The 72,089-nt window shown below is 43.1% G+C and overlaps 1 protein-coding gene across 2 annotated transcripts; it reads left to right on the plus strand.

Moving 5' to 3' along the window:
* Window positions 1-2,002: 2,002 nt before the first annotated feature.
* LOC309555320 (hippocampus abundant transcript 1 protein-like) lies at window positions 2,003-55,808 on the plus strand. 2 transcript variants are annotated; one of them, XM_082257276.1, is made up of 12 exons: window positions 2,003-2,216; window positions 31,591-31,686; window positions 31,769-31,831; window positions 31,923-32,050; window positions 32,437-32,551; window positions 40,981-41,199; window positions 46,619-46,732; window positions 47,188-47,259; window positions 47,572-47,684; window positions 52,495-52,592; window positions 54,437-54,603; window positions 54,902-55,808. In XM_082257276.1, exons 1-12 carry the CDS (start codon window positions 2,133-2,135, stop codon window positions 55,109-55,111), a joined length of 1,479 nt encoding a protein of 492 aa, XP_082113402.1. In that variant the 5' UTR covers window positions 2,003-2,132; the 3' UTR covers window positions 55,112-55,808. The 2 variants fall into 2 exon arrangements, with proteins under 2 accessions (XP_082113402.1, XP_082113403.1); XM_082257277.1 differs by having other exon boundaries at window positions 31,597-31,686.
* The last annotated feature ends 16,281 nt before the right edge of the window (window positions 55,809-72,089 follow it).

Genomic DNA, 72,089 nt, shown 5'->3' on the forward strand with positions numbered 1-72,089 from the left:
ATACTCTGGTCAGCTTACTGCTTTTCTATGCTCGCAAGGCTCTGCTCTTACACTGGAAGAGTCCCTTGGCTCCCACGATCCTTTTCTGGAAAGGCTTGGTTAATAAAGTGACTCCGCTCTATAAGGCCGCGTATCTCAGTAGGGGATGCCCCCGCAAGTTTGATAAAGTATGGAAAACATGGATAGACTCTCCGGCCTCGACCTCCGTTGATCCGCTTTAGTGTTCTGTGTGCTACTGTTCGGGATTGTCTGGGGGGGGGGATGGACATGCCGGTCGGTGATGTTTTCCTGTTCGTTGTGTTCTCACTGCATGTATAGAAGTCTCTCTATTTTTTGACTAAGCCATGGGGTTGCTGCTTGTGGGCTCTGTGCTGGACTAATCTATATGTTCTATGACCTTACTACTGGATAATTGGAGCAGACTTGAGGGGTATCTTTATTACTGATGGAAGCTTTGTTTTTGCACTGGACGTGCTGGATGGAGCCTGGAGTGGGGTGGGTGGTATGGGAGGGGTTTGACCTGTTGTCACTGTTTATGCTTGTTGCCCTGGGTGGCATTGTCTTGTCTGTTTTCTTGTGCAAAAATTCAATAAAAACAAATTTTCCAAAAAAAAAAAGAGGAAGTAAACCCTCCTCTGACACTTTTACCAATAGGTAAGCCTATGATAAGGCTTACCTATAGGTACTGTAAATATCTCCTAAACATGTACCGTTTAGGAGATATTTACTTTGCATGCAGCCAGTTACGTCACTGGCGCATGCACTCTGAAGGAATGGCCGCTGGTGCCGTTCCTTCAGAGCCCCGTGCCGTGACCGTCGGCTCGCGCGCGCATGCGCGGGAGTGACGTCACCGCGGCTCCGGCCAATCAGATGACCGGATGCCGTGATCCCGGAAGATGGGCGACTGAACATGTCGCCCGTCATACAGGTAAGCGGGCGGCACGGCGGGGGCTCGTTCTAAGGTAAGTATTTCATAATGAGCTAGTATGCAATGCATACTAGCTCATTATGTGTTTCTCTTTCAGGTTGAAAAAAAATAAAAAAAAATTTTATGGTTTACAACCTGTCACTGGTACCCCCAAAAGTGTCAAAAATGTCAGTCAATGGTCCGATCTGTCCGCCGCAATGTCGCAGTCCCGCAAAAAAAATCGCAGATCGCTGCCATTACTCTTTCCCATAGTTAGTAAACGCAATAACTTTTGCGCAAACCAATCAAAATACGTTTATTGTGATTTTTTTTTTTTTTACCAAACATGTAGCAGAAAACAAATTGGCCAAAAATTTAAAAAAATTATGATTTTTACATTTTTTGGGGGGGAATTTCATATAAAAAAATGTGAAAAATATTGTTATTTTTGCAAAATTGTCGCTCTTTTTTTTATTATAGTGCATGATCAAAAAAATCGCATTGGTGATCAAATACCACCAAAAGAAAGCTCTGTTTGTGGGAAAAAAAGGACGTCAAATTAGTTTAGGTACAGAGTCGCACGACCGTGCAATTGTCCGTAAAGTCACGCAGTGCCGAATCGCAAAATACCCCCTGGTCAGAAAGGGGGTAAAATTTTCTGGTGCTTAAGTGGTTAATGTTTTTAGGTCACTGTATGAGTACAACTCCCAAACCAGGGCTGTCATTGAATATAATGGTGATAATAACCAGATTCTACTGTCCCTGGACAGAGCTAGAACTGCCTCCATGCCTCTAAGTGTTTATATAATCGCTAGAAACATAGACACATATGGAGTGGAGGCACACAGCTGCTAGCAGCAGTAAAAGCCATAAACATATGGATTACAGCGCCTGTAATGACAGCTCACGCTTGTGCCACACTCAATATGGAGCCGCTTTCTAGTCCCTTATCGTCGTCACGTCACATGCCCTAGCCAATCAGCGTCCGCGTTAGAGCTAAAGGACATCAAAGCCTGCCACTGACAGGCTCCAGTGAGGAAACGCTGACGCCTCATTGGTCGCTTAGAAGGCGATGGGTGGAGGGAGCAGTGGAGGCCGGAAGCGGGTGAGGGGGGGAATGATGCGGAGGGGGGGCCGCCGTTTCCATGGTAGTGTGGCCCGGTGAGCTGTGAGGGCCTACCTGCGGAGCCTTTCCCGGTGTCGGGATGACGGGCCTGAGCTCACCATGACTGGGGAAAAGAAAAAAAAGAAGAGGTTAAATCGCAGCATTCTTCTGGCTAAGAAAATTATCATTAAAGATGGAGGGACGGTGAGTGAGCCATGACAAGCTGCTTATTTGGGAAGTGTGGTGGCCGGGTTCATTGTAAGACTTGGAAGGGGCTTCTCCGGGATGACAGGAACATATGGCGGCAACTGGTCATTTGCATATGATGTCATGGTGGTGCCATGGTGTATGGCTTCGTACAGCTGTCAGTGATGGGATGAGACCTGATAGTATGGAGGAGGTGCACCTCTACTGTATACAGCTACTCTACAGGTGACAGGGGCCATGGTGGCACAGTGTGACTGAGGCCTTCCAGGCGTGGAAACTTCCATATACCAGGGCTTCATGTATCACTCTTTAATGTCCATCAGTCAGTCTGTGTTATCAAAGTGTAGCCAATCAGATCCCTGCCTTTATATTCCTATGAAAAGGAAGGATTTGCTTGCTTTGTGGGAGCATGGACAAAGACAACCTTCCTGTTCAGGCACTTTAAAAGTAGTATTAAACCCTCAGTGTTTTTCACTTTAACATTGAGTGCAATAACAAATAAACATTCGACCAGTCGGTACTGAAAATTGACCCTTGGTTCATGCTTACCTGCAGTCTGCGGGCGCAGGAATCGCACATGTTCTCATACCTGCAACCACCAGCAGCCAAATCGCGCTGCTTCTATGGGACGCCAGAGCGGAATTGCACTCCCACGCATCGTGTTTAAGATAGACGCATCGTGTTTAAGATAGACGCAGCGTGTTTAAGATAGACGCAGTTTAAGATGGACGCAGCGTGTTTAAGATAGACGCGGCGTGTTTAAGATAGACGCGGCGTGTTTAAGATAGACGCAGTTTAAGATGGACGCAGCGTGTTTAAGATAGACGCAGCGTGTTTAAGATAGACGCGGCGTGTTTAAGATAGACGCGGCGTGTTTAAGATAGACGCGGCGTGTTTAAGATAGACGCAGCGTGTTTAAGATGGACGCATCGTGTTTAAGATGGACGCATCGTGTTTAAGATGGACGCATCGTGTTTAAGATGGACGCAGCGTGTTTAAGATGGACGCAGTTTAAGATAGACACAACGTGTTTTAAGATGGACGCATCGTGTTTAAGATGGACGCATCGTGTTTAAGATGGACGCATCGTGTTTAAGATGGACGCATCGTGTTTAAGATAAAAGTAGATACACAGTGGCGCAAGCTAATAGTATTAAACTAAAAAGGTAGTCCATGATGTAGCCATGTAGGCTATCATAAAAGTCTTATGTGGTGGTCGATCAAGAGAGACGTCCTGCGGTTTTTCTTGGCGGCTTTTTCTTGGCAGCTGCTAGGACGGTGATACCCAGGCACTGGAGAACCAAGCACGTACCCTCTAAACTTGAGTGGGCTCTGGAACTTGACAGATTTGGGGAAAACCTGCTGGCATGAGAGGGGGGCAGAGAGGAACGGTTCTCTGCTGCATGGGTGTCCTGGGACATGTTTCGGTGTTTGGATGCCTTCAAGTCCTGGCTCGAATCACCTGTGTTGCTGGGTGCTGGGGAGCAGTAGTCGGACATTGGCAGCCCCTCCTGATTTCCTCTACCTTCTTCACCCTCTTGGCTTACCTCTGTTTTCATCCTCCTACTTTACCCCATCTCCCCTTTCTCTATCTATCGCTTTGGCTATACCACTGGCACCATATGGCAATCCTTTTTGTGTTCACTTGTTGTTTTTGGGCGCTTCTCAGCGAGAAACCTGAGTATTTACCAATGCCTTACACACTTCACATCATCTTCTAATGTGACGCCAGCTATGGCGGTGTCTCTACCAGTGTTATCCTTTATTTGTCTTATCTTTTGCTTATGTTGACCCATGTTACACCAAGTTGCTGTTTGTTAAGCTGCGATACAACCGTGATCCAATGGACTTGTTAGTTTGTTTCCTATCAACATTAATTGATATTGATTGTTGTATGCTCTTACTCAAAGTTCACTATCTGACATGGCTGAAAATTGTTTCTGTATATTTCTTGCTCCCTCGCTTTTCCCCATATTCTGTAAATCCCTTCTTTCTCAATAAACTCAGATTGAACTAAAGTCTTATGTGGTGGGACAGGGAACAGTCCATACTGTTCCCATGCAGCGTGTTTAAGGGTGCTGGAACCGCAGGAAAATCGCAAGGTCCGAAATAGCTTGCGGTATATAAGGCGACTTGCGCAAATAGAGGAATACCTACTAAATTCAATAGCGTATGGGATTGTTGGATAAACGGCACATTCACGGTGTCTGACCGGCTCATTCAAAATCTAGCAGATGGTATTGTCCTGTGTAAGGGGATTTGAATGTGGGATGGGGGGAATTATATACTCACTTACATGGGGGTGATGATGTATTGGAGTAGTGAGGTTCTATGGTACCACTTAACGATAATGTGGCGCATTGTAGGTGTGGGGAGCTAATATATTATTTGCTTAGTCTTCTATCACATGCAAATGAATATAAATTATATATATATATATATATATATATATAGGAACTTGTTAAACATTACACCTATATCAAGTCTGGGAGTTATACAGGAGCCTTGTGCTGACTATTTTTTGTGTTATACAGTGTAATCTGTTGTCAGACTGTCGTGATTGTTTTTGTATTTGTGCTTTTAAAGAAAAAAATCGATAAACAAAATTTTTTAAATATTTTAAATATAACAATAAAAAAAAAGCATGCGATTTCCCTGCGGCTGTGTTATTTTTTTTTTCTAACCACTTAACCTTAGGTGGACGTCATATGACATACTTAGGTTGAAGTGGAGACATCTGAATGATGCCTACAGCTACAGGTATCACCTAGACATCCTTTTTTTTTTTTTTCCCAGGCGGCAATTCCCTCACTTATAAAAGCCATCATAGCGGCTGTTTAGTCGCTTAATTGCTTTTACAGGCAGCGGGAGGGGATTCCCCTCACCCTCTGGTGCTTCTCCCGGCTCACCCATGTGATCGGCGAGCCGGAGAATGAGTGGCGGTTCACACTTCAGCAATGACAGACATCGCATGTGATTCGGAGCGTACCGTTCTGCAAATCACATGCAATGTCCGTGCGTTGCGAATTCAGCCATACAGATTGTATGGCTGAATTTGCATTGCATTTGGACCAAAGTCACACAGGACCCTTTTTTTTGGTATACACCAGAATCGGATTGCATGAATGTTCACACCTATGCAATCTGATTCATGTCCAAACTGACAGTTCGCACTGCGATATGCAAACTGATCTGGGGGTGTTGTTAACTTTGTATTGACGCCCCCAGCAGTTCGCATATGGCAGTGTGAACTGCGTGCGAGTCGAGTGCGATGCGGGAGCCCACAGTGGATTCGCAGGGTTCCCTCATTGCATATGTGTGAACCGGCATTGAATCCGGCAGCGGTTTACCATAGAGCTGACCCCAGACCAGATGGTCCCCGGCCATCTCTATGACCCTCAGAGGCCGGAAGTGACGCCATGATGCTGGCAGATGTAAACACTACCGTTTTTGTTTTTTTTTTCTTTTGCTGGGAAGCCTGAGAACGATTTATATTTTTTTTATATTCTGTTTTGATGTGAGGACTTCTAGACCCCAGATCTTTCTGTAAAGAGGACCTGTCATGCCCTGTTTTTTATTACAAGGGATGTTTACAATCCTTGTATTTAAAAATAAAAGTGATTAAAAAAAATTTAAAGTGAAAGCATAAAAAATCAAACCTAAAAAAATGTAAGCACCCCACCCCCTTGTACTCGCACACAGAAGCCAACGCATTCATAGGTCATGCCCACATATGTAGACAGCAATTTTAGGAGCAGTGCACTCCAAATGACATGCGATCTCTGTGATCGCACTAATGTGAACCGGACCTTAAACTTGTTCTACATGATCAGGAGTGGTAACATATTTTTCTCAACAACCTTTAAAACAAAAATGAAAAACCAATAAAATGCATCAGACTTTTTGAGTTAGGCTTCACTTTTAGTCCTTCGATGTCAATCATACACATGCTGTTCCTGCTCTGCCAAATGTTCATTGTGCAGTTTTCTTCACCGCCGATTCATGACCCACTTCAATCTCCAATAAATCTAATGTGGTGTTTAGACTCCACTAGCTCATGTGAAGTATGAACTTGACCTCCCGAAGGTTTTATCCCCTTGGACCCTCCAGTCTCTTTTATGAAGCGGCGGGTCCTCTAACATCCGCTTTCATCTGATCCCATCATGTCCGCCAAAAACAGGTGTCTGGCAGATCAGATGGCATTGGATGGAAACGTACAGGCAGTCTGTTTCCATCTGATTGCCCCATAGACTAAAGCGGGCTGTGTCCGTGTCTACTCAGCATAGCGGAGTGGACACAGACCTGTCATCGCCTGCTCAGCGGGGATCAGCGGAGAGATCCCCTGCTGAGCAAGCGGATCCTGCTTTGCGGAGGCGCCCGTGTGAAAGGAACCTAATGTAGTGTGCAGGGACACATAGGATAACACTATTTAGCTTCTAGGAGCTTAAAAAACGCTAGTTTGCATGGAGCTTATATTAATCCTTTCATACAAACAGAGCTTTTTTTTTTTTTTTTTTTTTGGTGGTATTTGATCGCTGGGCTTTTATTTATTTTTTTATTATATAAACAAAAAAAGACAGGAAATTTTGAGGAAAAAAAAACCCTGACATGTTCTGCTTTCTTTTATAAAACCTATCCGGTAAAAAAATTCTTCATACATTTAGGCCAAAATGTATTCTGCACCATGTCTTTGGTTAAAGAAAAAAAAAAAGTTTTTTTTAATTTTCTACAGCTATAGATGCTGCACTGTAATGGCAATGATCAGCGACTTATAGTGTGACTGTGATAGGGCGGTGGCAATCTGGTACTAGCAGACACTATCTGGGAGGGTCACTAACTGACAGTGACACACTAATACAGTGATCAGTGATAATACTGTACTAATGACCCAGACTGGAAAGAGGTTAACATCAAGGGGCAATAAAATCTACTGTGACCGAGTGGCAGGCAGTTAATGATTTTTAAACAGGAAAAATTTTGAGGAAGAGGGACATGGAAGTGTATGTAAACCCTAACAATGTACTTGCTCCCTTTTTGGTCCGTTAATACACCATTGAAAGTGTTTTGGTATATTTAGTAAGTGCAAAAATACCTGTTGATCCTGCCAGAAATGTGCGCTCTATGCCTGTGCAGCACTATTATTAGTTACAATGCTCCCATCTATCTATCTAGAACTGTAGAGCACCTTTCCCCCTATGTGGTCGATATGAGGAGAGGGGAAGGTGTTCTGTAGTCCTGTTCTAGGGTGATAACAGTGATCTTCCAGTGATATGGTAAAGTCGGGGAGTGTTGTCATATCAGGACAGAAAATGTGTTGCCACATAAAAATAAAGGGGAAAAAGGCCTAAAAAAGAAACCGTATGCATTCATCACATCTATAGACTAATAAGCTGTTGCAATATATTATTCTATTTTTCTTATTGAGTTTATATATTTTAAGGGTTCACACTGGGGCGACCTGTCTGGTGACCTATTCCTCTGGCAAGTCGTGCCCTATTCAGTGAAGTGGAACCATTCCAATTGGAATGACTCGGAAGCCTGTAGCTCAAAGACTGCCATTCTTTTGAGACAGATTTGGGCATTTATGGCCCTATGAACATTAATAGGAATGCCTGTAAATTCTGGAATCGAGCATTATTTGAGCATTTTCTTCAACCATATTTCAGAAATTTTTTTTTATCCTGTGAGAACTGGTATTCTCCCCCCTTGTCCTTTTCATTGCCTAAGGCAGGGGTGGCAAACTCAATTTAATCAAGGGCCGAATCAGCAATACAATTGCCCTCAAAAGGGCCGGTTGTATCTGTAAGACTAGATGTTCAGAGCATCCCATACCCTTACATAAGACGTCAGGAGCCTCTCTACCATCAGAGGTTGAGTCCCCCACCCTCCTTTACATTACAATGCCCCACTCTTACCTTGTGCTGCTTCTGGGAAGAAGCTAGAGGCATTACTGGAAAGCACAGGGTCTGGAGGAGGGCTGGAGCTCTCCTGCAACTGCAGGAGAGGTGCGAGGGCTGCATGAAATGGCTTGGAGGGCCGGATTCGGCCCGTGGCCTTGTGTTTGACACAAGTGGCCTAAGGCCTCATGCACACTGGATGTTTTTGAGGCTGCTCTTAGGGGTGCCTGGTAGGTTTTTTTTCTTTCCCTTCCTCTAAACATCCCTCAATGTTAGCCTATAAGGCCCCTTTCACACAAGCTTTCCACCTGGCGGACTCCGTTTTGCTTAGTGGGGATCAATTCGCAGCTTCCCGCCCCGCCGAGCAGGTGGATGACCGCTCCATCTCCGCTTACTTTGCAGGGACAGACCTGTCAGATCCTCGCTTTCCTCTATGGGAGATCGGATGAAAATGGACTGCCTGTCCGTTTTCATCCAATCTTATCCGATCCGATCCTCCAGACGGATGAAAAATAAGGTTTCCATCTGTCCGGATTTCACGGACAGGATCAGATCGGATAGCAGCGGGTTTCAGTGGAGATGTCACCACTGACATCCACTGCTCCATAGGGGTGCATGAAGGATCCGATCCGGTCCGCCTGAAAAGCTGACAGGTGGACTGGATCATAAAGCCCGTGTGAAAGGGGTTTAGGGGTTATTTACTGAAACTGCATGATGCACATTCTGGTGCAGCTGCACATAGAAATGAATCCACTTCCAGGTTTTATTGTCAAAGCTGAAGTTAGATGCTGATTGGCTATCATGCACAGCTGTACCAGAGTCTGAGTGCACCAGTTTTAGTAAATCTCCCCCATGTGTCCATGCACATATAGTTATATAGAGGCGTTTAGAAGTGGGTGGTTTAGGCCTCTTGCACACCATACTCCTGTTTGAGCATCTACTTTTTCCAGACTTTTTTTTGTGCGTATTTGCGTGCATTGAGGCTTAAATTACTGACCAAAAATGCAGATTTTTCTATTTTGTTTTTACTGAAGAATGCACAGCGCTTGTTTACACGCCTGTGTGCACAGGCACATTACAATTAATGGGCTGTATTTTAGCTCCGAAAAAAAAAAAGCTGTACTGAGCTTTTACAAGCTGCGAGATGCCTTAGAGGTAGAAAAAAAAAAGCTAGTGCATCCAGGAGCAGTGGGGTTTTCGCAGAAAAAACACTGTTTAGCCCTTCAGAGTCTATTCATTTCAATGGCCAGAATAAATTATTATTCTGGCCAATTAAAATAATATTAAAGGCTTGTTTTGTTATTTTTCTAAAAGGTAAGGGGGGGGGGAGTCATACTAACCTTCTCCATGCACTGGTTTTGCACAGAGCGGCCCTGATCTTCCTCGGGTTCCTCACAGGTGCTCCTAGCCCCTGCTTTGTACCCCAAGAGCAAGCAGCTTGTAATGGAGGCATCCAAGCAGGCTCGCTCCCGAGCCACTGCTCTGTATGTCCATTCATACACAGATTGCATGGGTGCCATCCAATTCCTGCACTATTTCACAGTTCGCACTGCCATCTGCAAGACAATCTGGGGGTGTCAATAACGTTACATTGACGCCCCCAGTGATTCTTAGTGTGAAGTGAACCACTGTGCGATTCTGCTGCGATGCAGGAACCGGCACTGATTTGCAGGGTTTCCCCACATTGCACTAGTGTAAACTGGGACTGGACTAGAAATTGCTTGGCTCAGGTGTGATTACGTCAGGTTCATTTTTCTTTGAATGTGCTCCACAATATACCCAGAGTCTGGCCTGTAAAGTTTTCATAAAATCCAGAGATTTGTTTTATTTTTAAGGGTTGGTACAATTTCCAAAGTACAAACCAAATAAATGTCTGTGCTTATGAATAAAGGCAATTGCAGCGCCAAAAGTGAGATTTCTTTTGTCTATCCTATGATTGCAGCATCAGGAGTGAGACTTCATTTCCACTTTTATTTACTTGTATAGACATCCAGCCACAGTGAATTCTGCCACTACTCACCAGATAGATGTGTTGACCTCAAAAAGGAAAATGTGTCTGCTTGTGGGGATCATCCCATTACTAGGTAATTTAAATACAAGCTCACTGAATTATAAGACATCACTTGCAAATATAGAGGTCAGTTTGTACCTAAAATCCTCAGTGGCCAGTATACTCTAGAAGATTCCTCTGTGCATGGATGTAGCGGTGACATAATCATACAAAGAAAGAGGACACTCTCATAGTGCAGAAATGTTAATTTATTAAAACTAACACTTAAGCTAAAATAAAAGAGACAACAAAACTTCCATGAAACGCTGTCACACAAGCGTGAGACGATAGAGTGTGAGGTCAGGATGCAAAGCTCATCCCTATGTGTTTTGTCCTCCAGTGGTTGTATTTGGGATTTGCAGTATATATGTATTTTTTTTTTTTCTCCTAATAAAGTGCTATTAACCGCTTGCCAACCGCCGCACAACTATTTACTGTGGCGGTCAGCCCCTACAGGCAAAACGAAGTAGGGCTACGTCACGCGCCCACGAGCCTCTAGGGGGCAGCCGCGCTCCCGCTCGTTCACTAACATCCCTGCGCGAGTGACCGGAGGCTCTGATGTCCGCCCGCCACTCGCAATCTCCCACTGGAGAGGGAGAAAGGCAGGCGGCTGATGTAAACAAAGCCGCCTGTCATTCTCCCTGATGTAACAGCAGAGATCATACAATCCTGCTATGTAGGATTGTATGTCTCTGTGGTTACATCACAAACCACGCCCCCCCCCCCCCCCCCACAGTTAGAATCACGCCCCTAGGGATACATTTAACCCATTGATCACCGTTAAAGTTAACCCCTTTCCCTGCCAGTTTAATTTTTACAGTAACAGTGCATATGTATAGCACTGATTACTGTAGTTATGTCACTGGTACCCCCAAAAGTGTCAAAAATGTCGGGCAAGGGTCCGATCTGTCCGCCGCAATGTCGCAGTCCCGCTAAAAAAAAATCGCAGATCGCCGCCATTACCAGTTAAAAAAAAAAAGTTTTTTAGTTAGTAAACGCAATAACTTTTGCTCAAACCAATCAAAATACGCTTATTGCGATTTTTTTCAAATGTTAAATTTTGACTTTTACATTTTTTTGGGGGAATTTCATATAAAAAAATGTGAAAAATATTGTAGTTTTTTCAAAATTGTCGCTATTTTTTTGTTTATAGCGCAAAAAATAATAATCGTACAGGTGATCAAATACCACCAAAAGAAAGCTCTATTTGTGGGGAAAAAAAGGATGTCAATTTCATTTGGGTACAGCGTTGCACGACCACGCAATTGTCCGTTAAAGTCACGTAGTGCCGAATCGCAAAATAGGCCCTGGTCTTTGAGCAGCCAAATCCTCCGGGGCTTAAGTGGTTAAACATTTTAATTTTAAATAATGTGTTCCTTTTTCATAGTCCCCTAACTACAAAACATTGAGCTGTGCTTTTTATGGTAATTTTAGGGAAAATAGCGACGTGTATAATTTGTGTTTTGTTTGCAATGCTTCTTCTCCTGTTGAATGCAGCTGTTGAGTCTGGCAGTTAGAAGAGTGTGGATATTCTTTTGCATCGCCATAGGGCTTGGTAACAGCTCAGCCGGGCAATTTAGAGACCAGTGCAGTCTGGCATCCAGCTTGATTTTAACCACTTCAGCTCCGAAAGGTTTTACCCCTTAATGGCCAGGCCATTTTTTTGTGATTCGGCACTGCGTTACTTTAACGAAAAATTCTGCAGTCGTGCAAAGCTGTACACAAATACAATTGATGTCCTTTTTTTTCCCCCACAAACAGAGCTTTCTTTTGGTGGTATTTGATCACCTCTGCGGGTTTTAGATTTTGCACTATAAGCAAAAAAAAAAAACCACAATATTTTTTACTTTCTGCTATAAAACATTCCCAATAAAAATTTTTTTTTTTGAGTTTAGGCCACTTTGTATTCTGCTAAATATTTTTTGGTAAAAATCCCAGAAAAGCATATTTTAATTGGTTTGCGCAAAAGTTATAGCGTTAACAAACTACGGGATAGATTTTTGGACTTTTTATTTGTTTATTTTTTTATTAGCAATGGCAGCGATCTGCGATTTTGCGGGACTGTGACATTGCAATGGACAGATCGGACCCCTAAAGCCCCGTACACACGTACCGATGGTCGGCATACAAATGTTCCTCTTTTCTCCCCGGGATGTCGGTGTCTGCTGAAAAGTGCAAAGACAGCACAAGGACAGCACAAGAATTTTGTCCGCCGACTGCAGAAGTGATGTCATGTAATGGTTAACTTTCCCTGTGTTTTCTATTTTCTGAGCATGCCCAGTCTTGCAAATCTGCGGTCTGTCGGCCGAATTGTGTACTGACAGGCGAACAATCGTCCGTTCTGGTGTCGGCATACAAATATTTTCATGTTTGCACGAAAGACTTTTGTCCGCGGATTGTGCGCAGACATCTGTCGGAGGCACCATACTAACACGCGTACAATCGGCAGATCCTTCGTCCACCGACGTTTGTATGCCGACGATCGGTACGTGTGTACGGGCCTTTACTGACATTTTTGACACTTTTTGGGGACCAGTGACATTACTACAGTAATCAGTGCTAAATATTATGCACTGTTACTGTATAGAAAATAAAGAAGGGTTGGGACTTTATATGAGAGACACGACAAACCGAGGCTAACAGGACAAAAATACCATATTTATTGATACATACAAAAAATATGAACATGATAAAATGATTACACACCTGATATGCAATTGTGTAAAGAATAAGATGATAAAAAAAAAATGCATGACCCCAATCCAAGTTTATAGAGACCAGCATGGTAATCAGCATGAGTAAGTAATAAGTAAGGTCATGACATCCATAACTGACGCGTTTCGTGCACTAGATTTTGCCACTTCTTCAAGAGTAGATGTATGATCTGTGTCTAATAGAAAACATCCGTATAAGGAATTGCAGTAATGATGGTGAATAAAAACTATGAAGGGGGAGACAAATCCCAAATCTTGCATAAAAACTCTGGCAATGACTGGTACCGGAGGTAGAGGCATGGACCCAGGTGTCTGCCACAGGAGCTGAGGGCGTAGAAGGGCCACGGATATGGCGAAAAACGCCACACACAAGGAAGAATGTGGGTTGATCTACCTTTCTTTTTTTTCTGAGGCAATTATCCATATGGTTCACTTTTCCACCACTATGGTTTCTCTACACTTTGCTTTTGGTGCTCACCCTTCATACTCTCTCATCATTCTTCACTAAACTTATCTCTTAGTCATTTGGATCAACTGTACTACTTGATTTTTTACTTTCCACTTATACTATTCTAGTAGCACAATGTTTTTCTATATAGTATATGCTCATTTACTACTCAATATTACTCATCTTATATAGATACCTTCCTATGTTGCTACCAGTACCACTTCAATCACCTCAACCCACACTCTTCCTTGTGTGTGGCGTTTTTCCCCATATCCGTGGCCCTTCTACGCCCTCAGCTCCCGTGGTAGACACCTGGGTCCATGCCTCTACCTCCAGTACCAGTCATTGCCAGAGTTTTTATGTAAGATTTGGGATGTGGTAGTTTGTCTCCCCTTCCCTCCCCTGCCCAGTTTTTATTCACCATCATTACTGCAATTCCTTATACACATGTTTTCTATTAGACACAGATCATACATCTACTCTTAAAGTGGTGAAATCTAGTCCTCGGAACGCGTCAGTTATGGATGTTATGACCTTACTTTATTACTTCCTTACTCATGCTGATTACCATGCTGGTCTCTATGAACTTGGATTGGGGTCATGTATTATCATCTCATTCTTTACACAATTGCATATCATGTTTGCAATCATTTTATCATGTACATATGTTTTGCATGTATCAAATATGGTATTTTTGTCCTGATAGCCTTGGTTTGTCGTGTCTCTCATATAAAGTCCCAACCCTTCTTTATTTTCAATTGAATTAGGGATGGAGACGCACGGCAAATCCCACCGTGCGTCTCATTCAAAGTCCCGCCCCCCCCCCCCCCACCCTTTTATTATTACTGTATAGATGACACTGGCAGGGAAGGGGTTAACACTGAGGGGTGATCAAATGGGTTAATGTATGCCTGTTGGTGCTTACTGACTGTGGGGGGAAGGGCTCTGTGACAGGCTAAGCTGAAACTCCTGATCTCTCTCTGCCTGTGTGACAGATGACTTCGCCTGCTTTGTTTACATAAGCAGTTGGGTCTTCTGTCAGTTTGTTTGATGATCACGGGAGGCCGGCGGCAATCGCCACCGCTCCTCCCGCGGCCTGCCTCCCACTGTGTCTAAACACCGCCGAGATTGCGTGCACAAAATCAAGTAGATCTACTTAATTTTGCGCAGTATATCTGCGGTGGGCGGTCGGGAACTGGTTAAACTGTACATTACTGGGTAAGAAGACATGAGGGCTGGCTAATAAGGGGTTAAGGCTTTTAAGTAAGAATCTGTGCTGTCTGAAATCCTGCCAATATGAAAGCTCCATACAGAGCAAATATTAACTCAGGAGCAGGTAACTGCTGTTCATAGCCTCTACCCCTAGCTCTAGTCTAACACTCCACTGTGCTTTATGTTTCTCGCCATTTTACATTATCATTTTTGTAACATTACTATAGACCAAGCAAAAAAAAGGGGGTATTATTTATTTATTTTAACACCAGCATTTTGACTGATACTGCTAAATATTGGAATTACTAGAAAACATCTGATATATTAAAATATAGGGTCCTTTTATCAGTTCAGTCATATTTTTTTTTTTGGGCAAAAACAAAAGAACTGATGAATACTGATTCAGGTTACACCAGTTTGCACTTCAGCTCTGTTCAGTCTACATCCGTTTTTGCATCCTTTTTTTTTATTTGTCGAAGAAACAAATCGGGTTCAGGTGACTAAAGTATAAACAAAAAATAAATACTGTATGTCTCTCACCTAAAAACGGACCGCATCCACTTCCATCTGTTCAGTGGAAAAGGATGCAGCCTTGTCCATTTTAATTACAGGCCGATAAGTTCCGATATGTGCATTTATATCCTCCGGTTTGTGAGTATATCTGCTGGTGAATATTTTCAAGTTGTTTTACAATATCACACGATGTGCGATTTGCTTTCGCCTATTTATATGGCTTTTTGGAAGGTCTGAGGAGAGTATTCTGAATGTGACCAACTTCCCCGATACCCATTTATGTGGGATAAGCGCAGTTTATCGCCTTGTAATAAAGAGTCTACGTATTTGGTAAGGAGTGCAATTTTTTTTTTGTGGTGGTAAAGGATTGGCTTTGGATTCCAATTCACACGGTGTGCTAACACCACAATTTTATTTGGACTTCTGGATGCCTCTGTAAAAGTTCACAGTGGATGGTGGAGAATTTGTTCTTAGGCCTCATGCACACGGGGCGTTTTTTCCAGCTGCTTTTAGGAGCGCTAGACTTTTTTTAAGCTGGAAAAAAAAAAAAAAAAAAAACACCTCTCCATGTTATTCTATGGCCTCATGCACACACAGGCTTTTAGGAGCTGCAAGTGGCATAGGAGTTTTTAAGCTGTAAAAAAAAAAAAAAAAAAAGAAAAACTCCAGGGCCAGTGCGTTCTGGAGCAGCAGTGTTAGACTGTAAAAACGCCTGAAGCGCCTAAAAGCTGTTTTTTCCTGGTGTCAGAACTGACTTTGCAGCTTGTTTTTTCAAACGCCCTGTGTGCATGAGGCCTAAGTGTCGGTTCACACTGATCTGACCCGACTTTGGGCGACTAATGCCGTCGCCCGTGCACGCGCGACTTGCAACGACTTCACATAATGGAAGTCAATACAAGTCGCTCCGACTTTGCAAAAAAAAGGCGCAGGAACCTTTTTCTAAGTCGCAGCGACTTGAGTGGCTCCTATTAGAACGGGAACCATTGCACAGCATGGACCGCAACTTGTCAGGCGACCAAGTCGCCTGACAAATCAGAAGTGTGAAGTTTTTCTATGTTCCAATGCTGTTTGTTTCTCTTTGTATACAAGAAAGAGGATCTAGAATTCGCTGCTCTCTTTGATTATTTTATTTCACATCACAGACACTGCAGTGACATAGAGCAGCATAGAACTTTGTTTTTCTTTGTAGGGTGGATTTGATTTTAATCAAGTTGATTTTAAATCCTGATTTCAATCACTAGTAAAAAGGCTTGATTTAAATCCTAATTTTGAAAGAGCAACTGTGATCTCTGTCCCACAGCGGCTCCTCCTCTGACCCGCTGTTGACTCAGACAGTCCTATTCACTTTAACCACTTAAGGACCAGGCCTTTTTCTGACATTTGTTGTTTACAAGTTAAAATCAGTATTTTTTTGCTAGAAAATTACTTAGAACCCCCAAATATCATGGTAAATGTATGGTAAATGTACTGGAATTTTTTTTATTTTTTTATACCAGTAATAGAAATGATCGTCCAGCTTTTAGTGGGACTGTGATAGTGCGGCGAGCAATCTGACACCACTAATCACTAATGACACTAATACAGTGATCAGGACTAATACTGTACACTGTCACAGTACTAATGACACTGGCTGGGAAATGGGTTACCATCTCAGGGTAATCAAGGGGCTAGGGGTGTGCCCAACAATGTGTAAGGGTGTGCTGCTTTTTACCAAAGTTCACTTTGTTTCTTCTGCCTTCTTTGCAGAGATATTTCCCTCTATACAGAGCACTGTGTTTTTGTCAACACAGGGCTCTGGGCTGGGATTGGATGCAGCTGATCAGCAGGTCCCGGCCATGAATGATTGGCCGGGACTTGCTGACTAAAGCTCGGTTCACACTGCTGCTACTTGGGATCCGACTTGTGGTACCCCAAGTCGCATGACATGTGAAATCCAATGTTAGTCAGTGAGAGCTGTCTTAGCACTACTGAAGTTGCTTTTTGGAAAAGGTTCCTTTACTACTTCAAGGTGACTTCTATCCAACATGTGCCCATAGACTTTACAATTTGCCTACTGAGCATTTAAACCCCCTTCCTGCCCAGGCCAATTTTCAGCTTTCAGCTCTGTCATACTTTGAATAACAATTTACAGGTTATGCAACACTGTACCCAAATTCAATTTTATAATTTTTCCTCCTCACGCTATCTGGGAAAAAAGCCGATTACCGGCTCTATTTACATCAGGTGATCAGCTGTCAGTGGCTGACAGCTGATCACGAGGTAAGAGGCCGGGATCGGCCCCTTACTCTGATGTATGATCAGCCGAGTCATGTTGACTGATCACAGAGCGAGCCCCGCAGGCAGCTCATGCATGGGAACGTACATGGACGCCCTCCTGGAAATTTAGGCCTGCTCTGTAGTCGTCTTTCGGCGTGGTTAGGAAGAGGTTAATGGAAGTCACCTCAAGTCAGATTCTCCTCTGTTGATGTGATTTTGGATCCGACTTTACAGAAAAATTACCTAGGCAATGCATGGCATCTCCCTGTATGCTTTTATCCCTGCATACTTGCACAAGACAAAGTCACCTGCAAAGTCGTGCAACTTTCAGGTCGCAGTAGTTTGAACTGAGTTTAAGTCCCACTGTGTTCAATCCCAGCAGAGACGGCAGGCTTGGGCGTATGTGCGCTGCCTGAACCAGGATGCAGACCATGAAGTACAGGTACCTTTATGGTGCTTGTATGAGCCATCCATCCACAGTAAATGTACTGCTGCAGGTCGGCAACCTGATAAAGAGACGGTGCTATACATATGTGTTTTGTATATTCATAGAATATTTGTGGTAAGCAGCCCTTTTTTTTTTTTTTTTTTCGTGGGAGCACAGTATTAGCTTAACAACTTTCTGCAAGTGTTTGACATTAGCACAGAGTCCATTTGTATTTTAGTAATGTGAATGAATTGCTGTTCATTTTCCATCCAAAACTGAGACGAATGCCCATGCGAAAGGGCCCTAAGGAATACAGAGCACCCGGAAAGTATTCACAGCGCTTCACTTTTTCCACATTTTATGTTACAGCCTTATTCCAAAATGAATTAAATTCATTATTTTCCCTAAAAATTCTTCAAACAATACCCCATAATGTATATGTAAAATGTGGCGCTAATCTTAAAACTGTTTGCACAGAATGTCCATAAAAATCCAGGAGGGAAACAACAGTTTTTAGGATGATCAATATAGATGTATGCGAAAATCCTTATGCAGAAAGAAGTGAAGATCCTTAACCGCTTGCCGACCGCCGCAAGTACATATACTGCGGGTGTCAGCCCCTCACAGGCAGAGTGACGTATCGGTACGTCACTAGCCTGTGAGGCTCTGGGGAGCGAAGTCACGGACCCCCCCCCCGCGCGTGTGACCGGCAGACCTGATGTCCGCCTGTCACTCTGCGATCGTCGGGGGGAGAGGGAGAAAGGCAGGCGGCTTGTGTAAACAAGCTGCCTGTCATTCTCACCTGTGTAGAAACACTGATCATACGGTTCTACTATGTAGGACCATTGATCATTGTTCCTACAGCTCTAGCCACAGCCAATCAGTTAGAATCACGCCCCTAGGGACACACACAGCCCCTCCCTCTCAAATAAAGTTAACCCCTTCACTGCCAGTGTAATTTTACAGTAACAGTGCATATATATAGCACTGATTACTGTAGAAATGTCACTGGTAACCCCAAAAGTGTCAGAAATGTCAGTCAAGGGTCCGATCTGTCCGCCCCAATGTTGCAGTACCGCAAAAAAGTCGCAGATCGCCGCCATTACGCGTTAAAAAAAAAAACAACAAAAATTACATAAATTTTTCCCTTTGTTAGTAAACGCGATAACTTTTGCGCAAACCAATCAAAATACGCTTTTTGCGATTTTCTTTTTTTTTAACCAAACATATGTAGCATAAAACAAATTGGCCGAAAATGTTAAAAAATTTTGATTTTTACATTTTTTTTGGGGGGGAATTTCATATAAAAAAAATGTGAAAAATATTGTTATTTTTGCAAAATTGACCCTTTTTTTTTGTTTATAGCGCATGATCAAAAAATCGCACAGGTGATCAAATACCACCAAAAGAAAGCTCTGTTTGTGGGGGAAAAAAAGGACATCAAATTCGTTTAGGTACAGCGTCGCACGACCGCTCAATTGTCCGTTAAATTCATGCAGTGCCGAATCGCAAAATACTCCCTGGTCTTTTAGCAGCCAAATCCTCCGGGGCTTAAGTGGTTAATGGAAAGCGCCACCACCAAACACCCATACACACTGACTCTTACTGGAATTATATGACCCTCATAACAAAGGTCATATACAGCATGTAACATAGGCAGATACAGTGGGTACGGAAAGTATTCAGACCCCCTTAAATTTTTCACTCTTTGTTATATTGCAGCCATTTGCTAAAATCATTTAAGTTCATTCTTCTTCCTCATGAATGTACACATAGCACCCCATACTGACAGAAAAACACAGAATTGTTGACATTGTTGCAGATTCATTAAAAAAGAAAAACTGAAATATCACATGGTCCTAAGTATTCAGACCCTTTGCTCAGTATTTAGTAGAAGCCCCCTTTTGATCTAATACAGCCAGGAGTCTTTTTGGGAAAGATGCAACAAGTCTTTCACACCTGGATTTGGGGATCCTCTGCCATTCCTCCTTGCAGATCCTCTCCAGTTCTGTCAGGTTGAAAGGTAAACGTTGGTGGACAGCCATTTTTAGGTCTCTCCAGAGATGCTCAATTGGGTTTAAGTCAGGGCTCTGGCTGGGCCATTCAAGAACAGTCACGGAGTTGTTGTGAAGCCACTCCTTCGTTATTTTAGCTGTGTGCTTAGGGTCATTGTCTTGTTGGAAGGTAAACCTTCGGCCCAGTCTGAGGTCCAGAGCACTCTGGAGAAGGTTTTTGTCCAGGATATCCCTGTACTTGGCCACATTCATCTTTCCTTTGATTGCAACCAGTCGTCCTGTCTCTGCAGCTGAAAAACACCCCCACAGCATGATGCTGCCACCACCATGCTTCACTGTTGGGACTGTATTGGACAGGTGATGAGCAGTGCCTGGTTTTCTCCACACATACCGCTTAGAATTAAGGCCAAAAAGTTCTATTTTGGTCTCATCAGACCAGAGAATCTTATTTCTCACCATCTTGGAGTCCTTCAGGTGTTTTTTTAGCAAACTCCACGCGGGCTTTCATGTGTCTTACACTGAGGAGAGGCTTCCGTCGGGCCACTCTGCCATAAAGCCCCGACTGGTGGAGGGCTGCAGTGATGGTTGACTTTCTACAACTTTCTCCCATCTCCTGACTGCATCTCTGGAGCTCAGCCACAGTGATCTTTGGGTTCTTCTTTACCTCTCTCACCAAGGCTCTTCTCCCCCGATAGCTCAGTTTGGCCGGACGGCCATCTCTAGGAAGGGTTCTGGTCGTCCCAAACGTCTTCCATTTGAGGATTATGGAGGCCACTGTGCTCTTAGGAACCTTAAGTGCAGCAGAAATCTTTTTGTAACCTTGGCCAGATCTGTGCCTTGCCACAATTCTGTCTCTGAGCTCTTCAGGCAGTTCCTTTGACCTCATGATTCTCATTTGCTCTGACATGCATTGTGATCTGGAAGGTCTTATATAGACAAGTGTGTGGCTTTCCTAATCAAGTCCAATCAGTATAATCAAACACAGCTGGACTCAAATGAAGGTGTAGAACCATCTCAAGGATGATCAGAAGAAATGGAAAGCACATGAGTTAAATATATGAGTGTCACAGCAAAGGGTCTGAATACTTAGGACCATGTGATATTTCAGTTTTTCTTTTTTAATAAATCTGCAACAATGTCAACAATTCTGTGTTTTTCTGTCAGTATGGGGAGCTGTGTGTACATTCATGAGGAAGAAGAATGAACTTAAATGATTTTAGCAAATGGCTGCAATATAACAAAGAGTGAAAAATTTAAGGGGGTCTGAATACTTTCCGTACCCACTGTAGGTCCTCCACTCCTGTCTCCTGCATGAGCAACCGATCATCACTTAATCGCCATAGGGCTCAAGAAACAAAAGAAAGAGAACACTTCCTCATAGTGTAACCTGTCTTAAAGTTTATTTGGCCCAAAAGCAATTAAAATCACTTACAAGATCACCGATAGTAGTGAGACGTTGTATGTTTGTCTCCTCCAATGGTCTGATGCTGCTGCACCCCATAATGACAATGTGAAAGAAGTTTCTTGTTTTTAAAAAATCCCATGTACATTAAGTATTCACAGCCTTTGCCATGACACTCAAAATTGAGCCAATGGTCACTCTGACAGAGCTCCAGTATTTCCCTTTTGAAAGAGGAGAACCTTCCAGAAGAACAACCATCTTTGCAGCAATCCACCAATCAGGCCTGTATGGTAGAGTGGCCAGATGGAAGCCACTCCTCAGTAAAAGGCACATGACAGCCCTCTTGGAGTTTGCCAAAAGGCACCTGAAGGATTCTCAGACAATGAGAAACAAAGTTCTCTGGTCTGATGAAACAAAGATTGAACTCTTTGGCCTGAATGGCAAGCTTGTAGCATCATACTCAAAAAGACTTGAGGCTGTAATCGGTGTCAAAGGTGCTTCAACAAAGTATTTTTTTTTTCTTTATTTTTAATACATTTGCAAAGATTTCAAACAAAATACTTGCAAGCTGTCATTATGGGGTGGTGTTTGTAGAATTTTGAGGAAAATAATGAATTTAATCCATTTTGGAAAAAGGCTGTATCATAACAAAATGTGGAAATAGTGAAGCGTTGTGAATACTTTCCATATGCACTGTATGTGTGCTGTTTATTTGGACAATCATTTAGACGTCAGCCATTATCAATTCCCCTTATTTAGACTTCTGACAGCCTATTATTTGTTAGTGTAGGGTCAGTGTAAAACAATACGCTTTAGAAATACCAAAGGGAATTGCTATCTAGCTACACTACTAATTACCAACCCCTCCACCATTGCAGAGTATTCATACCATCACCTTTTTTATATATGACAAATGTCTGTGGCCAATTATCTGTCCCTGGACATCACTGGACTGCTGATTGTACAGGTAAAAATCCAACTGCTGCCAGGGCAGGCTATCAAAAAAGTGCTACAGATACGTGTACTATGGGCACAGTTTACAAATATTCCACTATACGGGTGTAGAGCAGGCATTGACCTATCAGCCGAGGAACAAGAGTGATCAAGCTCCGTTTTCTAACCTGCATCTTTGCCTGTTCCTCCCAACAGCCGGTGACCAGCAAGCTGCGGGGTACCCACCATCATGATATTGTCTCCCATTCTGATCTTGCATTTTCAGATATCTTTGTTTGGCCCTTTTGCAGAGATTGTTTTATGGAAGACATGGGTTCACACATTCCCATTTTACAGACTGTTTCTGCCAAGTTTCAGTTTTTCATTGCAAAGCCAGAGTGATCACATCAGTGATAGCTGAAAGCTGTGTGGCTCCTAAGCCACTGATTGTGGACTGCTTGCTTTACAGATACAGAACGATTTACCATGTAGCTAAAGATTTCTTCTGCTGCCAGCATTGTGTTTTGGAATATGTGCAAGTCGATTCTATAGTGATTCCATATACCTGGTGCCCAACCTGCAGCCCTCCTTACCCTGATGCTTAAAGTTATTGAAAAAAAAAGTTTGTTTCTGCCTAGTTTAGGAACAGGACCTTGTTCCCTGCTGGAACTTGTGTCTTAGCTGTTAATAGGGAAAAATTGTTAATTGTAGAACTTGGCCTCGCCAAGACAGAGCCCCGATGGATGGGGACGAGCCTGGGAGTGGACAAGTCTCACTGGGACGCAATCGACCTGGAACGCCCTGAGTCTCAGCGTACCCCCCCTGGCTGGCAGCACCCCCACCCCTGGTGGGAGGTGGACTGTTCGGAGTGGCGCCCACCTGGTACCGTGGTATGGTAATACTGTCCCCCTATCCTCTGGCGGTCTCAGGGTGGACGTGGTCCCCTCCTTGGGATGGTCAGACCCCCTGGGTTCCCTTCCATTCCCCCAACCCCTCTAACAGTCACGGTAGTCTTTTGGCCCCAACCTAAACTGGGGGGGCCGTGGGTACATTGTTGTGTGGGGGTACTCTGTCTGCACATCTGCGTTATGGAGGGCCCCTTTTTCCCCTTTATAGGGGGCTATATCCTCTTATGTAATTTATGCTCTTTAGCTGGCGTCTCCTTGCGTGACTGCAGTCGGCGACCTTCCCTGCTTGCTATGCTCCCAGGGTGAGCTTGGCATATAGCGACTATAATCGGTCTGCATCCACGCAATTCGGGTGCTCTGCAGTGAGGATGATTCCTTTTTTACTGCACGTGCAGAAAATTTTAACATGGGGGGTGCCAGTTCCCTCGGGGCCCGCAGATCCCCTAAAGGCGGTAAAGGTACTTCCTTTTCCTGCCTACTGTGACAAAATTGTCGCGCATCAGTGGCGTTGTTCTAAACGCAATAATGGTAACCACACATGGTGTGGCTAAAAAGCTGGTCTGCGGATCGGGCTTATAAAAAGGCTCTACAGATCTCCCCTTTATGGGGGACTGCCTATTTGGGTCTTTATGGGAATCCGGTAAGGGCAAGTCACTGCGTAATAGACCCTTTTTTTTTCAGCACGCAGGAGCAAGGGGTGATTGTCGGTTCCGTCTCGAACGCTTCCAGGGATTCTATTCAAACCTGTTTACGGTGCCCAGAAAAGAAGGCAAAGTACGTCAAGTTCTGGACCTCAAGGCTCTGAACCGCTTTGTGCAGGTATCGAAGTTTTGAATGGAATTCTAACAGTAGTGGCGTCTCTACACCAAGGAGACTTTTTGCCTCCATAGATATCAGGGACGCATATCTACACATCCCTACGCTGGACACCAGCATTTTCTTTGCTTCGCTGCAGGCGAGGAGCATTATGAATTGTAGCGTTTGCTCAGTTCCATACGAGGCCCTTACAAAGGGAGATTCTCATCAAATAGAACAAAGATCCAAAGTCCTAGGACGCTTTCATTCGGTTGAATCACAACACAAAGACTGCTTTACTATGGTGGCTTCACTCATAAGCACTACGCCAGTGCAAGTCCTTCCTTCTATTGTATTTGATGGTGGTAACCATGGACGCCAGCCTGTCAGGCTGGGGAGGAGTGCTGGGAAAGGTCTTCACCCAGGGATCCCGGACAGTAGAAGAGTCCAAACTTCCGATTAAAATATTTTGGAGCTCAGAGCGATAAAGCTTTGCCTGAGCATTGTCTGCAAGATTGTCCGGTCCGGATTCAATCAGACAATGCCACAGCCATGGCTTACATCAATCGTCATGGGGGCACCAAGAGTTTCTTGGCAGCCCGGGAGGTGGCCGAGTTCCTGGATTGGGCGGAAAAGTTTGTTCCAGCCCTCTCTGCTGTGCACATCCCAGGTGTGGAGAACTGGCAGGTTACCTGATTTGTCAGGTGTTGGATCAGAGTGGAGTGGTCCCTAAACCCGGAGTGTTTTCATCTCCTGTGTGTCCAGACACCCGACGTCGACCTGTTTGCTTCTCGACTCAACGAGAAGGTTCAGAGGTTCCTAGCCAGGTCTCGGGATCCTCTGGCCGATGCCATAGACGCACTGGTGGCTCCTTGGAGTAAGTCTCAGCTGATTTATGCATTCCCTCCGCTAAAACTTCTGCCGAGGCTTCTTCGCAGGATAGAAGTGGAAGGGGTTCTGGTCATTCTGGTGGGCCCAGACTGGCCTAGCCGGTCTTGGTACGCAGACCTGATAAGGTTGGTCGCCAATGCTCCCTGGAGACTTCCTCTAAGGGATGATCTGCTATCTCAAGGACTGATCTTCCATCCTGCTTTACAGTAGCTGGCTTTAATAGCATGGCTGTTGAAAGCCAGGTATTGAAGAATAGAGGTTTTTCTGTTTCAGTGATTCCTACATTACTGAAGGCCAGGAAGTCTACTTCCAGGAATATCTATCATCGTGCGTGCAAATCGTACATTTCATGGTGTGAATCATTGAAGATGCACCCCCGCCTGTTCTCGGTGGCTAGGGTTTTCACTTTTCTTCAAGAAGGTGTTGAACAGCGGTTGGCTTGGTCACCATCAAAGGCCAAGTGTCGGCTCTGGCTGTGTTTTTCAAACGCCCTTTAGCTACGCATGCCCTGATTCGCACTTTTATTCAGGGGGTTCGCCATATGACTAAACCCCCCCCCCCCCCCGAGGCGAACCCCGTGGGATCTGAATTTGGTATTTGTTCTTCAAAAACCTCTCTTTGAGAACATTAGGGAGATTCCTCTGCTTGCCTTGTCTGAGAAGGTTGCCTTTTTGGTGGCAATTACTTCTGCCCGCAGAGTATCTGAATTGGCGGCGTTGTCCTGCCGCTCCCCTTATCTGGTGGCCCACAAAGATAAGTGGTACTCCGAATTAATCAGTAGTTTTTTCCTAAGGTGGTTACTGATTTGCATTTGAATGAAGACATTGTGCTGCCTTCACTTTGTCCTAAGTCCCAAGCATTCCAAGGAAATGCCATTGCATTCTTTGGAGGTGATGCAGGCAATTAGAGTCTACCTGACGGCTACTGAGTCGTTCAGAAAATCAGATGCTCTATTTGTCCTTACCGAAGGATTTAGTAAGGATTGGCTGCGTCTGCTTTGACCATATCCAGATGGATCAGACAGACGCTAGTTCAGGTTTATTCACTGAGGGGTCAGGTTCCTCCTTTCCCTTTTCAAGGCGCATTCTACTAGGGTGCTGAGTGCTTCTTGGGCTTTTCGCTATCAGGCGTCAGTGCTGCAAGTTTGCAAGGCGGCAACCTGGTTGTCCGTGCACACGTTCGCAAAGTTCTACAAAGTTGGTGTGTTGGCATCTTCGGATGCTTCCTTTGGCTGCAAGGTTTTGCAGGCTGCCGTTTAAAGAGAATCTTTTTTGTTTCTCTTTGAGGGGTGTATGTTTTTTCTAGGTGAGCTCCATGTTACCTGGTTGGCTAAGTTTAGCCTTTGGGGAGTTACGTTCTTTTTTGCGTTGTCTTCCCACCCCTCATGAAAATACTGCTTGGGACATCCCATGGTCTAAGAAGCTATGGAGCTGCGTCTGTCAATAAATGATAGAGAAAACTGGATTTTTGTACTTACCGTAAAATCTTTTTCTCTGACGTTCATTGACAGACGCAGCATCCATCCTTCTGCTTCTGAATGAATGGGGTTTTTTTGTCTTCTAAACACTGCTTGCAACGGAATTGGCTGCTGTAGCAGTGTGTGTGGGGTTATGCCCGCAGGGACAGCCCCATAGGCGTGGTAAAGCTTAGTGCTTATTTCTGATTGGAGGAGCATAACCCAATAGTCTAAGAAGATATGGAGCTGCGTCTGTGAATGAATTTTAGAGAAAAGGATTTTACAGTAAGTACAAAAATCTAGTTTTGTTTTGTTTTTTGTTTTTTTAAATAACCAACAGGTTTATACTTGCCTGCTCTGTTCAAGATAATAGCCCAGATCGTCCACTTCTGGGGACCCTTGCCTCATCTGGATGTGCCACCATTCCTATCATGGAACACCTGCGGGCTCAATCCTGAGCCGCACTGCCTGTGTCAATAGACACAGACAGCGCAGCTCAGCCCTGCTCCCTCATCACAGTATTTGACTTACAGCAGCGGGAGCCAATGGCTTCTGCTGTCTCAGCATAGCCTTTGAGGCCGGGGAAGTGAGAGGAAAGAGCTGCTGTTGATGGGCACATTGCTGGATTGAGTGAGAGCTCAGGTAAGTATGGGGGGGGGAAAGGGGTGATTCTTTTAAACATTTTTTCCCTAATGCAAGGAATGCATCAACCACTTGAGCTGTGCAAGGTTTTACCCCCTTTATGACTAGGATATTTTTTGCTATTCATCACTGTACTACTTTAAATGGTGATTGCGCAGCCATACAACACTGTACGCAAACTAAATTTATATAATTTTTTTTTACACAAATAGAGCTTTCTTTTGTGGTACTTAATTACCACTGCTTTTTTTTTTTTTCTATTATATAAACAAAAAATAAACCAAAAATGTTCAAAAAAACTAAATATTTTCTTCTTTGTTATACACTATATTGTCAAAAGTATTGGGACGCCTGCCTTTACACGCACGTGAACTTTATTGACATCCCAGTTTTAGTCCATAGGGTTCAATATTCAGTTGGCTCACCCTTTTGCAGATAGAACAGCTTCAACTCTTATTGGAAGACTGTCCACGAGGTTTAGGAGTGTGTCTATGGGAATGTTTGACCATTCTTCCTGAAGCGTATTTGTGATGTCAGGCACTGATATTGGATGAGAAGGCCTGGCTCAAAGTAGTTTCCACTCTAATTCATCTAAAAGGTGTTCTATGGGGTTGAGGTCAAGACTTTGTGCAGACCACCCTAAACTCGCTCATCCATGTCTTTATGGACCTTGCTTTGTGGCACTTTTATTTTTTCGACTAAAATGTTTTTTTCGGGGAAATTAACACTGTGTTAGTCGACTAAAATGAAAAGTATTCAGATGACTAAAACACAACTAAAATAGCAATTTTACGTCAAAAGACTAAGACTAAAAAAAAATTGAAATTTTGACGTCACAATTAACACAGCTGCTGGATATAGTACTTTCTGGATTCCCCTGGGTTAACCGCAGCAACAGTCTATGAAACTTATCAATTTAAATACTTGGCTCAGACAATGAGCAGTCCAGGGGCTGTTGTTTTGTAGTTTATTGTAGAACTTGGATAGGAGAAGGGATAAATGGGATACTCCAACTGACAACTATTTACAATGGTGAGGACACCTGACTTTAGAATGCGGCAAGGCAGCTGCTTCACCTTGCCACTGAAGTGAAGATAGATTACGTTTTCCCGTTTGAATTTCTCTTCAGGGTTCTAACTTGGCACCCCCTTTCTCTCTTACTGTGTGTGCTGACACCTGTCCACTGGGGTGGTCCACTTCCTGGGCAAACCCCTGGCTAGCTTCCCGGTACTCATGGACACTGGTTTTCCCAGAGTTGCTCTGCCTCCAACTCCACTAGTCAGCTTTCCTGGACCTCCGGATTCAGCCCCACACTCCTGGCTCACAAGGCCGACCGCCTGTGTCCGCCATCCACAACAGCAGAAGGAGAGACAACTGTCACCCTCCTTCTTAGGCCTCTTGCACACGATACTCCTGTTTGGGCATCTTGCGGCTTAAAAATGCTCAGTACAGCTTTTTGAGCTAAAATATAGCCCATTAATTGTAATGTGCCTATGCACACAGGCGCGTAAACAAGCGCTGTGTATTCTTCAGTAAGAACAAAATAGAAAAATCTGCATTTTTGGTCAGTAATTTAAGCCTCAATACTCGCAAATACACTTGAATACACGCGAATACTCTCAAATACTCTCAAATACTCGCAAATACATACAAGAAAAAAGGTCTGGAAAAAAGTAGATGCTCAAACAGGAGTATTGTGTGCAAGAGGCCTTAGACTTGGCTTCCTGCCCAAAGACCCCCCTTCCTCATGTGCTCTTGGCATTTATACCCTATCCCATGATGCACCCCTCACTGTGCCAACCCACTGGGACAGGTACAAAAGCCTGTGCGTCATTGGCCAGGTTTCCTCCACTGTCTAACGAACCTCCTCCATTGAATACAGTGGGGACACTCCCTCAGCCCACATGAATCGCATATATAGAGCAGGCCTAGCTACTGATCAGGCTCCCCTGATAAGCAGAGCAACAATGCTTTACCTACCTAGCACCTATATAGGAGGGTGCTACATGTATCACAACGGCTAAATCTGTGTCTGTAGTGCATGTTCAAACCTTAAAGGTGAACTACACTGCATCTGAGTACCAAAAATCAAAAACATGATTTGATTAATTTTTGTTAGTCAAAGCAAACTCCCCTATCCATCCATGTCTCCATGCTTTATTTTGCTGAGAAATTACAGTACTTTGAAAAACACCCCCCTTAACATTTCTGACTGCAGCCCTCTTGAGAAAGGACAGATTATTTTTTCATATACCAGTGATTGGTTTCTAAGCGGAAGTGAGCCTGATTTTGCACTCTCCAGCTTTAGTAAATTTGTAGATTTGGGAAATGAGTTTATCTGTACAAACAAGCTATGGCTATAGCCAGGTTTATTAAAGCAGAGTTCTGCCCCCAGAACAAAAATTAAGTCTGACTTTTAATATTAGGACACTTACCTGTCCTGGAATCCAGCGATGTCTGCACCCCAGCCAATGTTTTCATCGGCTGTGAGGTGCTGCCGCCGCCGCCGCCATTGCTGGTAAGAGAACCCAGCCGTGAAGCCCTGTGGCTTCACGGCCGGTTCCCTACTGTGCACAAGTGAAGCGCGCTGTGCATTCTGAATGGGGTGGCGGCGGGCGAAGGAGGAGGGGGCTGGGCTTGTGACGTACTTTGCCGCAGACGAGTCCACCGGAAGTAGGGACGGGTACCTGTCAAAAACAGGTACCCGTCCCCCCCCATCCCCCCGAAAAGTGACAAATGTGGCACCAGAGGGGGGGAACAAACAGATTAACGGAAGTTCCACTTTTGGGATGAACTCCGCTTTAAGGATAGGAGTTCAGAAAAACTGTTTGCCTGCTGACATTTTGACAACACACATGTAGTTTTATATATGACTTGTCATTTTCTTTATGCAGTAAAACCTTGGATTGAGAGTAATTTTGGTTTGAAAGCATTTTGCAAGGAACATATTTTTTTTTTTTATAAATTTTGTCTTGATATACAAGCAGCGTCCTGTCACAACTGAGTATAAAAGAGGAGAGTCGCCTCTAAGTGTAGCAATATGGTTACATTTAATGAAGGTTCAACATTTAGCAATTCACATGGTTGATTAATAAAACAGACACATCTAAGTATGGAGGCATCTGGGGTAAAGCTGTCCACATAGACCATCCTCCTCACCGCCATCGATGTCATCCCTTCCACACTCCACTCCACGAGCGCTTCAAGTCTCACTTTTAGATCACTCTACTGCAGGGTAGTCTTCCCGGACATGACTGCAAACTGACAGCAGTGAGAGCCGGCGGTGCAGAGGACGGTCTTTGTGGACAGCTTTACCCTGGATGCCTGCATACTTAGATGTGCCTCATGATGTGATGTGCCTCATTTAATCATCAACAATGTAAGTTGCTAAATGTTGAACCTTCAATGTAATCATATCGCTACACTTAGAGGCGCCTCTCTTCTCTTTTATACTCCTGCTGGATTTTGCTTCTCATCCCGTTGTGGAGGCGGCCATTTGTGGATGGACATTTTATGGTTACACAACCTATCACATTGCTATAATCTTTTTATATGGACTATAAACTGAAGGATTTATGAATAAATAGTTGTGGAATTATTAATCTGAGTTTCTGTTATTTCCTATGGGGAAATTTGCTTTGATATACGAGTGCTTTGGATTACAAGCATGTTTCCATATTAGTTTTGTTAAAATTTTGTAGTGAGGGGGTGGGTTTTAGTGTTTTGTGTATTATGCATTGAGTTTGAAACTTGTGAAAGAGACCTGTCTCTCACTCGTACCATATGGTGCACTTGTTGCTATTTTCTTATTGTCATGTTTTATATTCTTTAAAGTGGTTCTAAAGGCTCAAGGTTTTTTTCCCTTCATGCGTTCTATGCATGAAGGTAAAAAACCTTCTTTGTGCAGCTGCCCCCTAACACTTACCTGAGGCCGATCTTCTTCCAGCGCTAGGCACAAGATGCAATCTGCTGTCATTTTGCAGCCAGTAAGCCAATGAGGAGAGATTGGGTCGGGCCGAGCCATGGCTTTGTGTGTAAATGGACACATAGAGCAGTGACTCAGGCAGGAGCCTCTATGGGTGCCCTATAGCAAGCTGCTTGCTCAGGAGCCACCTGGCAGGAAGGACGGGCGAGGAGCGCCAGCGGGGGACCCAAGAAAGAGGATCAGGACTGCACAGAGCAGGTAAGTATTACATGTTTGTTTTTTTTTTTTGTTTTTTTTTATTATAATAAACCTTTAGACCCCATTCACACTAGCGCGACTTGTCAGGCGACTTTGTCGCCTGGCAAGTCGCGGTGGGTCGCCTGCCATTGATTGGCACAGGACCGGTTCTAATAGGAGCGACACAAGTCATTTCGACTTAGAAAAAGGGTTCTGTACTACTTCGGGGCGACCTGGAGACGACTTGCATTGATTTCAATGATCTGAAGATCCGTGCAAGTCGCGCCGTGCACCGCGACTTCACAGGTCGCCCCATCAAGTCGTGTCGCCCCTGTCTGAACGGGGTCTTAATATCACTTTAATGCAATATAGAAAAAAAAGGGTGCAAAGTTGTGATTCTGTGTATGTTCGCACTTAGCAACATAATATAGGAGGCTGGAATAATGACATTTTGTATGAACAGAATGGCTAGCTATGTGCGTCTTCTTTCATTATAATACAACATGCCTGACACCAACTTGGAATTATCAGGCTCCCAGCTCACTATTATATACAGTACAGTAAATAATATTTGCTTTGCACAGCAAGAACTTGTTAGAGCCATTTGACCTTCATGTAGATAATGCACATTCACTTCTCTTTTCTCTCAGCGGCAGGGGGTTGGTGAACCAAGTGTCTACCATGCGGTGGTGGTTATATTCCTAGAGTTTTTTGCCTGGGGTCTGCTGACAACTCCCATGTTAACGGTAAGTAAGATCACAACCCAGATCTTCTGTAATGGTTACGTACTTTTTTCAGGAAACATTAAACGTGATGCTTTTCTTACAGGTTCTGCACCAGACCTTTCCACAACACACATTTTTAATGAATGGTTTAATACATGGAGTTAAGGTAATGATCTGGCAAGGAATGCCTATGCACATAAACAGCTTTAGTTTCTTGTGTGTATCTATGCCACCCTAATTCTGCCTCAATTCTTCAGGGACTTCTCTCCTTCCTTAGTGCCCCCCTCATTGGAGCATTGTCAGATGTGTGGGGCAGAAAGTCATTCCTTCTTCTCACTGTTTTCTTCACCTGTGCACCTATACCTCTGCTCAAGATCAGCCCGTGGTATGTAATGACAACAGTTGTAGGTAGCTAGCATATAATGTTTTACCATTATCAAACATACAGCAACTTACAGTTCTTTCAGGCACATCGATTAAATGAGGCTACATTTCTGTCTTTTTTCATTTCTCTATGTAACATTTTGTAAAAAGTGATTTTTATTCTTTGTGAAATTTGTATTTCTCTATACAATCCACATAGGAAAAAAATATGAGGTTTGCCTATTAGTTTCATGTCACAATGGTGTTTTATTTATTTTTGTTTTCTCCATATCTTTCTTCATATCACTATTACTTATGAACCTGGGATTATGGTTTACCTCGTTATCTTTTTATATCTTTTTATATCCTGTTTGTACAACTCTCTGATGCTTTTGGGATTTCCTACAGGTGGTATTTTGCAGTGATTTCTATGTCCGGTGTCTTCGCTGTCACATTCTCTGTGATCTTTGCTTACGTGGCTGATATCACCCAAGAACATGAGCGAAGCACAGCATATGGCCTGGTGAGCGCTACATGTTTACCTGCAGAATCATTTTTAAATATGTTCTGTAACTCTTTCAATACATAGCTAGCTCACGTATTCAGGCTCTTGGCTTCAGTGCAGTTAAGCAGTACAGCTTGGTCAAGGATAGCAAAAAAAAAAAAAAAGCACTATGATGATGTCATCCTCCTATTCTCTCCTCCTGTAATCATGTTCACAGTGTTTGACTGGCAGTGCTGTATAAGGTAATAGAGCCCAGATTGGCTCACACTACCGACTCACTCTTTGTTATACTAATGTCTATTTAGTGGGTTACAAGAAGCTAAAATAAATAAAAAATGAAGGTGCCAAGAATAATTTTTGTGTAACTAATGTGTCTGGATTATGTGCCGACTTAATTTTAAAGTTCCTAATCTAAGTTCACTATATTGACCCCTTATGTATTTGTACATGTTGATCATAACACCCTGTAATTTCCTCTTCTCAAGAGAGAATAAATTCCTCTAATCTTTCCTCGTAGCTGAGCTCCTCCATGTCTCTTATCAGTTTGGTTGCTTTTCTCTGCACTTTCCCCAGTTCCCCGATATCCTTTTTGAGAACTGGTGCCCAAACCCGAACTGCATATTCCAAATGAGGTCTTACTAAGTCTCTCTCTCTCTCCCTTGCTAGCTTTGGAAGCCACAGTTTGGCATTGCATGCTATTATTAAGCTTATAATCTACCAAAACCCCCAGATCCTTCTCTACTATGTATTCCCCCCTCTGAATTCAATCTTTTAGCCAATTTTCTATCCATTTACAAACTGGTATTTCCAAGCCTGTAGACTTTACCTTACACATTAGCCGTGTGAGTTTGCATACAGTCTTTTTGAAAAATTTCCCATTTCTGTTCTGTGTTCATCATTGCCAATATTCCCTCCCAGTCTAATTTTAATTAATTGTCACATTTTGCACACTTATGTTGCATATTTTTTCATTTACTACAAATCGTACCATTTCCAATGGTTGTTTGTAACATGGGAACCTTCTTATCACCTGCCTTAGCCATCCCCCCATCTTTCCCCATCCCACCCACCAATAGGGGCTGACCCCTGTCTGACCTGTCTGCCCCATTATAATTTAATTCATCCTCCCCTCTCAATCCTGCTTTAAAAACTCCTCCAGCCTTCCCATAAACCTCTCCCCAGCACAGCAGACCACCGTCCATTTAGGTGCAAACCATCTTAAGCATATAGGTTGTACCCCAATAAAAAGTCAGCCCAGTGTTCTAAAAACCCAAATCCTTCCCTCTTACACCAGGTCTTTAGCCATGCATTCAGTTCTCTAATCTCTGTCTTTCCTGTGTTGCGCATGGCAAAGGCAATATTTCCGAGAATATCACCTTGGAAGTCCTTCCCTTCAACCTTCCATATATTTTGTCATTCGTTCCACCGTAGACCAAGACAGCAAGATCATGCCCAGCCCCTCCCAGTAATTTATCAACCCAATCCACCACATGCCAAATCCTAAAACCGGGAGACAGCAAACCATTCAGTTGAGGCAATCCTGGCAACAAATTATTCTATCACCAACTGTCTGGCCTACCTGCACTACCCTTACCACCCCTACTAGATAGGCTGCTTATCAGTGCCCCCTCATCATTGCCCATCAACGCATCCTCATCAGTGCACATCAGTGAAGAAGAAAGATTACTTTTTTGCAGAAATGAGAAAAAAAAAAGGGTTTTTAATTTGAGGTCTTTCTTCAATTATTTTTTTTTTTTGTTTAGCAGAAAATAAACAATGGTGAGAAAATACCACCAAAAGAAAGTTCTGTCTCAAATTCTATAAATTTCATATGGGTAGAGTGTTGCATGGTTGCGCAATTGTCATTCAAAGTGCGACCACACTGAAAACTGAAAATTTGGCCTGGGCAGGGGGGGGGGGGGGGTTAGAAGTGTCCGGTATAATAAATAAAAAGCCCACTATATGTCTCAGCAAATTTATATACAATTCTAGAACTCAGATTATGATGAACTGTTGATATTCGACCAGTGTGCGGTCCTGTATTTTCATGCAGTGTTTTGCTTTGGCACGTAAGAATCTCCCCAGAAATTTTTCCTTTTGGGCCAAGTGTGTGCACCTTTTTTTTCTATTTACTGTATGGGGTTGATTTACTAAAACTGTAGAGTGCAAAATCTGTTGAAACTCTGCATGGTATCTGCATCAGAAAAAAATCTGGAAGTTGACTGGTTTCTTTCGAGAACTACACCACATTTTTCACTCTCCAGTTTTAGTAAATCAACCCCAATGTGTCCCATATTTATAGAAAAGATGCCTCGTGTAGTAGCAAGAATAAATTGGCAAAAAACATACTTCTAATTTTATGAATTGCTGACTCTCACCTTGTACATCATATATCTGGCGATTTGCTGTAGAGCAATATTGAACATTTTAGATAAACCTGCCTTTCCACCTGTATTCTGTGCTTCATCATACTGTGCTCTTTCTACCTGGCAGCATTAAGGTAGTCTTGATTTGAGGGGGGATATGATATCAATGTACAAATACTGTACTGGCAACCCTAGCATAAGGAACAAACTTTTTAGAGAAAGGGAATACAATAAGACACGTGGCCACTCACTAAAACTAGAGGAAAAACGGTTTAACCTTAAAATACGTAAGGGGTTCTTCACTGTAAGAGCGGTAAGGATGTGGAATTCTCTTCCACAAGCAGTCGTATCAGCAGGGAGCATCGATAGTTTAAAAAAACTATTAGATGGGCACCTTAAAGACCACAACATACAGGGGTACACAATGTACGGTTAACAGCAAACACACACACACATCATAGGTTGAACTGGGTGGACTGATGTCTTTTTTTCAACCTCACAAACTATGTATGTAACTATGTATCTTCTTAGTCTTACAATACCAATAAAAAAAAATTGTGTGCTAAATTTTCTTACGGTCTACACCAGGGTTTCTCAACCTGGGTTCCATGGAACTGAATGGTTCCTCCAGAGGTAGCTAGGGGTTCCTTGAGCAATGAGAAATTTCTGCCTCTCAGTAAGTTCTCACTGACACCATTGATCTTTTAAGGTATTTGTAAGGGGGTTAATTGTTCCCAATGACCACATGTGTAAGGACCATTCTTCCCACTGACCATCACACTAATGTATCATGAGTTGTAGATATAGTCATTTTTATCAGGGATTCCCTGAGACCGGAAAGTTATTTCAGGGGTTCCTCTGTATTGAAAAGGTTGAGAAAGGCTGCTTTACACCCTTCTCAAAGCTTGGAAATGGGCACTAGGCAGATCACATAGCACTGAATATTTAATGCAAAAACATTGCTACTATTGACTCCTGGTATCTCCAAGGAGTCAAACATTGCAATTCTAACTACGCTACACCTGCTTGTAGAGCCCTCAAGCCAGAGACCTTGTTCATAAAAGCTGTTGTGCCTGCACACTGGAAGAACATCCAAACTCTATTTGGATAGTGTCCTTGGTGAGAATTAAACCCCAGACCCCAGTGCTTAACCGTTCGGTTGATTAAAACATAAAATGGAGATTTCATTTTTATTTTATCTTTGTCCGAGCCTTGCTCATGTCCTAGGCATAGAGGAGGGAAAGACACTAAGATAATTGATGGAATGCCAAGCATTACTTCAATCTAGATGGAACTGGTGGCAAAAAAAGCAACTGGCCAAACTCTGTTAGACTTAAAGCAGCATTAAAAACAAAAATTTAAAGTAAACTAAAGGCAAAACATTTTTTCTTCATTTTTGATAGTGTAAAGCACCCAGCTTCATAACCTTTGTTTTTTTGCCATCTTTTTCCTATTGGGTAGAGTGTTATGAAGTAGATGTGGTATTTTTTTTTTTTTTTTTTTTACTAGTAATGGTGGCGATCTATGATTTTTAGCGGGACTGCGACATTACCGCGGACAGATCGGACAACTAACTGACATTTTTGACACTTTTGGGGGTACCAGTGACATTACTACAGTGTGCCCTGTGTCTCCACACGTGCTCCACTCACCAAAAATCTCTCCCTTCGTGGGGATAACGAGCATTCACAGCACTACCTGGCTGTATGGGGATATCCAGGTCCCACAGGAAGCGGTCACTCCTTTTCTTTATTTCCACTGCCCCAGCAGTCTCCTAGATATGCGGAAATATTAAAAACAAGCTCCATAGCATAACTCCGTAAGACCAAATGTATTAAAAGTAGGTAGTATTGCACTTACATTGATGTAAAAGTTCAACAAGCAGCCTCAGCCTCTTTTATAAAACCAGGAAGTCCGGGACGCGATGTGTTCCACAGACCCAAGAGCAGGAGTCAATGACGCTGTAGGTCTGCCCATTGGCAAGCTTTCCCTTCACTTCCAGTCACATAACCAAAACAGAGGAAATCTCTCCAAAGTGAGGTGTAATCCCTTGTGACCAGAACAGGTGTCCCTATTGGAAGATTTCCCATCTTTTCCTGTTCTGGGAACAACACAAAATGTAGGGTTTTTCTTTTACTTTAACTGTCAGTGAAAACAGTACACAGGACAAATACGGTGAATGTCCCTAAAGAGGGCATAAACCACAACAAAAACCTCCTCTCTCTATCTAAAACTACATTTTTGCCTTGGATTATATTGTAATATATTGCATTTTACCATTGCTTAACTACTTGCCATCCGCGCTACAGCCTATATACGGCTGCAGCGCGGACTCGAATTTTCGGGAGGCCGTTTTTAAACGGCCTCCCAGTGACACGCCCCCCGCGCGCTCCCGCGAGCGTGCAGCGGGGAGAATCTGTGTCGGCCGTGTCCCTTGGACACGGCCGATCACAGATCGTGGTGAATGGCCAATCACAGCGGCCATTCACCACGTGATCGGATCATCCAATGAGAGATGATCTCATATGTAAACATATGAGATCATCTCTCATCGCCGGCGCTCCTTCCTCACACGGAGCCTGCAGTGTGAGGAAGGAGGGAGAGCTGCACAGCACCAGGGACAAAGAGACATGTAATCAGGGCACTGATCACCAGTGCCCTGATTACTACAAGGTAAAAAACATACACAGTGCCCCCCCATCAGTGCCCACAGTGCCCGCCATCAGTGTCCCCATCAATGCCCACAATCAGTACCCATAGTGCTGCCAGTCAGTGCCCATCAGTGCCTGCTCATCTAGGCACTGATAAGCACTGACTGGCAGCACTATGGGCACTGAGTGTGGGCACTGATGGTGCTGCCCATCAGTGCTCATCAGTGCTGCCCATCAGTGCCACCCGTCATTGTCCATCAGTGCCATCCGCCAGTGCCCATCAGTGCCGCCTCTCAGTGCCCAGCAGTGCCGCCCGCCAGTGCCGCCTCTCAGTGCCCAGCAGTGCCCCCTATCAGTGCCCCCTATCAGTGCCCCCTATCAGTGCCCCCTATCAGTGCCACCTATCAGTGCCACCTATCAGTGCCGCCTATCAGTGCTCATCATTGCGGCATATTAGTACCTCCTCATCAGTGCCCATAAGTGCCACCTCATCAGTGCCCATAAGTGCCGCCTCATCAGTGCCCATCAGTGCAGCCTATCAGTGCCCATCAGTGCCGCCTCATCAGCGCCCTTCAGTGAAGGAGAAAAATTTATTTTCAAAATTTACTCACAGAAAATAAGAAAAACTTTTTTTTTTTTTTCAAAATTTTCTGTCTTTATTCTTTTTTTTTGTAAAAAATAAAAAACCCAGAGATGATTAAATACCACCAAAAGAAAGCTCTATTTGTGTGAAAAAAATGATAAAAATTTCAAATGGGTACAGTGTAGCATGACCGCGCAATTGTCAGTCAAAGTGTGACAGCGCTGAAAGCTGAAAATTGGCCTGGATGGGAAGGGTGTTTAAGTGCACAGTAGGCAAGTGGTTAAAGGAAAGTTCACTTTTGTAAAAGAAAAAAAAAAAAAAAAAGAAGTGTACATCTTTTTTCAGGTAAAAAAAAATGTGCATTTTTTTATTTTTAACTAAGATCCTGCAAAGTATTGACCCACGATAGCAGATCGTGGGTGCTATGCAGGGCTCGAGCAGGCAGTTACACACAGTCAGGAAGACTCAATAAACTATCTAGAGTGCTCAACAGTGCCCTGGTAGCTGCAAAGGCTGCCGGGCTTTGTAGTTTTCACATTCACAGAACTCTGTGAATGAATGACGCCGCCAGGCAGGCGAAACACTGTACGGCTGCGTTTTTACTTGTGATAGTGAGCGGTGGGGGAAGATCCCTGCTCGCTGTCACAATGGGTGTGCGTGGGCCAGTGCTACAGTTACATGTTACACCCTGAATATGCGTGTAACATTTTACAAAAGCTGAACTATATAGGAAGAGATACTCACCTGTTCAACATGTCGGCCCCGACGTGTTCTCCTGTGTGCCGGTGTTTGGGCCTCTTCTTTGGCCAGTGTGGAATGACCTCACTCCTGTGCATGCGAAGGAGCTAATCATCCTGGCACATAAGATCCGGCACTCTGTGAGCTGATCATGCGGCTAACATTGTGGGGATCACTGTGGTCAGGGGAGTTGGTGTAGTTTATTGCAGAAGAGACATTGCATGTCTGTGCTGCAATAAAAAGCTTACATGCTCACAGTGACTTAGAGTAGTAATTTAATAACGCTTTAAATATGATAGTGATGGCTGCATTCATTTTTTAATTTTTTTTTTTGGCTTTTCCTTTATTTTTCAGCCACTAACATATTTCCTGTCTCCATTACATATAGAGGACTAACCGAGATGCCATTGGACAGCAGCATTGCCATTTTGGGGAGAGGATAGTGTTAGACTAAGAGATTTAGATGGACTTTAACATTTAAGGCTCCGTTCACATCTAGGCGTTTTTGGGCGTTTTTGGGGAGTTTTTCTGCTCTAGGATCAGCTCTCAAAACGCCCAACAAGACAAATCCTATTCATTTCAATGGCCCCTGTTCACATCCGAGCGTTTTGACGCTGTAAGCAAAACGCCTAACGCTCAAAAAAGTACATGAGCTTCTTTTTGGGCAGATTACAGGCGTTTTCCATTGGTTTCTATTCCATCTAAAAACGCCTGCACAAAAAAGGCCTGTAAAATCGCGGTAAAAAACGCGCTCAGGTGTGAATGTAGCCTTAAAGCTAATACTTTTTAAGCAGTTTACATAAATTAATACAAGCTGAGCATTATAAGCAACTCTGTTGGTGTTAAATGGTTTCTCAGCCCTCTAACTGATACTTTGTCAGGACAACTTGGTCCATTAAAGAAAATTGAAAAATAACAGTCTTTTTGGCTGCCTCACCAGGTGAAAATAAAGGAAAAATCCCCCCCCCCCCCCCAAAAAAAAAAAAAAAGAATATTACATTAATAATTTGAAAGCTGCGTTTAAAATACATTTTCGTTCTTAGGTTTAATAACACTTAAAAAGCTCCCATTAGAAATCCCTAGTCGGTGCTTCTCCCTACTTCAGAATTTGACTATCCTGTTTCATTTTAATGAATTTAAATATGCACTGTGGGTTTGTGCAGATTTAGTTTTGTATAACCTGTTCTGTGCTTGGATTGTTCTGAAGGAGCAGTCATTGAAACCTGCTGCACTTCATACTTCATTGAGAGCTGAAGCACCTTTTGTACAGTAATTATAAAGTATGCCTTGCAGCAGGTAATAAATCCCATTGGAACTTGTAAAACTAGAATGGGTGCCCTGGGGATGCTGCGCTATAGGACACAATCTATGTTTTATGTTTTTGTTCATTTTAATAGTTATCTGCACTTTAAAATAAAGTGCCCTTCTCTTGCTTTCCTTCCATTCTGTGTGCCAAACTAGCTTTCCAGATGCATTCTTGCCTCAGTTTAGCAAACAAGGCCTTCGATATTTGTTTTCATCTTGTTACTAAAGTCCGCATAGTAGCTTCCCCTCGACTTCTTCTGTAAGCCATCTCCTTAGTGTAGCCTCCCTAGTATAATTATTTTTACTTGACTTGTTTTAACAACTGTTCATAGGCATTGTTGGGCTGGAAAGTCCAGTATTCCATATGGCTAATTAAGATTTGTTTTTGCAAGCAATTATTGAAAAAGGTAGTGTTCTTCCTAGAGCGCATGGTAATCTGTACTGTAACAGCCTAGATTTGGCTAGAACGAATCCTCCACTGCAAACCTACCGTCACTTTGCCCAGAAGGTTTACACTCCATTTAAATAATACTGTTTGTTTATGAAAAGCCTCTGAAATCACACTGTATGTTTTTATGTGGTAAGGCCAACGTGTGTATGTGTATACATACTTTATTCTTTGATGCCAAGACATTGATGTTCTTGTTCCTACATTTTAGAACAAATTCCAATTTTAAAAAAAAAAACATCAAGCTTGATGTCTGTGAGGCATATAATGTTATTCTTTCCCTAAATGTGTGCTTACTTAATCTCTGTATTCTATGTCTATATATAATTTTCACCAATGTTGCCCATTGTTTTCAGGTGTCTGCTACTTTTGCTGCCAGCTTGGTAACTAGTCCAGCAATCGGTGCCTACTTGGCTCGAGCATACAGCGACACTCTAGTGGTAGTATTGGCATCTGGAGTGGCACTTCTTGATATAGGATTCATCCTAATTGCTGTTCCTGAGTCGCTTCCAGAAGAAATGCGCCCAGTTTCCTGGGGAGCACCCATATCTTGGGAGCAAGCAGACCCCTTTGCGGTAAGAAAATATCACTTCGTAGGGGCACTTCAATTATTCTGTGAAAGGAACTGAAGCGTGTTTAAAGTGGAACTTCACTCTCCCATTCAACATTGATTATTATTAATCCTCATGCTGCTAGTATTAGTAAATAGATAGAAAAGTATATATTTACTTGTTTTAAACTTTTTTTTTTTTTATTTATTTATTTTTTTTTTTATAAATTTCTTCAGTTATTTCCTGGTCTCTTGTCTAGGCAAATTATGTTATACATGCCAGGAGTCTTCAGCAGAGGAGGAGGGGTTTTCTCAGCGAAGCACACTTTCCTGTGTGCATAATTGAGCTAAGGGCAGGAAGTAAATGCTACATCAATCGTTTGCCCATGCTCAAGATGGCCACTACCAGTAATGCTAGGGGGGTGATTTTCAAAGCGATTTCCTTTTCAATGATTTTTATTGAAAGTTTTCAGCATACAAACGTGTGATAAAAAAATGCAATGATTGAAAATGGTACGTAACAGTATAACCATCTCAATGGTCGGGTAGTACAGTCCGAAATAGACAAGCATAAAAATACAGTAGAAAACTTGTTATTTCCAAGGAGGGAGACCTTGCGAAGTGAGGGCTCAAGGGCTCCCACACAAGTGGATATATAGAGACGTACCTCCGCAATGCGTCATCAAAGCGATTTCTCAGCAAAATTGAGCCATGGATGGATGGGGGACTTTGCATAGAAGGAAAAAAAAAATGAATTGGACAGCATTTTTGGTTTGTGTTGCTCAGATGCAGTGAAGATCAGCTTTAAGAGTGAGAAGTTGTACCACTTCAAGTGATTTTGTATTATATAGCATAAAAAGCGAGGGTTTTCTGATTACTGGCATATGAATTTTGGCCAATTGCCTAACAAAATAGTAAAAATGAGTGCATTAAAATTTTGCTGATGAAATTTGTTGGGGAAAATTGTCTGAAGAAATTGTCTGCTTTTGAGCCTGTTGCCAGTGCCTCATTCTACATAAAATGTAAAGAAGTCTGCTATTGTTCAAACCGCTCTTGTTTTGCAGTTGTCTTTACAACCTTACAAAAGTGTAAAGTCCCTTTTTTAAAATTTGGAAAACATGACGTAAAAAATACAGCCACTTCCATCGCAGACATAATTCATGTAGGTTAGCTGGCATTATGACTTACTGAATTTATTACATTCTGAAGCGCATAGTTGAAACAAGTAACCTTTTGGAAAGTCTGAAGTCCTTATCTTCATTTGCTCTAGGTTAGTGTCTCAGTATTGGAATTGGAGGATTGACATAACAGAATGTCATTTAGTATTTTCAGCATAGCAATGTTAGGTAAAAAAGGACCACAGAGAAGACTCACAAACATTTAAATCTTTTACTGTGATCCTACTTGTACTTTAGTTTAATTCATTTTTATCTCTTAAAAATATTACACTCACCCAGACTAGACATCAAGGGGGAAGTTTGCTAAAACTGGTGCACACAAGAATCTGGTGCAGCTGTGCATTGTAACCAATCGGCTTCTAACTTCAGCTTGTTCAACTAGGCTTTAACAGTAAGTCCCGGTTCACACTATTGCGATGTGGAAACACTGCGAATATACTCCGTGCTCCCGTGTCACATCCACAGAACAGTTCACACTGCCATATGCGATACACTGGGGGGGTGTCAATTCAAAATTAACGACACCCCCAGATCAGATCGCATATCGTAGTGCGATCTGACAGTTTGCACATGAATCGGATCGCACTGGTGTGAGCCACCATGCAATTCGATTCTGCTGCGGACCAAATGTCTACATAGCAGGATCGTATGATCTCTGCAGTTTCACCAGGGAGAATGACAGGCGGCTTTGTTTACATCAGCCGCCTGCCTTTCTCCCTCTCCAGCGGGAGATCGCGAGTGACGGGAGGACATCGAAGCCGCCGGTCACTCACGCTGGGATGGCAGTGAACGAGCGGGGGCGGGAGCGCTTGCCCCCTATTGGCTCGCGGGCGAGTGACGTACCCATATGTCACTTCGCCCAGGGGGGGCTGACCGCCGCAGTATATGTACTTGCGGCGGTCGGCAAGTGGTTAAATAGTTTGGAGAAGGGTTAGAATTTCTGTCCGGTAATAAATGCTGTCCATATCCCTGCTGATTTTTTTTTTTTTCTAGCTCATTGAGGCAGAAAATTTGTGGAAATCTCCCATAAAGAGACAAACAAAGTAAAAATCCTGTTGAGATTCTAAAGTGTTCATCACACTAAAAAAAAAGGTTTTGGGCTGAAGTCGAGCTTTAAATAGCAAAAAGTAGAATCACATTTTTTTTTAGAGCAATAGCTCTTAATGAATTGCAGTAGCCATAATCGCAGGCTAAATATCACCCTTGTAAAATAACCCTTGGCGGTCCCTTAGGACTAGAGTCGGAAAATGTGCTCTTAGGCTAAATAACGGTTCTCGGAATCAGTCATTACTGCATCAGGGGGCAAATACGGTCAATACAAATCTCTTGCGGTGTTTTCCTTGTTTTTTAATACAGTCAGCTTCATGACGAGAAGTAAAAAATGGACATGACATCTATGATGGATTGGGGAAATTTGCAAATATGTAGATGGATATCGGGCAATAGTTTCCAAAAGGATGTACTTGTTAGAGTTACACTTCCACCAATTCTATTTAGATTTGTGAAAGTTTTTTTCTGGCGCCTTGTTAAGGGTTTCACGAGTGTTGCATGTCACAAGCTTTGCTGTTGTCAGTGAAAACTGGGTTTCAGCTTTAAAGTATAACTTAAGTCAAAACTTTTTATCATTTTGGATAGTCGAGAGGGATTAGAACACTTATTAATTATATGTTTTTTTGCTTTCTGTGCCCCCATTGAGGAGATTCGTTCTCTCTATTTTTCCTGTTTACCATTATCATTAAAAAAAAAAGAAAATCCCAAATTTTGGGTTGTATCCAGAAAAGTAATAGAGGTGAACTCTTCCAATGGTGATTCTAGTTTCGGTGACCTGGGGGTCCCCTTATAATTGCCTTAATTTGCAGGTATTTCTTCTTACTTCCTGCTTGGCTATGGGATAGGAAGTGAAGGGAAATCTCCCCAATGGGACACAGATGGGGGAAAAAAAAAATCTGACAGGGGTTATAACCGTACATTATTCTATCCAAAATGAAAATAAGTTTTTCCTATAGTTCTACTTTAGGCTGAAAATTCATATCCGCTATGTTCTCTTACAGTGTATGTACATGAGTGTTTCTAAAACAAATTTCTATTTCTAGTATGCCAATTCCTACATACAGTTGTGCTTATAATGTTACATACCCTAGCAGAATTTATGATTTCTTGGCCATTTTTCAGAGAATATAAATGATAACACAAAAACTTTTCTTTCACTCATGGTTAGTGTTTAGCTGAAGCCATTTATTATCAATCAACTGTGTTTTACTCCTTTTTTTTTTTTTTTTTTTTTCTCCAAATATAGGTTTTTATTGAGGCAGAAGAATGCAGACATTTCAAACCATACAGGAAGAGCAGTCTTGTGGTGTGTTTTACTCTTTTTATCATAATGACAATAGAAACTACCCAAATGACCCTGATCAAAAGTTTACATACCCCAGTTCTTAATACCGTGTATTGCACCCTTTAACATCAATGACAGCTTGAAGTCTTTTGTGGTATTTGTGGATAAGGCTCTTTATCTTCTCAGATGATAAAGCTGCCCATTCTTCCTGGCAAAAAGCCTCCAGTTCCTGTAAATTCTTGGGCTGTCTTGCATGAACTGCACGTTTGAGATCTCCCCAGAGTGGCTCAATGATATTGAGGTCCGGAGACTGAGATGGCCACTCCAGAACCTTCCCTTTATTCTGCTGTAGCCAATGACAGGTCAACTTGGCCTTGTGTTTAGGATCATTGTCATGTTGGAATGTCCAAGTACGCCCCATGCGCAGCTTCCAGACTGATGAGTGCAAATTTTCCTCCAGTATTCTTTTGATAACATACTGCATTCATCTTGCCATCAATTCTGACCAAATTTCCTGTGCCTTTTGTAGCTCACACATCCCCAAAACATCAATGATCCATGTCCGTGTTTCACAGTAGAAATGGTGTACCTTTTATCATAAGCCTTGTTGACTCCTCTCCAAATGTAGCGTTTATGGTTGTGGCCAAAAAGCTAAATTTTGGTCTCATCACTCCAAATGACTTTGTGCCAGAATGTTTTGAGACTTGTCTCTGTGCTGTTTGGCGTATTGTAAGCGAGATACTTTGTGGCATTTGCGTAGTAATGGCTTTCTTCTGGCAACTCGACCATGCTGTCCATCTTTCTTCAAGTGCCTTTTTATTGTGCATCTTGAAAAAGCCACAGCACATGTTTTCAGAGTCCTTTATTTCACCTGAAGTTATTTGTGGGTTTTTCTTTGCATCCCGAACAATTTTCCTGGCAGTTGTGGCTGAAATTTTAGTTGGTCTACCTGACCGTGGTTTGGTTTCAACAGAATCCCTCATTTTCCACTTCTTGATTCGAGTGTTAACACTGCTGATTAGCTTTCTCAATTCCTTGGATATCTTTTTATATCCCTTTCCTGTTTTATACAGTTCCAACTACCTTTTCCCGCAGATCCTTTGACAATTCTTTTGCTTTCCCCATGACTCAGAATCCAGAAATGTCAGTGCAGCCCTGGATGAAAGGTGCAAGGGTCCGTGTCAGGAGTCCAGAAACTTGTTGACCTTTTTATACACACACACTAATTACAAGTAAACAGATCACAGGTGAGGATGGTTACCTTAAGTCCCTGTTCACACTGACAAGTCGCGCTCCATGCAGTGCAATGGAACCGTTCTAATCGGAGCAACTCAAGTCGCTCCGACTTAGAAAAAGGTTCCTGCACTACTTTGGGGCGACTTGCATTGACTTCTATTAGAGAAGTCGTCTGCAAGCCACGCTGAAGTCGCGCTGCACGGGGCGGCTTCAGAGTTAGGGGTGACTTTGAAGCCGTCCCAGTGTGAACCCAGCCTTAATAGCCATTCAAACCCCTTTGTGTCAACTTGTGTGCATGTTATAAGGCCAAAATTACCAAGGTATGTAAACTTTTGATCAGGGTAATTTGGGTAGTTTCTGTTATGATTTTAAAAAGAGTAAACACAGTTGATTGATAATAAGTGGCTTCAGCCAAACACTAACCATGAGTGAAAGAAAAGTTTTTGTGTTATCATTCATATTCTTGGAAAAATGGCCAAGAAGTCATAAATTCTGCCAGGGTATGTAAACTTATGAGCACAACTGTACATGTTTTCTAAATGGTCTTTATTATTGGTATAGAAGTATGCATTGGTTCCCTTCTTAAGCATGCTTTTTTTAGCATGGAAAAAACTATGGACTAAGCAAAGGTGGTTCTGAAGTATTTTCCTAAGGGACATATTTGTTATCATAACTTGCGATTTTCCTTATTACAGTCGTTGCGAAAGGTTGGCCAGGATTCCACAGTCCTCCTCATCTGTATAACTGTCTTTCTGTCTTACCTTCCTGAAGCTGGGCAGTACTCAAGTTTTTTTCTCTACTTGAGACAGGTAAGCATTAAAAATCCAGATTGCTAAAAAGTTTTATATTGTACACGCATATGCTTGAATTTGTTTTGTGTATGTTTAATCAATACAGCAAAGGGACTGCTTTTCCATGTATATATTTAATCCTGGGTACATCTTTTTGCATAGTCTGTAACCCGTTTAACAAGAAACTGGAAGTCAGGCAAGTTGCTGAAATGTTTATTTCAAGAAATGTACCGTATATATAAAATAAGCTCTTGGGATTGTTGTATCTGAAAAGCTAGTTCATAAGAAATTTGATGCATCACACCAGACAAGACTATTGCAGACTATTTTCTAAATTAGTCCAGAGACCAGCAGATCACATCAGTCATAATAAAAAGCTTGCAAACTTCTTTATTAACAATAAGAATCACAAAACTTCCTTTTTGAAAATATTTCAAACATTTAATAGTTCTCCTATTTTTATTTCTTAACAGGTGATTGGCTTTTCATCAGAAACTGTGGCTACATTTATAGGCGTTGTTGGAATATTGTCTATTTTAGCTCAGGTACGTTTTAATATTTGCCCCCAGTTCTCTGCTTGTACTTATTCTGGATGTTGTCAATTTGTTGCACTTCGGTAAAACTACCATCAGTGCCTCTACCACATATGAATAAGTCGAGAGAGAACTGTATATAGAAAGCATATATGTTACCTTTTGACGTTTGTTGTGTTCTATCACTTTCTGGACATAAGGGTTACGAGTGAAGCTAAAGCTCTTGCATTAATGTTCAATATTATTTTTTTATATGGAATAATGTTTTTTTTTTTTTTTGTTCTAAAAAACTGTATATTATAATATCCTTCATTGTGTCTCCAGACTGTGATGTTGGGTGTTCTCATGAGATCTATCGGTAATAAGAACACTATTCTCCTTGGGCTTGGCTTTCAGATCCTGCAGTTAGCTTGGTATGGCTTTGGCTCTCAGCAGTGGTGAGTGATAACAGATTCTATTTGTGGAAACCAACTAAAATATGCATTTCTCTTTGTAGTTTGAGATGAAGTCCCCGTTCACATGAGGTCGCTCCGACTTATGGGGCGACCTGTGAAGTCGCGTGCAGCGCGACTTGCACGGACTTCACATAATGGAAGTCAATGCAAGTTGCCTCCAGGTCGCCCCCAAGTAGTACAGGACCCTTTTTCTAAGTCGGAGCGACTTGTGTCGCTCCTATTAGAAAGGCTCCTGTACTACACAGTGGGAGCGACGGTGCACGACTTGTCAGGCTGACCAAGTCGCCTGAAAAGTCGTACCAGTGTGAATGGACACAAAGACTAAATTTATCTTTTGTTTACAAATGCAAAGTATTTTATTTTTAAGAATTTTTTTTTTTTTTTTTTTTTTTTTTTTTTTTTAACCAGTCCATATAGGGCTGTTTGGATATTGGCAAGCTGAACACTTCCAAACCAGCCCCTGCATTACCCCTCCTTTCTCACCAGTATGGTGTTTGTAGAAGGTTGGACATCTTCTTTTTTTTTTTTTTTTTTTTTTTTTTTAACACTACTGGAAAAAAAATGTCAACCATTTTTTTTTTTTGCCAACCTTCTTTGCTCCGTGGTATATTTAATTTGAAGATATGGCTGCTATCTGGATTGGCATTTCCCCAGCACTAGCTTTGGAGGCTGTATTTGCACCCTGCTATACTGGGTGTGCAGAGCAAGCCTGGAATATAATCTTTGGGTACTGGACTCTGTATTCTGGGGCTTTTCAGGACTGACTATACTGTGTTAGCTGCAAAGAGCTTTCCAGACCCAGAGCTGTACCACAGGCACGCTGTCTTAAGACTCACTTAGTGAGTAAGACTGGTTTGGTTGAAACATCAGGAGCTACCTCGCTGTTTGCACTGCTGGGCACCTTTTTCAAATTTCCCACCATTGCTTGTATTACCGCAGTAAAGGTTATTGCTAAGGGGACCAAATGATAACATCTGCTGGGTGGAACTCTTCACTCTCTTTCCTGCCATGCAGCCTGGAGGAGGTATCGCCTTTCTGTAATCTGGAACCACTATTGTTATAGGGGCAACATCATTGAAATCTTTCTCAGCTCTATTGAGTGAGGCCAGATCCTCTGTCATGCCATATAACTTAATGTCCACTCAGGTCTTATTAGGGGTTTGTGATCAGCTATTGGGGCATTCTGCGCACAAAGTGCATCTGGTGCTATCTCCGCAGAATTGGTCTCTGACCTTCCTAGAGTAATTTCTTCCTGATTCCCCATGATTCAATCTGATAAATCCTGGATCAGCTACCTCTAGCGTTATTTTCTCTATAAGCTAGTATCCAGTATTTTGTACATTTACAATTGCATCCATGCCTTATCAGTTTGGTTGCCCTTCTCTGCACTTTCTCCAGTTCTCCGATATTCTTTGTGAACTGGTGCCCAAAAGTGAACTGCATATTCCAGATGAGGTACTCCCCCCTAGTATGTATGATGCATGCATATTTTTAGCCCCCAAGTGCATAACTTTACATTTATCAACATTAAACCTCATTTGCCACATAGTCATCCAGTTAAGCAATGCATTGAGGTCAGCTTGTAAGTTGGAGACATCCTGTAGTGACGTTATTTCACTGCATAGCTTGGTGTTAGAGACTGAAATTGTAAGTTGAATCCCAGACCCTATATCATTTAGAAATATGTTAAAAAGTAAGGGTCCCAACACTGAACTTTGGGGTACACCACTGATCACCTTAAATCATTTACAGCAGCGGTCCCCAACCTTTAATTTACACATGTGGGGAACTGTGTCAAATGCTTTGGCAAAATCCAAATATACTCTGTCCAGAGCCACTCCTTTGTCTACAGTTTTGGTAACTAAACATCACAAAGACCTACTGTCATTTCAATAACTATACCTAGTAGCGGTTTGAGGTGTTTGGTGATTTTTAGAGAGAACTGTCAAGTGGAAATCCGAGCTAGAAGGAGCCTATCTCATTTGGTCATGACTGTGGGGTTGCGACCTTTGCTGGCATCTGGCATCTATCTATGGGCTGGTGTAACGTTAGAAAACCATACCTCGTGAAAATTCCATACCCACGTCACTTCCTGTCAGAAACGTAATGGAACAGCTGAGCAGCGTATCAGTTCCGAATACGAACAGCTGAGGAGCATACTAGTGTGCATGCTCGGAGGGTATGGAATTTTCACGGTAGTGTGTGTAACGTTACACCGTATCAGCTGTTGCGGCGGTTACATTAGAGGTTACATTAAAACCGCTCGGCTGCCATATGAGTCCTCTCCGCTCCTATCCCTGTCACTTCCCTGATCTCGGCTACTAAATGTAAAAGCGGCGGCGGGTGTATAAAATCTAAATCACGGAGATCTCGGCTCCGTGATTTATATTTTCATAGACCCGCCGTCGCGTTCAATACCGGTGTTACGGCAGCAGATAGCTGCCATAACCCCGGTATTTTTCTACAAGGCCGGTGATCCTCTTTCACATAAAAGTGGTCCCAGCGGGGGATTCACCGCGGGATCACTTTTAAGGGCGGCAGGAGAGGTGCCCACGCCGCTTCCCAGGCGTTTTCCCCGCTTACCGGAGCCATCGGTAGCGGGGAAAATGGTCCAGTCCCAGGCAGGAAGTCGAGTGAGGGCAAAATGGCCCCCCACTCGACTCTATGGCCTTGAACGACTTCCGCCCAATGGCCTTAAAGGGCCATTTTTTTTTGTTTTGAAGTGTAGATGTGAGATCTGAGGTCTTTTTGTTTACATCCCTTGTATGTGGAATAAAATTGGTCAAAAAAAAATTCTAAAGGGACAGTGTAAAAATAAGGTAAAATAAATAAGAAAACAAAAAAAAAATTAAAACGCCCCGTCCCTCCAGGCTCGCACGCAGACCCGAACGCATACCCAAGTCAAGCCTACATATGTAAAAGGTGTTCAAACCACACATGTGAGGTAACACCTCGATCGTTAGAGCGAGAGCAACAATTCCAACCCTAGACCTCTATAATTCTAAACTTGTAACCTGTAAAAAAATTTGAAGCGTCGCCTATGGGAGATTTTTAGGTACTAATGTTTGTCGCCATTCCACGAGCGTACGCAATTTTGAAGCATGACATGTTGGCTATCAATTTACTCAGCGTAACATTCTCTTTCACATCATAGAAGAAAATTGGGCTAACTTTACTGTTTTCTGATTTTTTAATTTTAAAAAATGTATTTTTTTCCCACAAAAAATTGCATTTGTAAGACCGCTGCGCAAATACGGTGTGAGATAAAGTATTGCAACGATCTCCATTTTATTCTCTAGGGTCTATTATAGGAAATATATAATACATTATATAAAAAAAATATATAATATAATAGTATGTACTAGTAGGCCTTCTGATCCTTAGTCACATTCACACATAGGTCTCAAAGCCAGGGGTAAGCTTACCCTTATGCAAATCCTACTGCATGGAGGTGTGCCACCATTACTACAAATTGGGAGCTTTTTGTACATCCAGGCAAGTCATTGGGTAGTTAGCCTCCTGGCATTTGGGTCCTCAGGACAACCCTTTTAGCTAACTGTCTGGCACCTGCTTACATTACCTCTTACTACCCTTCTTGTGCTACTGTACTAAACAGTGTTCCTTCCAAGGCCTTCTTGTTTTCCCAACACACTGGAGCCCCTTGCTCCTGTCCAACTGGGGACTCTGCTTCTAGAGTTGTACCCTCTTCAGGCTCCCACTCCCTTCTGAAGGAGAATCCTGTATCATTGGGTATGGTGAAATTCCTTGTGGTACCTGGTGTCCCTTAGCATTCCTTCTCTCTAGGATGCCCTCACCTCTTAGGATAACTGAGATGCTTTCTTGCTGTTCTCTACCCTAACAAGGACCTAGGCCATCAGTGAGTGACCTTCAGGGGCACCCTAATGCCTTTTTACTGTTTATTGCTATTGTGGGGTGCTCATATTACCTTCCTTGAAGAGGGTCGGCTTTTGGCTTCTTGCCTTCAGAACTCTTCTGAAAGGCATAACACCTGCAAGGTGGGACCTCACAGGTGTCTGTTGTTGGTAACTGTTGATCTCCAAAGGGTGAGGCCAAACTTAACCTTTGTTAAAACAGTATCCACTGTGTCGCTGAACCCAGCATTATCTGTCATGAATTTTTTTTTTTCCCTATTAGTTTTCTGTAGGACCTTTTTATTGTTGGGAGCAACTAAAATATATTACTAGGAAGTCCAGAAGGGCTAAGTAATGTTTTGTTAAAATGGAAAGCATTTTGGAAATATTAAAGTGGTAGAAGTAAATTCCGTTTTTTTTTCCCCCTGCAAAGTAAATGCATATTGTGCTAGTATGCATTGCATACTAGCACATTGTGACACTTGCCTGCAAAGGAAGCCCACCTTGTCCCGGCTGATGGCCGTATACATCTTTGCCCATCTTCCTCCCAGGTCTGCGGACTCCAGCTGTATTACTGACTCGAGCCGCGTGATGTCACTCCCACGCATGCGCGCAGGAGCCGCCAATCACGGCATAGGGCACATGCACAAATGATCTCATCGGCTGCATGCAATGTAAAGATCTCCTAAACGGTGCAAGTTTAGGAGATATTTACAGTATCTATAGGTAAGCCTTATTAAAGGATTACCTATAGGTAAAAGTTAAAGTGGGTTTACAACCACTTTAAGATGATTAATCCATGTGTTAGCATGTGTGGGTTGTGTGCAGGGGCTGGAATGCCAATCTTGGCTCAAACTTTAACTTGTTTGCTGCTTGTGTACTTGTTAATTTTATTAAAAACACAGTTTTTATTGTTTCAGGATGATGTGGGCTGCAGGAGCTGTAGCTGCAATGTCAAGCATTACCTTCCCTGCTATTAGTGCTATAGTGTCACGCAATGCAGAACCTGACCAACAGGGTGAGTTACTAAATTTTAACCATGTGAAAATGGTGAGGTGACCCTCTATGAATAAATACTGTTTATTTATGCCGCCAGTTATGATTGACTAGTGTTCCCTTCTTTTCTTTTTTTTTTTTGCTTTCTAGGTTAAAATGTTAACCTAACATGATTTCTACTTAAAGCGCCATTTTTTACATCTTTCTATCTATTAAATCCTCTGCCCTTGTGTTAATTTTGGATAGTAAAACAGTTTTTTTTCCTGCCAGTAAATACCTTATACAGCCCACTTCCTCTTTCTTGTCTGGCAATTAGCCTAGGCTAATAACATCACGCTCAGCTCTCTCTCGCTCTCGTTTGTCAGCAAGGGAGGAGGGTGAGTCATAGGAAAATTGCAAACCTGGATGAGGCAGAGATAACAGGAGATTGCTGAGATCCGTATATCCATGTGTATTCATCCAGGGAGGAGAAATGTGCAGGCAATATGTATGTGTGTATGTGGTGTGCCTGTGTAAATCCAGGAAGTGAACAGACAGCAGCTTCAGCTGCCCACAGTTAAAATAGCTGCAGCCACACTTGGTGGAAGGAGATTTCTGCAGCATATTTGGCAAGTACAGAATCACAGTATATATAAAATATGCAATGTGGTTGGAGGGAAACTTCAGAATGTAGTTTTACTAAAAATTCTTAAAATATTCCAAGTTTTTAAATGAATACAAGAAACAAATGTTTGTTTCATTCAGCAGTCAAATGCCAGACCCTCGGAAAGAAGTAGATGGTCGAAAAATTGAAAATTGCATGACGTGGTAGGACTTAAAGAGAACCTGCCACCATATTTAATTTTTTTTTTTATCTGCTATTGTGTGTTTTGTAATCTCCATAATATCCACATACACTAGCCCTCTCTGCTGACACTATCTGTGCAGTATATGGTCTTGCTTATTTCACTGGAAACAGACAAGTGTTAAAGCCTTCTACTTTTGGACTGCCTGCACTTCCACGTCAGCAACAAAATGAGGACCCTGGTTATGAAAGGGCTGCTTTTTTGGGCTATTCAAATAACTGGTGGAAGTGTGGAAAGTGTGGACTTGTCTGCAGGCAGCCTGGAAGTACAAGGCTTCAACTGTCTAGGAAGTGTTGGTTTATTGTAAAATAAGCAAGCTGTTGAGACTGCACAATCTGTGGGGCTAGTGTAAACGGCTATTATGGAGATTGTGAAAACTGTTTTATGTAGATATTTAAAAATGTGGTGGTGTCTCTTTACTTTCAATTAGGTTAGAATTCAAGCTCCTGTATAGGCTAAGTGTAAAGGGACTCCACATGGGCTTGCTAGGTATGATCGCATGCACTTCAGTACCTTTTTAAGTTTTTGTACTCAATATGCAAGGTCAGGGTTATTTAGGGATGAACTCCTAAATATATAACTTTGAAGTCCTTTTGAAGGGAGGGTTCATCAGGCAAACATGTCTGTTACAATTTCTGTACACAATTACAAACCTAATGTGAAACTCGGTGGGCAAGCAACTTTTTTTTCTCCTAAATAAATTGGAAGTCTGATCAACCCAGCCACATCTATTTGATAGGTTGCCAAGAAGCAAATCCTATCCGCTTTTGGTATTCCCGATCGGTTTTAAATGTGTATATGTTTGTGCGGTAACCTATAACAAAGGTATAAGTATTTCTAATTTTACTAGTTCAACTACTTTGTTTCTAGTTTGACACATCCATTTATAGACACTGTAGTAGTGATAAAGAAACACCATGAAATGTATAATTCATCTATTAGTTGTATTTAAAGTTTAAAATATCATAGGTGATGGTTGTCATTTTAAAGTGTTTGTATTTTCTTTTTTTTCCAATCACAGGTGTAGTTCAGGGAATGGTAACTGGAATCCGTGGCTTATGCAATGGACTGGGACCTGCTTTGTATGGCTTTGTCTTTTACTTGTTCCATGTGGAGCTTAATGAGATGACTGATGTGGAGCCTTCTGACAAGGTCCTTAAACCCAACATGGCCAACCCTTCTGATGAGGTAAGCATCTGCAGCAGTGCAATTTTAAGAAGTGCTTATTGTTCATGTAGATTATTTTATGCTACACCAGGATGAGCAGTTGACACTAGAAGGTATTTACATATTGGCACTTTTCAGCTGTTCCAGTGCTTGTCAAGCACAAGGATGTTATTTCAGACACCCATAAGCCTATTGTCTCTCTATGGAGACCTTGAATGAGAAAATATGCATTTTAATGGTTTGTGTTCTACTAAAAGTGCACCAAAGTTCTCTCTGTGTCTAGAGTCTAACAGTTTTTTCCTTTCTTTACCATCCACAGAGAAGTATCATCCCTGGCCCACCATTCTTGTTTGGGGCCTGCTCTGTTTTGCTGTCTTTGCTGGTGGCACTCTTTATCCCGGAACATACCAGCCTTACACTGCGCTCTGGTGCTCATAAGAAGCATAACAATGGTGCTCAGAGCCATGCACTTTTGCCCCCGTCTCACCTCCCAGAGGGCAAGGAACCACTTCTCGATGATAGTGTATGACCAAAACACTGTACATGGGCTTCCGAGCTATTGGTCTGGCAACATCATGGACTGATTTGTCACACACTGTGGGGAAACCTTGACTGCAGAAGCAGCAGGGGCCAAATGACAGTGAAAAGGACTGTGACTGTGTCATTTATTACCCCGGTACAGGGGTTAGATAGAGCAAAAGCTCTTTACAAACAGGTTACACTTAAGTGTGCCACTAAACATGGCAGCAGAAATTACAATAATTGCCTGTTAAGCAGGTGAACTACATGGCTAATTTTTAATTTGTATAATTCTGGCAGCTGTCTGTAGACAGTGTGTAGGAGTCGAATGTATGTATATTGGAGAATAAAAGTGAGCATAACTATGGAAGAGGCAAAGAAATTGGGATATTACTTGCCAAAACAAGACTAGGATCTGCCACATAATCTGCCTCATGGCCTAGCCCTAGAAGCAGCACCTGTTGCATTGTGATAAAAAAAAGGTTTTATTTTTATTTATTTGTTTGTTTAATTATTACTATAGTTGACTGAAAAGAGGGCTATGCCATGGTCCTGTTGTATTATCTTTTTTAAATCATGTTAATTCTGCTTTCCTGTCTCTTCTGTACACCACAGTGCAGCCCTGAGAGAGTTGGATGAAGTACCCTTGTTGTGGTCTGACAGACTAGCCTCTGACTGTACAGAATTAAAGTTCATTTTTTCCTAAATTGCTCGCTTTTCACTTTATTTACTAATGTTTGATATTTCGTTTTGGGAAAACAGTGGTAATGTTCATTTTTCATATGTCATTGGGAAAAATGATTTACAATACAAGCAGTAGAACTCTCAAGAGAATATCGCTCAACTAGTCATTTATTGAAAGTAAGTAAGCACCTGCCACCTAATAAGCAGTGTTTATTAAAGCCTAATAGAACCTTTGTTAGACTGTTAAAAATCTTGTGCCTAGCTGTTCATTCAATAAGACTTGAATGAGACGTACCTGTACTGCAAGAGCAATGTCCCATTTAGGTCTAATGGAAATGAGTTTGCAGGTGGCGGTAATTTTTATGGGCAGGGCTGCAGATGATGAGGTTCCAGAAATCCTAAGGTGGTAAGTGAGCACCTGCAGGGTGGCATAGGTTAATGCACTGAGAGTGTCAGGTAGATGTTTTGCAGTTCGTGAACTTTAAAGTAAGCATGAAGCTCCTGTATGACCGCCTAAATAAGGACAAAATCACACTCTCACCCTCCCAGACACTGCAGCTTACAATGGGAGGGTTTCAGCAACAGAAGCAGTGCTGTCAATCCCGGAAGCAGTTGGATGGACTTGATGTGGCCAGTTGCTGATTAACAAACCTGTGAATCAGCAGTGACAATGGTGATAGCCATACCCCCTACAGCATCTTCTTATGCTGCTGCAGAGCAAACAGGCAAAGCCTACATAAAAGTGGTAACTTTATTCTGAATTCAGGAGCAGTTCATCATTGTTGTAACAGTATCACAGGAAGCTGCCTTAGTTGGACTTCGCTGGCAGACTGAACGGGTATTTCTGGGACTTTGCAGAAGGACTAAGGGAAAATTGTAAATCATCACATTTTTTTTTGTGTTACTTTAAGACACCTTTTTCAGTTCTAGAAAAATCTAGAGTTATTTATATGAAATGTGGTCATGTTTTTACTAAATCAGATGAGGACACAGGATCATTAGTCATAAACCATGGGTTGTATGCAGCTGCTTTCAGGTGATTGGACACTGGTAAAACAGCTGCTGGGACATCCATCTATACCCCTCTTATTCTCTGCAAGCCTCATTTTTATGCTAGTGTCCTTAGGTGATGGACCTCTTCTCTCTACTGAGAGAAGATTACCCCTTTCTTTATGGAGGTTTTGTAAGATGATCCTTCTATCAAGTTTCATAGCAACTACAGCTCTTTTTACAGCTTTGGGGGTTGACTCTTTGGCGGAGCCTTGGGGGACTGTACCAGTACCACCGGACTAAAGAAGTGGGGATGTCCTGTAATGTTGCTACGGGCGGTAGATCCCACGTTGGGTGTTCACCTTTGGCATGTAATTCATTACATTGATTTTGCCACGGGGTGATACACAGTTCCAGGGCTGTGGCCTGTCCTGGAAGACACTTTTGTGGGTCTGCCCACAATAAAGAGCAAAGCCTGTATTGGGTCTGGTCCCCTTCTTGGCAGTATGGTCGACTTCTGCCATGGTAAGTGCAGGGTGGAAATCCTTGGTTCATCAACAGCCTACAGTACCTGGCACAGGTGTCCTATCTTCTTCTCCCTCTCCAAAGCAGCAGCTCCCCAAAATATCAGCACTTCTATGCCTAGGATATGGTGTAGCACAGGCTGTGACAACCCATACAGTAATCATAGCCTGGGTTTAGGAGCTCTGGAAAAAATAATTTAAATTGGCGCAATTTTTTCTAGAGTGAACGTTTTTAGGCATCAATACGTGGCTTCATTCTATGGTGCTCCCCTGCACCTGCAAGGCTGCATAGCTGTGCTATGCCTGCCAGCCTCACTGCTAGTCAGTTTACCAGGTCTGCACACATCACTTCTTTCTCTTTTTGGCCCACAGTGCAACATTGACTTTCAGCACCGGCTCTATTGCATGGCACAGCATTCCCTACTCTGGGTTCATCAGCAGCCTAAATCTCCATGGGAGCTTTGCACTCTCTGCTTGGATAATTGCCCCCAGTTTGGCTCCCTGCCTTCCTCTGGGCACTCAGATGGCTCTTCATCAGTACAGCTTTCCTGCTTTAAATCTAGGGATGAATTTTCTGCCACAATGTCTAAATCATAGGAAGAATTCTGGGACTTATAGAGGCAATTGATCTCGAGGGTCATCAGCAAGCCCATGTGGTTTCTCCTTTTGAGTCATTTCTTGACTTTGCTCCTTAAAATTTCTTCCAAGCTTAAGGACACCATTTGAGAAAGCCAACCAATCAAAAAATGGATATTCTCTTTTGTTCATTGACAGACACAGCTTCATATCTAGGGTAGTCCCAGGGGGTGTACTCCCACTTCCTGCTATAGGATCTCAGTTTTTTTTTTTTCTCTGCCTAGTCAGGAGTAAGGACCTAGCTCCTTGCTGGGATCTTTGGTCCTAGCATTTTTTCCTTTTTAAACTGAACTTTTTTCCTTTTATTTGTGTTTTTTTTTTTTTTTTTTTTTTTCCATTCTACAATCAAGTCTTTTCCAGTGAAAACTACAATCAACTGCCGGACTGGGTGATGCCCTGGATATCCTAGATCCCTACAGTCCCCCCAGTCTGACCAGCGAGCGCGTGCAGACCGTAGCATTTGATACAGTTCCCCACAAACGCTTGATTTATAAATTAAGGGCGACAGGCATCGACCACAAGGTTTGCTCTTGGATGCGGAACTGGTTAAAGGGGCATTTCCAAAGGGTGGTAATAAACAATGCATACTCGGACTGGTCTGAGGTGTTAAGTGGGGTCCCCCAAGGCTCAGTTCTGGGACCAATTTTGTTCAATTTATTCATAAGTAGCATTGAGGACGGGATCAGTAGCTCGATCTCAGTTTTTGCAGATGACACAAATTTGAGCAGGGCAATAACTTCACATCGTTAGGCAGAAATCTTGCAGAATGACCTGAACAAAATAACAGAGTGGGCAACTACATGGCAAATGAGGTTTAATGTGGATAAGTGCAAGGTATTGCACTTGGGGACTAATAACATAAAAGCAATATACAAGCTGGGGGGGAACCTCTGGGGGTATCAAAAATGGAGAAAGATCTGGGAGTCTTAGTGGAAGATAGATTAGGCAATAGCATGCAATGTCAAGCTGCAGCTGCCAAAGCTGGCAGAATTTTGGCATGCATAAGGAAGGGGATGTATTCCAGAGATAAAACTATAATCCTACCACTTTATAAAACTCTGGTCCGTCCACATCTGGAGTATTCTGTCCAGTTCTGGTCCCCAGTCCTCAAAAGGGATGTAATTGGAGCTTGAGAGAGTACAGAGAAGGGGGCAACAAAACTTATTAGGGGATTAGAAGACCTTAATTACGAAGAGCGTATAGAAGCACTAGATTTATTCTCCCTGGAGAAAAGACGCGTGAGAGGGGACATGATAGCGATTTACAAATACCTCAACGGTGATCAGCGCATACAAAAAAAACGATTCGGTCGCAAGGAATGCATGAGGACACAAGGTCATACAATGTGTTTAGAGGAGAAGAGATTTAACCACAGGCTACGCAGGGGGTTCTTTACTGTAAGCGCTACTAGACTGTGGAATTCCCTGCCACATATGGTAGTAACTGCGGGGAGTATGGCTATTTTTAAAAGACTCTTGGACGTACATCTCAAGGATCGAAACCTTCAGGGGTATGAGAAATGAATACGTCCACACACACCTACACGGGTTGAACTGGATGGACTACTGTCTTTATTCAACCTCACCTACTATGTAACTAGGTGCACCTGATGAAAGAGCGTGCATGTCCGATCGGGACCCTGCGCATGCTCAGAAACGCGCGTCGTGCATACCGATCATAGCAAGCATTCCAGCTCCCTGGTGACATGACCGCATTCTTCTCTCCTTCATCTCTGCACCACAGTTGCCTCCCCGGACGCTGCTTTGAGATAGCCGGCTCTCTTCCTCCCATGTGACGGACGGTGTTTTAGCGTATACTGCCTGTAGTATGGATAGATGGCACCACCTAGAGGAGCTTCATATAATATTTGATGCAAAAAAGCCTGAATACCGTGGCATCTTGTGAGTTGCTACAGCTATTGTTCTTATTTTATAATAAATTTGTCTGCACTTAGAGCGCTTTTGTTTTTGTTTTTTCTGCTTCAGAGTCTTCCTCACTTCTGAGAAGAGCTGCTCAGTGCCATTGGACATCCAAATTTGGGACTTTTATACATTATCTACTGGCATTTATTTTATATAGAAGTCCCTTTTCTTTGAGATTTTCCCATCTCCCTTCCCCCTCCCCCCTCTCCTGTCTGGTAGTTGCATTCACCCTTCATATGCCAGTGTTTTTTTAGCACTCTACATTTGTGTATTTTCTTGTCCAGGCTAAATAAGGTCACTCTGCTACCAGTGGAGGACGCTCTGTCTTTTAAAGACCCTGTAGACAAGAAGGCTGAGTCTCTGGTCTGCCATATTTTCACTGTGACAGTTTCAGTATTGAGGCCGGTGTTTGCCATTACCTTGGTCTGTCAGACCTTAACGGAATGGACAAAAATTCTGAGCAAGGATTTGGAAGGGGATCAACACCCCCCTGAGCTGGTGGAATTGGCGGACCAGCTGATGCAGGTGTTGCAATATATCTCTGATGCTTCCCTGGACACGGCCTGTTAGCATGCAGGACGTCTGTGACTACGATGACCCTTTGCCGCGCGATTTGGCTAAAATGCTGGTCTGCAGACCAGGTTTCCAAAAAGGTGCTGACGGATCTTCCCATCGTGGTGGATCGTCTGTTCGGAGTTTCGATGAGAGATCATAAAAGGTCTCACGGGAGGTAAGAACACTCTACTTCCGCAGGTCACTAAAAGCATGGAGCCTTGCTGCAAAAGTGGTCCTGTCTTCTCACCCCACAAGTTGCCCTTTTGCCCCACGCGGGCGCAGGATAAGGGGTCCAAAACCCTCCTGTGCCTTCTCAGGAGGTTCCAAGAGACCCTGGGCTGGTAAGTTAAAAGTGGGTCCCGCTGGCCCCAGCAGACAAGTCCTCCTCTGACTGAAGGGATGCCCTCACCCGTACATGGGTGGGGGTATCTTTCAGGACCCCTGGACCTTTTTCATTCAAGACAAATGGGTCCACAAATTGATCCAGTCCGGTTGCAAGATTGAGTTTCGGTCCCCCCGGCAAGGTTCTTTCCTTCCAACTTGCAACTGTCCCTGGATAGGCTGCAGGGCCTTCTCGGGGCGGTGAGAGATTTACTCTCACAAAGGGTCATTGTATCAGTTCCGCAGTTGGAACGTTTTCAGGGGTTTTACTCAGACCTATTCACTGTCCCCAGGAAGGAGGGCAAGGTCAGTCCAATCTTGGACCTCAAGGCCCTGTACTGCTTTGTGCGGGTTCAGAAATTCAGAATGGAGTCCATTTGTACCGTAGTGGCTTTCTACCGTAGTGGCTTTCCTTAATCAAAGGAATTTGATGGCTTCTATCGATATCAAGTGCGCTTACCATCATATCCCAATCTATGTCGGGCATCAGTGTTTTCTTCGCTTCACCGTGGACGAAAAGCACTATCAATTCGTAGCGTTACCCTTCGGTCTCGCTTCAGCTCCTCGTGTGTTCATAAAAGTGTTGGCCTTGCTCAGACAGGGGGATTGCGGTACTGGGGTACCTGGGACGATCTTTCTGCAAGCAGAGAGACTCGATCTGTCTTACAGGACAATTTGGACATCACTGTGCGAACTTTACAAGAGTTTGGCTGGATGCTGAATTTTCAGAAATCAGCTCTTGACTCCATCCAACAAATTGGATTGCGTGGGGCTGACTTTGGATTCCGTCTCGGCTTGAGTGTTTCTTCCAGAGGCGAAACTGAAAAAATTGCAGCATGCGATTCAGCTCCTGTTGTCCAATCACTGGTCATCTCTCAGGACTTGCATGCAAGTGCTGGGGTTGATGGTCTCCACCTTCAAGGCGGTTCCGTTTGCTCAGTTTCACAGCAGACCTCTGCAAAGGGAGATTCTGGCTAAATGGGACAAAAATCCATGGTTCCTGGACAATCTGATCCAATTGAACCGGAGTACAAGGAGAGCCTTGCTGTGGTGGCTCCGCTCCCTGGCGCTTCAACAGCTGAAATATTTTCTTCTCCTGTACAGTACGGTGATCTCCATGGACGCCAGCTTGACCGGGTGGGGAGGCACCTTGGGCACAAAATCGGCCCAGGGTGTTTGGACTCGGGAGGAGTTCAGTCTGCCCATCAACATCCTGGAAATTCCGGCGATCAGGCTTTGCCTGTCCCAGTGGATTCCAATTGATCGTCTACAAGGGTGTCTGGTAAGGATTTAGTTGGACAACACCACGGCTGTAGCATATGTCAATCATCAAGGGGGCACAAAGAGTGCCCTAGCGGCCAAAGAAGTAGCCGTCATTCTAAGGTGGGCAGAACAACATGTTCAGGCCCTCTCTGCTGTGCACATTCCAGGGGTGAAAAGTTGGCAGGCAGACTGCCTCAGTCGGCAGGGCATGCCCCGGGTCCGGGGAATGGTCTCTTCACCCGGAGGCGTTTCAACAACTGTGTCTCCGGAGGCGGACTCCCGATATGGACCTGCTTGCTTCTCACCTAAACTGGAAGGTTCAGAGGTTTGTGGCAAGGTCTCGAGATACTTTGGCGGACGCCGCAGATGCTCTTGAGGCCCCTTGGGGCCAGTATCCTCTAATATATGCCTTTACTCCATTACAACTTCTGCTGAGACTTCTGCGCAGAATTGTGGCAGAAGGGATTCCAGTCATTCTGGTGGCCCCAGACTGGCCTCGATGATCCTGGAACGTAAGACTGGTCGCAGTTGCTCCTTGGCGGCCCCCTCTCAGAGAAGATCTTTTGTCTCAAGGACCGATCTTCCATCCTGCTTTACAGTCGCTGGCTTTAATGGCCTGGCTAATGAAAGCCAGGTACTAAAGGCTAGAGGGTTGTCGGATTAGATGATTACTACTCTGTTAAGAGCTAGAAAATCTACTTCTCAGGTTTCCCCTCGTTCCTTTTCGGTATCGCATCTGCTGGAGTTTCTACAAAGTGGTGTAGATAAGCATTTGGCCCTGGGCACCATCAAGGGCCAGACTTTAGCTTTGGCAATTTTTTCCAGCGCACGTTAGCCACAAACTCCTTGGTGCACACCTTCGTGCAGGGGATTTGTTATTTGGCTCCTCCAGTAAGGTCCCCAGTACCTCCCATGGGATCTTAATCTGGTGCTGTCGGTTCTTCAAAACCTCCATTTGAAAATATTTGTACGATTCCTCTACTGACTCTATCACAGAAGGTGGCCTTTTTGGTGGCTATTACTTCTGCACGCAGGGTTTCAGAACTGGCTGCTTTGTTCTGTCGGTCGCCTTACCTGGTGGTTCATAGTGACAAAGTGGTTCTCTGTCCCTGTCAGTTGTTCCTTCCTAAGGTCGTCTCGGGCTTCCATTTCAATGAGGACATTGTGTTGCCTTCGCTGTGTCCTAAGCCTAAACATCCAAAAGAGATTGCCTTACACTCCCTGGATGTGGTTCGAGCCATCAGGGTGTTCCTGGCGGCGACTTAGTCGATTCGCAAATCAGATTCCTTATTTGTCCTTATGGATGGTTCTCGTAAGAGGCAGGCCGCATCTGCTGCAACCATTTCCAGATGGATCAGGCAGATGGTGGTGCAGGCCTATACCATTAAGGGTGAGGTTCCTCCTTTCCCTGTAGAGGCGCATTTTACAAGGGCGCTTAGTGCCTTCTGTCATTAGGCATCAGTGGTCCAGGTTTGCAAGGTGGCCACCTAATCGTCTGTACATACATTCACCAAGTTTTACAAGGTGAATGTCCTGGCATCTGCGGACGCTGCTTCTGGTCGCAATGTTTTGTAGGCCGCTGTTGCAGGGGCTGCGGCCTCTTGAGGGAGTCCCAGTTGTTCCTGGTTGGGCTCTTTGGTTACCTGGTTGGCTATGTTTAGCCCTTTTTGAGATTTAGTTTTTTTTGCTGTGTTTCCCACCCCTCATGAGGACACTGCTTTGGGACGTCCAAACTGTCAATGAAGATATGAAGCTGTGTCCTTCAATGAACGAAAGAGAAAATTGGATTTTTTTTTCTTACTGTAAAATCCTTTTCTCTGATGTTCGACGGACATAGCACCCACCCCTCTGCGAAGTTGGGTTAAGTATTCTGACACTGCTTGTTACTAAACTGAGATCCTATAGCAGGAAGTGGGAGTATAGCACCTGGGGCTACCCTAGGGGTGTAGTCAAGCTTTGTTAACTCTTTTCTGCCTAGTGTCCTACTATGCAGAGCAGCATAACTCAACGGTCAATGGAAATATGAAGCTGTTTCTATCAATGAACATCAGCAAAAAGGATTTTACGGTAAGAGAAAAATACAGTTTTCTTGGTACCCCATGAACAGGTCACACCCATATTTGTAAATGTTTATTACAATATTAATTTAAAAACCATTTAACAAACACATAGACTTAAAATACTGTATAATGCACTGTGACGGTGGTGGGTATCCGATCCCTGCCCTTCTCACTAACTCGTGACCAAGGACCAGGCAATCTCACACCCTGCCGTCACTTGCGTAACAATGCCACTCTCAGCTGCACCCGGCACATAGATTTCCCAGCTTGCCGGAGCACAATCTAGATGCCAGCAGGCTGAGAGCGATTGTCACCGGGCTAATTAAGCAATTAACCCTTTCACTGCCACCACCGCTACGTTAGGATGAGCCCAGCAGACGCTCGTAATTTTAGAAATGCCAATTATGACTTTAGAATAATCATCTGTAACACGTGCTGTCACCACAGACCGGAATGTTCAGAGGATTTATTCTATACAGTAGCACTCTTCAAGAGTCAGGTTTGTTGTTAGTTTGCATTAAGAGCTTAGGGACAAGTATAACACTTTTCAAAATAAAGTTTAATAATAAAAAGGTTAAAATTGGTGCAAATAAAATATTTACAGAAAAAGCTGTTTCAAAGAAATAGCAATTTAGAGAAATAAGATATAGGATTAAGAAGTAAGAATACTTGCATTCAATGTCCTGAATATTATCAGAGTTTCAGAAGCTGAGCCAGTGTGATCGGTTCTCCCACTTGATAGATGTTCCTTTCTTGATGTTACCATGAGAACTCTCTAACCCCATCTGCCTCTCTCTTTTTCTCTGAGACCGCAGGGGGTGTTAACAGAGGTCCCTGACCAATAAACACAGTGGCCATGGGCGGCCCTAAAGTTTACGACAATACCAAGGAACCTCCCGTATAGACAGATTTATAACATAATTCATATCTCAAAATATGTAATGTTTACATTCTTTAAACTGCTAGTTTATCATTCAGCATGTGATTTGACTTCAAAAGATACTAAACATGAATATATTATCACACAGGGAATATCTTATTGCTATCTTCTATTCTATATGTGATCGGGTGACCATGCATGGTCTCAATTCGATCAGTATTTTATTTTGCATTTAACTATACACTTTCTAGAGACATATCTTGTTTGTGTTTAAAGTTATGAATTTGTGTGTAAATGTGTTCAATTAACAGAGCTCTTGAATGGCTCTGTTTTACGACCCATTAGCCATTATCCTCCTTTGCTCGGTTATGGCTTTACGACCTGGCCTGAGTATCAGAACAGATATCCGTCCAGACATCTGTTCAGATAACGGCTTGTTTAAAGTCAAAAACTCCCTGCATTCCAGGAATTAATTGAGGTAGGGGAGGGGGGCTGTGTGAGTGAGGATCTTTTGTAAGCTGTCATGGCAGAGCTCTGAACAAAATGATTACCGTGACAAAATGGTTGCTTGCGACAGCTTTTATGATATCCAGTGCAGGATATCATTACATGCACCACTAACAATGAAGTAGTTCTCAAGCTAATTTAAATGTTATAATCATTCCCTAACCATCATGGTGGCTATGCGGGGGATATAGCCTCAAATTGCAACTATACTATGATTTACAGTGATAACCGCTTCTTTAGGAGGCTAATGTGGACATGAAGTACATTTGAAGAAAACAGTAGCCTAGAGTATAACGGTGTATATAAAAACAGTACACATTTAAAAAAATGTAAAATTTACAAAAAACAATAAAGTAGTATAGTCGAAGGGGCTTACTCAAGTCCCAGAGGCCAACTCTCCCCTGGGGCAGATGTAGGAGCTACCATCTAACAGGAATGATCTCCAAAGTGAATACTGTAGGGTGTTCAAAAAGAGGGCCAGATAAAAATTATTGCATAACCCCCTTACTCCCTCTCAATATAAGATAATATACACTGAACAAAATTATAAACGCAACACTTTTGTTTTTGCCCCATTTTTCATGAGCTGAACTCAAAGATCTAAGACTTTTTCTATGTACACAAAGAGCCTATTTCTCTCAAATATTGTTCACAAATCTATCTAGATCTGTGTTAGGGCTCTTTCACACGGGCGGTCTGATCAGATCCGCCTGTCAGTTTTTTAGGCGGATCTGATCGGATCCTCCATGCAGCTCTATGGGGCAGCGGGTGTCAGCGGAGACACCTCCGCTGACACCCGCTGCCATCCGCATCCGATCCTGTGCTGAAATCTGGACGGATGGAAACCCTATTTTTCCATCCGTTCAGTAATCGGAGCGGAGCGGATCTGATGAGAGCGGACAAGCGGTCCGCTCTCCTCCGATCCCCCATAGAGGGCAGCGGGTGCTGAGACACCTCCCTCTCCGCTCTGCAAGCGGAGACAGAGCTGTCATCTGCCCGGCTCAGCGGGGATCGCGGATCGATCCCCGCTGAGCAACACGGATCCGCCTGCAGAGGTGGACCGTGTGAAAGAGCCCTAAGTGAGCACTTCTCCTTTACCGAGATAATCCATCCACCTCACAAGTGTGGCATATCAAGATGCTGATTAGACAGCATGATTATTGCACAGGTGTGCCCTTAGGCTGGCCACAATAAAAAGGCCACTCTAAAATGTGCAGTTTTACTGTACTGGGGGGGGGGGGGGGGGTCCGAAAGCCAGTAAGTATCTGGTGTGACCACCCTTTGCCTCACGCAGTACAACACATCTCCTTCACATAGAGTTGATCAAGTTGTTGATTGTGGCCTGTGAAATGTTGGTCCACTCCTTTGTGCAGAAATATATATCATTCCAAAAGGTTCACATACTTTTTCTTGCAGCTGTATATATGTATGTATGCGTATATGTGTATAGATATATATGTATATGTGTATATATAGTGTTCAGCATAAATGAATGACACACATTTTGAAAAGTAAGATTTTTTTAATTGGCTTTTAAAAGTAAGATTTTAATCAATATCTCAACACAAGAACAATTTAAACATTTTTTTTTTTTTTTTAAACCTTTATTTAGCTCATCACATAAAGGTAAGGTTAATAATATAACTTGAATTACAAAATCTTGTTTTACTCAAATTAGTTAATGCAAAAATAAATACACCCCACAACAAATACTACTACTACATCTAGTATTTTGTATGACTTCCATGGTTTGTAAGGGCAGCACCAAGTCTTCTAGGCATGGAATGAACAAGTTGGTGACAGTGTGATATCTCTTTTTCCATTCTTCAAGAACGACCTCTTTTGGAGCCTGGATGCTGGGTGCTCAACTTGTCTCATCAGAATTCCCCAAAGGTGTTGGCTTGGGTTCAGATCAGGAGACCTACTTGGCCACTAAATCATTTTCACCCTGTTCTTCAGAAATGCAGCAGTGGCCTTAGATTTGTATTTTGGATCATTGTCATGTTGGAAAAGTGCACGACGAGCCAAGGGCATGGAGTGATGTAGCCTCTTCCTTTTCAATATAGAGTAGCGCATCTGTGAATTCATGATACCATCAATGAAATGCAGCTCCCTGCCACCAGCAGCACTCATGCAGCTACACAGAAGGACGCTACCACCACCATGTTTCACTGTAGGCACCATGCTTTTTTCTTTGTACTCCTCACCTTTGCGATGCCATACAATTTTTAAGCCATCAATTCCAAAAACATTTATCTTGGTCTCATCACTCCAGTGTCCCAGTAGTTGTCTTCTTTTTCAGCATGGGCCCTGGCAAATTCTAGGCAGGCTTTTTTGTGCATGGACTTTAACCACTTCTGGACCGGAAGGATTTGCCCCCTTAATGACCAGGCCATTTTTTGCAATTAGGCACTGCGTTACTGACAACTGTGCGGTCGTGCGACGCTGTACCCAAATAAAATTGACGTCCTTTTTTTTTTTTTTTTTTCTCACAAACCGGGCTTTCTTTTGGTGGTATTTTGATCACCTCCTGTGGTTTTATGATTTTGCGCTATAAACAAAAAAACGGGCGAAAATTTTGAAAAAAAAAAAAGCAGTATTTTTCACTTTCTGCTATATCACATTCCCAATAAAAAAAAAATTAAAAATCTATTTTTTAAAAAAAATTTTGGCCAATTTCTATTTTGCCACAATAAGTGTATTTTGATTGGTTTGCGCAAAAGTTATCGCGTCTACAAACTAGGGGAAAGATTTGTAATTTTTATTTATTTTACTAGTAATGGTGGCGATTTGCGATTTTTAGTGGGACTGCGACCTTGTCCCTAGTGGGTGATTCTAACTGTGTGGGGGCCAGACTTGGTGGATGGAAACAGGGCTCCTGTATTCTGAAATAACAGGAACACCGGAGCCCTGTTTCAATCAGTGACCGATGAGCGGTGTGCCGTGTTTACAATGGCACATCGCCTTCTGTCATTCCCAGCGGCCATCACAGCAGCCGGACCCGTTGGTTAGCTGCAGGGCCAGAGAGCAGGCGCGCCAAAGTGCCGGCGGCAGTGCGCCCCCAAGACCTGTTCCTGCGAGCTGCCGTACAGGTATATCTGCGGTGGCTGGTCTTTAACTCGTTAAGAGGGGCTTCCTTCGTGTACAACACCCATGCATGCCATTCCTCTGCAGTGTACGCCATGTTGTGTCACAGGAAACAATCACCGCAGTTTGGCTTTCTATTTTCTTAAACCCTTCTCATGAAAAGATGTTCCTGTCAAGGTGTTAACTTCCATGGACAGCCTGGACATCTCTGTGAGATGGTTGCAGTTTCATCTTTGTTAAATTTTTGTATCACTTTTGCTACAGTATTCTGACTGATAAGTAAAGCTTTGCTGATCTTCTTGTAGACTTTAACTTTCTTGTGTAAAAAATTGTTTTTCTTTCTCAGGCCTTGTGACATTGCTCTTCCACGTGGTGCCATTGCTGACAGCATGGAATGGGAAGGGTTTTCTTTGTTAAGTAGTGCCCTTTTATAATGAACGGTCTGCTGGACACCCGTTTAACCACTTGCTGCCAAATCACGTACCTGTACTTCATTTGGCTTCAAGTGGTTGTACTAGACTAGAGTGATGCCTGCAGATGCAGGCATCACCTTGGTACCATTTTCTAGAGCCGACGGTTGGCTTGTAATAACAACCGATGTGACTAAGCAGCCCCTCCAGTCACCTTCCGCTGCTCGCCCGGGCTCTCCTGTCCCACTGGGAGACCCGAGTGACCAGCTGGCACGTCCGCCAGCGTGATGGAGACCCAAACAAAGCTGGTGTTCTATTAGATTACCGATACCCCTCAGATCATGTAATGGAAATTATGTTCCGACCAAAAAATACTTGCGTTCCAACATGCTTTCCACAGCACTATGCATTCCAAAAACCTCATGATGTGACAGGTAGCGATAATCTGATAGAACACCCATGCGGACATCTTACTACACCCAGCTACATTTTGAAAGAAGTTGGACGCCAGCAGTAGGAAGGTGGCGGAGCCCATGTTGGTACACCCCGCACTGCTCCGTGCTAAACCTTTACCCTTTCAAAATTAAACATCTAAAACAGCATCACAGATGACCATATACTAGATTTATATACACTCCCTTCATTGCTAAAATTACTCTGAAATTTAGGACGTAGCTGGGTGTAGTAAGATGTCCGCATGGGTGTTCTATTAGATTACAGCTACCCATCAGATCGTGAAGTGTTTGGAACGCATAGCGCCCTGGAACGCATATCGCATGCGCAATAAGTATTTTTTGGTCCGAACGTCACTTCCGTTACACGATCTGATGAGTAGCAGTAATTTGATCGAACGACGGAATCCGCTTGATCGGGTCTCGGATGTAGTAACCCGAAAGCGACTTCATGACATCACTTCCGGTTTACTCGGGAGCCAACAGCGGCAGTTTTCAAAAATGTAAAGTATTCAAAAATGCCGATCTTGCCATTTTAAATACTTTCAAGTGCGGGGGAGAGGTTTGGGGTCTTATAGACCCCAGATCCATTCACAAAGAGCACCCATAAAAGTGATTATAAAAAAAAAAAAAAAACATTTTAACCACTTAAGGCCCAGGCCTATTTCTGACACTTTTTGTTACAAGTTAAAATCAGTATTTTTTCCTATAAAACTACTTGGAACCCCCAAACATTATATATATTTTTTAGCAAAGACTCTGGAGAATAAAATGGCGGTCATTGCAATATTTTTTGTCACACGGTATTTGCGCAGCAGTCTTTAAAACGCCATTTTTTTGTGAAAAATTACGAAAAATCACATTTCACTGCATTTAAAAAAAACTAAACGGTAAAGTTAGATCATTTTTTTTTTGTATATTGTAAAAGATGATGTCACGCCGAGTAAATAGATACCCAGCATGTTACGGTTTAAAATTGCGCACACCCGTGGAATGGCGACAAACTACGGTCAATAGAAATCTCAATAGGCGACGCTTTAAAAAATTTTAACGGTTACCAGTTTAGAGTTGGAGTGTAGCTCTTTTTTTTTTAATTATTGCTCACGCTCTGGCGATCGCGGCGATACCTCACATATGTGGTTTGAACAGCGATTTCATTTGCGGCGCAACTTCCATATATGTTTCTTTCGTGCGCGAGCTAACAGCGATGGGGGCGGCTAAAATTTTTTATTTTTTTCCTATTTATTTTATTTTCTTTTTTAACTTTATCGCAGGTTTTTAAAAAAAAAAAAAAAATCTGATCACTTTTATTGCTGTCACAAGCAATGTAAACATCCCTTGTGACAGCAATATGCAGTGACAGGTACTCTTTATGGAGGGATCGGGGTCTAAAAGACCCCTCCACTACACTTCCATGTATTCAAAACGCCGAAAACTGCATTTTTGAATACACTCGTTTTTTGAATCTGCCGCCTTTAGCAGCAGAGTAACCCGGACGTGACGTCATGGACGCCGCCTCCGGGTTACGTCAACGGAGACCCGATCAAAGCCGCATCCAGCTTAGATCGGGACTCCGTCCAGATGGCGGACGTGCCGGCTGGGTGCTCCGGTCTCCCGGTGGGACGGGAGACCCGGACAAAGCCGCGGGAGGGGGGACGTCCCATCCCGTTCGCCGGGGTAACGATCGAGCGGCTCCCGAGCCGCATTAGTCGTTACCGCCAGAAAGCCGACCGCTGGCTCTAAACAACGGTACCAGGGTGATGCCTCTAGCTAGCTAGAGGCATCATCCCGGTATAACCCCGCAAAGTCAGCCGAGGAATGGGTACTTCACTTTGCGGTAAGTGGTTAAATGGATGGTAAAAAAAATAAAAATAAAGCGCCCCATTCCTCCGTCTTTGCGGGCAGAAGCGAACGCATACGCAAGTCGCACTGCAAATGTAAACCATGTTCAAACGACACATGTGAGATATCCCTGCGATTGTTAGAGAAAGAGCAATAATTCGAGCGCAGGACCTCCTCTGTAACTCTGAAAAGGAACTGATAAAAATTTTTAAAGTGTCGCCTATCTAGATTTTTACAGTGGGTACGGAAAGTATTCAGACCCCCTTAAATTTTTCACTCTTTGTTATATTGCAGCCATTTGCTAAAATCATTTAGGTTCATTCTTCTTCCTCATGAATGTACACATAGCACCCCATACTGACAGAAAAACACAGAATTGTTGACATTGTTGCAGATTTATTAAAAAAGAAAAACTGAAATATCACATGGTCCTAAGTATTAAGACCCTTTGCTGTGACACTCATATATTTAACTCAGGTGCTTTCCATTTCTTCTGATCATCCTTGAGATGGTTCTACACCTTCATTTGAGTCCAGCTGTGTTTGATTATACTGATTGGACTTGATTAGGAAAGCCACACACCTGTCTATATAAGACCTTCCAGATCACAATGCATGTCAGAGCAAATGAGAATCATGAGGTCAAAGGGACTGCCTGAAGAGCTCAGAGACAGAATTGTGGCAAGGCACAGATCTGGCCAAGGTTACAAAAAGATTTCTGCTGCACTTAAGGTTCCTAAGAGCACAGTGGCCTCCATAATCCTCAAATGGAAGACGTTTGGGATGACCAGAACCC

The sequence above is a fragment of the Pelophylax lessonae genome (genome assembly GCF_965119305.1).
Source record: "Pelophylax lessonae genome assembly, chromosome: 1".
NCBI classification, from domain to species: domain Eukaryota; kingdom Metazoa; phylum Chordata; class Amphibia; order Anura; family Ranidae; genus Pelophylax; species Pelophylax lessonae.

Bases quoted from the DNA above. Each gene is read 5' to 3' on its own strand.
- LOC309555320 (XM_082257276.1), top strand. From the start codon at position 2,133: ATGACTGGGGAAAAGAAAAAAAAGAAGAGGTTAAATCGCAGCATTCTT. The intron at 32,051-32,436 runs GTATGTAATGAC...GATTTCCTACAG, and splicing joins CTGCTCAAGATCAGCCCGTG to GTGGTATTTTGCAGTGATTT. The intron at 46,733-47,187 runs GTAAGCATTAAA...ATTTCTTAACAG, and splicing joins TTTTTCTCTACTTGAGACAG to GTGATTGGCTTTTCATCAGA.